We start from the raw sequence: 72,089 nt of genomic DNA, 5'->3' as shown, positions 1-72,089 counted from the left end.
ATGTGTTAGAAATACCAGGGCCAATTTCCGGTCCCAGTCTGCCCCCGTCTATAGGTCATAACACAATTAACCATGGCTATTGATTCACATGAGCACCACTTCCATTGAGCCTTGCAATGGAGCCTCAAAAAATGCAATGAAATAAGAATTTCCAGGTAGCTGAGCTGCATGCAGTGAATAAAAACACAGTAACTACACGAGCCAAGGATTGGCAGCGCAAACTGTACGAGCTCTCATCCTCATCAACCTGCAGGTCTGAACTGAGCAATGAGCAGAGCGACCTGCAAGGTGTTGGAGCCCAGGCCCTAATAAACCTGGAGCGCAGCTTGCCATAAGGATACATCTTTTCCTGTCATGGAAAAACCAATCCACCCGCCCCGACAGTGATACCATCAGCCGTGCTCTGGGCGGCGTGACACAGGGATGACCCGCTGTTTCCCGCATGAAGCCGGCTCTACAGACTGATGAGCCACAAACATCAAACAGGCCGTCACAGACCTCCCAGCGACGTCTCTCCACTGCCCTGTCCCATGCGCTCCCCTTTCATTTGGGGTTGATGTAGGAGGACGGATCGTCAAATATCGATCATGGTGTGCTCCGTAAAATTCTCTCTCCAGGTTTGAGAGGTGATTATAGACCCAGGCCCAGCTGATGCAGACAGTGGTGTGTGTGTGTGTGTCTCTCTCAGATGCTGCTACCCAATATGTTCCAATCATCCAGACACAGACACCCCAAAGAGATTGACTAGAGGGAAAGATATCTAAAATAGGCCATGGAAATACTGAGAATAATGCATATGAAATCCAATCATAAAAATTCTAATGATTTGGAGCCATCCCTCCAACCATCCTCCTTTCCCTTGCCTGCCTTCTGTTGAAGAGGCTCCAGAATTCCCCATAAGATGCAGCTAGATTCCAACTGTTTGCAATAGGAATGGGCTGTTATTAATTAAGGTTGTGGGTAGAGTTTTTGACAGGGGCTCCAGAGTGCAAAGCGGTGTGATTCTTGGCGCTGACCTAGCCCAGCGGGGGTACTCGCTGCGTCTTTGAGGAGGGGGGAAGATAGAGGGTGGCAGAAAGGAGAGAGGCAAAGTCGTGGGGGCTGGCTCCATGCCGGCAACCAGGCCTGCCACGTCTGTGTTCCTGCTTTGAAGTGTCACCTTGAGAGAAGAGCCGATGGCCGGGAAGCAGGGAGGGCGGGAGCCGTGGAAAGGAATGGCACTGTTGGCATTGCTAGACACGGCGTTTTAATATTACATGGGCTCCCGTCCATCTCTCTACACACATAGAATATTCCTTCTGCTTGATTTAGTTTGAAAGTAGATCTTTGGGGGTTTTCTCCTCGCCGTGTTGTGGCTCAACACCTGTGCTGGTTCTGTGACCACCCTGGCCTGAACAAATGTCAAGCTCTCAAAACGGAATATATTTAGTAAGGCATAATATCATTCAGCATAACACCAAATGGTCAATAATGTATGACTAGGTGCTTATATTCTGATCAATTTGATGCACAGTATTTCTACAAGAAAGTAGGCTTGAACCAAACATGTAAGTTGGCAGCAGAGGCAATATAACGGACTATAAAACTATACTGAACAAAAATGTAAACGCAACATCAATTCAAATCAAATCAAATGTTGTCACGTGCGCCGAATACAACAGGTATAGGTAGACCTTACCGTGAAATGCTTACTTACAAGCTCTTAACCAAAATTGCAGTTCAATAAATAGAGTTAAGAAAATATTTACTAAATAAACTAAAGTATATATATTTTTAAGTAACACAAGAATGACTGGGAATAGAGATATGCGTCTGTTTATTGAACCTTTATTTAACCAGGAAGGGCTCATTGAGATTTAAAATCTCTTTTTCAAGAGCGTCCTGGCCAAGATAGGCAGCACCAAGTCATTACAAAAATGACAGACAAACAACATGAAAAACTACAAGTAATCTAGTAAAAACCATAGAATTCACAAGAGTATAACAAAATCAAAAACAGCAAACTAAAAACATTGACAGGTCAGGGAATCAGTCTCAAGATCATTCATCAGTGATTTAAAAATACCAATCGGGACAAGTTCTTCCAGTTTACAAGTATTTTGTAAGGCTTTCCAAGACGATGGCGCAGAGGACATAAAAGCCCTTTTACCAAATTCAGTTCGGACATTTGGAACAGTTAGCAGGATAAAGTCCAGCGAACGAAGAGAGTACCCACCACATTTCTGAACAATAAAAATGCCCAAATAAAAAGGTAGTAAACCCAAAATGGCTTTGTAAATAAAAGTATACCAGTGCCTGAGCCTACGAGTGACTAGAGAAGGCCAGCCAACCCTGGCATACAAAGTGCAGTGGTGCGTAAGGGTTTTGCAGTTTAAATAAATCTCAAAGTGCCATGGTAAAGGGTGTCAATTGATCTCAAACATTGAGGGGAAGCATTCATATATAAAATATCCCCATAGTCTAGTAAAGGCATAAATGTAGCTGATACTAGCCTCCTTCTGGCTTCAAAAGAAAAACAGGCCTTATTCCTAAAATAAAATCTCAATTTCAGCTTCAATTGTTTTGTAAGTTGTTGAATATGCAATTTAAAAGAGGCCGTCATCAATTAAAATTCCAAGATATTTATATGAAGTTACAACCTCAATCTCCTTTCCCTGACAGGTAGTAATAGGTGAAATGTTCAGAGGTCTATTTTTTTGCTTTAGAAAACACCATTAGTTTAGTTTTGTCAGTATTGAGGATAATCTTCAATTGACACAAGGTATGTTGAACAGTATAAAAAGCAGTTTGCAAGTTCTGGAAAGCTTTTGTAAGAGATGAGGCACAACAGTAAATAACAGTATCATCAGCATAAAAATGAAGTTGCGCATTTTGGACATTTTGTTTATAAATAGTGAATAAGAGAGGACCAAGTACAGAGCCTTGGGGCACACCATTAAAGACATACAATTTAACAGACATAAGTCCATCAAATTGAGTGCACTGAGTTCTATCAGACAGATAGTTAGCAAACCATGCAACTGCATGCTCTGAAAGACCTACCCTCGACAACCTCTGCCTTAGCACAGCATGATCAACTGTATCAAAAGCCTTAGAGAGATCAATAAAAAGTGAGACACAATGCTGTTTTTTTGTCAAGGGCTTCAGTGATATCATTTAAAACCTTCATGGCTGCTGTAATTGTGCTATGCTTCTTCCTGAAGCCCGATTGGTACATTGATCAATTAGAGTTAGTAAATAAAAACTCTTTTAGCTGTTCACTCACAAGGGTTTCAAGTATTTTCACCAGGGGTGACAGCTTTGAGATTGGCCTATAATTATTGAAAAGAGTTGGATCTCCCCCTTTTAAAAGTGGTAGGACAAATGCTGATTTCCAGATTTTCGGGATTTCATTCCATTCCAGGGTTAGATTGAACAGAGATGTAAGTGGTTCAGCTATGAAATCAGCTGCCAGATTTAAAAAGCAGGGATCCAGAAGATCAGGACCTGCAGGCTTTCTCTGATCTAAGGACTTCAGGGCTTTATGTACCACCTGCACTGAGAATGGCAAAAAGCTCAAAGTTTGACCAGCTCTCACTGGTTCATCCACACAGAGTTGTAGAGACAGAGGACACTGAATCAAACAGCCTACCAGATGATACAAAGTGCTCGTTGAAGCAATTCAGCATTTCAGTTTTGTCATATGCAGCAACAGAGTCCTTCAAAACACATGGCGGTAATTCATTAACATTACTGTTACAGACAGACTTAATAGCCTTCCAAAACTTTCTAGGGTCATTCAGGTTGTCAGTGGTAACAGACATAAAATATTCAGACTTGGTCTTCCTGTGAAGAAAAGAACACTTGTTTCGTAACTGCCTAAAAATAAGCCAATCAGCATCAGAACATGATTTCCTTGCTTTAGCCCAGGCTAGATTACGGTCATGAATAATACAAGACAGCTCAGAAGAAAACCATGGATTATCCCGCCCTTTAACCCTGAACCTGCGGAATGGGCCATGTGTGTTTACTATTTGGAAAAAATCATCATGAAAGAATTTCCAGGCAGTTTCCACATCAGGGATAAACTCAATCTTGAAACAAAGCCTGCTCATTAAAACACTTCAAATTTCTCTGACGAAGTAAACGTGGGTTTGTCTTAGGAACCTTAGTATTTCTAACAGCAACAACACAATGGTCACTTAAATCATTATAAAAAAACACCAACCGCAGAATATTTATGTGGAACATTTGTCAATATCAAATCAATCAGGGTAGATTTATCTGGGCATTTCAGATTTGGGCGAGTGGGTGAGTTAATCAACTGGGTAAGATTCATAGAATTACAAAACATTTTAAAATCATCAGACACCGGCTTTAACCAACACCAGTTGAGATCACCAATCAAGATCATTTCACTGTAAAGAAGTTAAGACATAAGGTGCGTCAAAGAAGAAAATGCATCACAGAGAGCAGAGGGGGTCTATAACAGCCAATCACAGTTATAGAGAGCAGGGGGAGGTCTATAACAGCCAATCAGAGTTATAGAGAGCAGAGGAGGGTCTATAACAGCCAATCACAGTTATAGAGAGCAGAGGAGGGTCTATAACAGCCAATCACAGTTATAGAGAGCAGAGGGGGGTCTATAACAGCCAATCAGAGTTATAGAGAGAAGAGGAGGGTCTATAACAGCCAATCACAGTTATAGAGAGCAGAGGGGGGTCTATAACAGCCAATCAGAGTTATAGAGAGCAGAGGAGGGTCTATAACAGCCAATCAGAGTTATAGAGAGAAGAGGAGGGTCTATAACAGCCAATCACAGTTATAGTGAGCAGAGGGGGGTCTGTAACAGCCAATCAGAGTTATAGAGAGCAGAGGAGGGTCTATAACAGCCAATCACAGTTATAGAGAGCAGAGGAGGGTCTATAACAGCCAATCACAGTTATAGAGAGCAGAGGGGGGTCTATAACAGCCAATCAGAGTTATAGAGAGAAGAGGAGGGTCTATAACAGCCAATCACAGTTATAGAGAGCAGAGGGGGGTCTATAACAGCCAATCAGAGTTATAGAGAGCAGAGGAGGGTCTATAACAGCCAATCAGAGTTATAGAGAGAAGAGGAGGGTCTATAACAGCCAATCACAGTTATAGAGAGCAGAGGGGGGTCTATAACAGCCAATCAGAGTTATAGTGAGGCCCCTTGAAACCTCAATATTCAAAGCAAGAAATTCCAACTGTTTACAAATAGTTTCAGACTTTGCCACACTTACAGGGAATTTAGTTTTTACATATATAGCCACACCACCACCTTTCTTAACTCGATCAGTGCGATAAATATTGTAACGACTTATACAAATATCCTTATCAAAAACAGACTTGCTGAGCCAGGTTTCAGAAGACACAATTACATCAGCATCAGTTGATTTAGGCCAAATCCTAACCCCATCAATTTTTTTGACAACAGGCTGCGTACATTTAATTGAAAAATACCAAAACCAGATCTTGATTTAAAATCAGAGGGGGTTTGGAGACATTGCATATCAGGGCCAGGGTTAGGTTGCATGTTACCTGATATCAACAAAAGAAGAATAACTAGGCACCTCTGTTTAAAAACCTTGCACGGCTTCTCTTTTTTAAGAGACCTACTGCAAGCGAATTCTACAAGTGAGTTTCCAGACAACACAAAACATTCATTTAAAACCATTAGACTTTGGTAGTGACACATATTCGTACTGTTCACATCATGCCACAAATACATCGGCACTTGGACGAGTGGACCGAGTGAAAAAGAGCTATCTGTTGGTCACAGCTACCTTTAAAAAAAAGGTAGGGGCGTGGATTTAACAAACAGTCCGTATCTGGTGTGACCAAGCAGCGAGGCATCTCCTTCTCATAGAGTTGATCAGGCTGTTGATTGTGGCATGTGGAATGTGGTCCCAATCCTCTTCAATGGCTGTACGAAGTTACTGAATATTGGCAGGAACTTGAACACGCTGTCATACACGTTGATCCAGAGCATCCCAAACATGCTCAATGGGTAACATGTCTGAGTATGCAGGCCATGGAAGAACTGGGACATTTTCAGCTTCCAGGAATTGTGTACAGATCCTTGCGACGTGGGGTCATGCCTTATCATGCTGAAACATGAGGTGATGGCGGCAAATTAATAGCACGACAATGGGCCTCAGGATTTCGTCACGGTATCTCTGTGACATTGAAATTGCCATCGATAAAATGCAATTGTGTTCGTTGTCCGTAGCTTATGCCTGCCCATACCATAACCCCACCGCCTCCATGGGGCACCCGGTTCACAACGTTGACAACAGCAAACTGCTCAACCACACAACGCCGCACACATAGTCTGCGGTTGTGAGGCCGGTCGGACCTAATACCAAATACTCTAAAACGACGTTGGAGTCGGCTTATGGTAGATAAATTAACATTCAATTATCTGGCAAAAGCTTTAGTGGACAGTCAGTATGCAATCAGCATACCAATTGCACATTCCCTCAAAACTTGAGACATTTATGGCATTGTGTTGTGTAACAAAACTGCACATTTTAGAGTGGCCTTTAATTGTACCCAGCACAAGGTGCACCTGTGTAGTATCATGCTGTTTAATCAGCTTCTTCATATGCTACACCTGGGTGAATGGATTATCTTGGCAAAGTAAAAATGCTCACTAACAGGGATGTAAACCAATTTCTGCACAAAATTTGAGAGAAATAAGCTTTTTGTGCGTTTCTAAAATGTATTTTATTTCAGCTCATGAAACATGGGACCAACACTTTACATGTTGCATTTATATTTTTGTTCAGTGTACTTATTAGTTGGAGATAACTTGAATTAAGGGGTGTACACTCCATTTGATAGTACTACTATCATAAACTAAATCTATTTCAATGATGCTAATTGCTAAGCTAATGTTACTCACTTGCCCATATAATTGCTTTTTTTAATGAAAAGTCAGTATCATTAAGGGGGAAAACACATCCTATCAAAATCTTTTAGCAATCTTCCCATGTCCCTCCCTCCTGCCAAGACTCAGTGTTGTAGAGCACACCAGAATATCAAGCACTGTGTCAGTCATTTCACTGGCAGTGTGCTGCGAGAGAATGAAGAGAGCTTCTCGGGTATGAGGGAAGTGTAACAGAGAATGAGGAAGGAGGTGTTTTGAAGTGAGGAAATAAAATGTAAAAAATCTTTCTACCCACTTTAAAAACCGTCCCAGTTCACAAATAGCAGTTTTAACTCCCCTGATTAGCTCTGACATCTGCAGCCTATCATCTTTCCCTCCATCTTGTTTTTTAAAATCACATGAACCCAAACGGGCATCCTTTAATGGCCTCTTTTTTAGGAAAGCTGAAAGAGGAAAGATAATTAAAATAATTAAACCATAGGGATTGGCCTGTGCATGCTCCTCTTCTCTCTCTCTTTCTCTTTTCTTTTCTACTCTCCTTTTTAAAGTTTTGAATCTGCTTTGCTTACTGATTCAAAAGAGAGAGAGAGAGAGAGAGAGAGAGAGAGAGAGAGAGAGAGAGAGAGAGAGAGAGAGAAAGAGAGAGTGAGACTCACCACCCTCATTTAATTGCATTAACTCTCCTCTCAGAGGTCCAATTTTTTCATCCAAAAACAGCAACCAATATAGTCTGATGTGGAGGTGCATGTCAGCTGTCTAAATGTGATAGTGGGGGAAGGCCACATGTTCTAAACAGACTTTATAGTGCATATTTATTTAGTCTATTTTAGGGTGTTTTGCATAAGACCTCGTATTAAAAAAAGGAACAAGTATATTCTTTAATGATTATTTATTCATGGACTTTTAAGCTTTTAATGAGGACAAATGAAGCCGTTTTCCACAGTGTCAGTATGTAGTATGCTTACCAAAAATGTTCTTGTTTTGCATTTTTCATCCAGTGTGTGACCATGTGGAATAAACACAAACATTTAAATAGAACTAGGCTTTTGAAAGGGAGACTTAGATAATCATGATTTTAACTTGATCCTGCATAAATTCCTTATCTTAAATATTTCTCCTATAAATTCTTATCAAATTCCAATCATGATACTTAACAGCTGCACAGTATTTTCTGCCTCTAAATTAGATTTCAATGCATTTAGATTATTGCAATAATTTAAGAGAACATCTTGAATTAATAAAAACTTTTGAGTTTGATGTCCAGTGCAATGGACAGAAAGAACTATTTCAAACTCATTATAATAGGATAGAACGTTGTCAAGTGCCTATAGACTTTCAAACAAAGTCTTACTTGAGGAAAACCTTCTTCTGGGCAACTTCAAAGAGCATTTCCTGGTCATTAAATATGTCATTATGATATTATTAGGAAAAGGAGGACATTAAGTATTGAAAAGTTTAAAACTTTACTGGCCACATGAATGTAACCGATGCTCCAGTTCATTGGAAAGTGTGGATATTAATTCAGGAGATAGTTGCTGTAAAAGAGAGAGATGTGTTCGCCTTTATTCAAATATTTTTCTTCTTCTCACTAATTGGTCTTTTGACCAATCAGATCAGCTCTGAAAAAGATCTGATGTGAAAAAATACCAACTAGTGGAAAAAAATATCAGAATTGGGCTTCCCGTGTAAATGCAACTACGTCTGCTTGCAATTTTATACATACATATCTTCTGTTGCTTAAACTAGCACCCCTGTATTAACCTATTTAGAAAAACCTGTAATGTAGTGTATTAATTGAGGTTTGGAAATTAAGGGTGGCAGGTAGCCTAGCGGTTAAGTGCGTTGGGCCAGAAACCGAAAGGTCGCTGGTTACAATCCCCGAGCTGACTAGGGGGAAAAACTGATGATGTACCCATGAGCAAGGCACTTAACCCTAATTGCTTTTGAAAGTCATTCTGGATAAGAGTGTCTGCTAAATGACTAAAATGTAACTGTGTAAGAATCAATGTAGCAAAGTAATACTCTGCATTACAGGTGTATTTCTGAAAATTGTTATGAAATAATTCAAACTTTACTATTTTTGTCTCTAAAAAAAATTATTATCCACAGGGCTTTACTGTTGGTAAGAGATAGACATTCTCCTTAGAGCCCAATTCTAACTTGAACTTTTCCTCATTCAGATCATTTTCACAGGGCTTCATTTCAAGTTGGCAAAAAGAGAAGAAACCCTTTGCTGGAAATACTTTAGATTTTATATTAAAATGTTCATGGAATCTATGAGAACATTGAGGAGCAATTTCACATTTGCACTGACATCGAATTTCTCAAGAAATGTTAAATCACAAATTGCCAAGGATTCCCTCTGTGCCCAATTATCCTGCATCAATTTCCCTGACCCCGTGGAGGACTGGTGAATTAATCATACCATCTTCTTCTTTTTTTAACTCACTCATGAAATACATAGGCACATGTTTGATAAACTAATCATACTTGCTCAGTTATACCCACAATGATTCCTTTCCTTTCACAGACTGATATAGAACCAAGTAGTATTAACCCAGGGAACTAAAGCTTTGTCGACGACACACACACACACACACAAAATATCGGCATAAATCAGTCACTATTCATTTTATGGCTTTGCCAAATATATTCATATATGGATTAGAAATGTACTAAATAAAAACAGTTTCAGGTAATAGGAAGGAGAGGAATGTAGAATTATCTGATGCTTAGGAAATAGTCAGAATGGGCAGACTACACTGAACCAAGATAGAAACACAACAACATGTTGTTCCCATGTTTCATGAGCTGAAATAAAAGATCCCAGAAATGTTCCACATGCACAAAAGCTTATAACATCCCTGTTATTGAACATTTATACTTTGCCAAGATAATCCATCCACCTGACAGGTGTGGCATATGAAGAAGCTGATTAAAAAGCATGGTCACTACACAGGTGCACCTTGTGCTGGGCACAATTAAAGGCCACTCTAAATGTGCATTTTTGTTACACATCACCACGGATGTCTCAAGTTGAGGGAGTGGGCAATTGGCATGCTGACTGCAAGAGTGTCCACAAGAGCTGTTGCCAGATAATTGAATGTTAATTCATCTACCATAAGCTGCCTCCAACGTCATTTTAGAGACGGCCTCACAACCGCAGACCATGTGTACAGCTTCGTGTGTTCGAGCGGTTTGCTTATGTCAAAGTTGTGAACAGAGTGCCGCATGGTGGCGGTAGGGTTATGGTATGGGCAGGCATAAGCTACGCACAACAAACACAATTGTGTTTTATCAATGGCAAATACCGTGATGAGACCCTGACACTCATTTATTTAAAGAGATCTGTGCCCAACAAATGCATATCTGTATTCCCAGTCATTTGAAGTCAATAGATTAGGGAGGGCCTAATAAATGCATATCTGTATTCCCAGTCATTTGAAGTCAATAGATTAGGGAGGGCCTAATAAATGCATATCTGTATTCCCAGTCATTTGAAGTCAATAGATTAGGGAGGGCCTAATAAATGCATATCTGTATTCCCAGTCATTTGAAGTCAATAGATTAGGGAGGGCCTAATAAATGCATATCTGTATTCCCAGTCATTTGAAGTCAATAGATTAGGGAGGGCCTAATAAATGCATATCTGTATTCCCAGTCATTTGAAGTCAATAGATTAGGGAGGGCCTAATAAATGCATTTCAATTGACTGATTTTCTCAAATAAACTGTAACCCAGTAAAAAAATATTTGAAAAGTTGCATTTCTATTTTTGATCGGTATATTTCAGCAAGGTTGAAGTGTTATGATTGAGCTAGTTTGATACATGACTATTACATTCTATGCCGTCTTTTTGTACCACTAACCATTTCATATAGTTGACGAGTAATAATGCAACAGATGAGACAATTGCACATATATATATATATATATATATATATATATATATATATATATATATAAATATATATGTACACACATAGTGAGGGAAAAAAGTATTTGATCCACTGCTGATTTTGTACATTTGCCTACTGACCAAGAAATGATCAGTCTATAATTTTAATGGTAGGTTTATTTGAACAGACAGAATAACAAAAGAAATCCAGAAAAAAAAATGTTATAAACTGATTTGCATTTTAATGAGGGAAATAAGTATTTGACCCCTCTGCAACACATTACTTAGTACTTGGTGGCAAAACCCTTGTTGGCAATCACAGAGGTCAGACGTTTCTCGTAGTTGGCCACCAGGTTTGCACACATCTCAGGAGGGATTTTGTCCCACTCCTCTTTGCAGATCTTCTCCAAGTCATTAAGGTTTCGAGGATGACGTTTGGCAACTTGAACCTTCAGCTCCTTCCACATTTTCTACGGGTTTACGGTCTGGAGACTGGCTAGGCCCCTCCAGGTCCTTAATGTGCTTATTCTTGAGCCACTCCTTTGTTGCCTTGGCAGTGTGTTTGGGGTCATTGTCATGCTGGAATACCCATCCACGACCCATTTTCAATGCCCTGGCTGAGGGAAGGAGGTTCTCACCCAAGCTTTGACGATACATGGCCCCGTCCATTGTCCCTTTGATGCAGTGAAGTTGTCCTGTCTCCTTAGCAGAAAAACACCCCCAAAGCATAATAATGTTTCCACCTCCATGTTTAACGTTGGCGATGGTGTTCTTGGGGTCATAGGCAGCATTCCTCCTCCTCCAAACACGGCGAGTTGAGTTGATGCCAAAGAGCTCCATTTGTCTCATCTGACCACAACACTTTCACCCAGTTGTCCTCTGAATCATTCAGATGTTAATTGGAAAACTTCAGACAGACATGTATATGTGCTTTCTTGAGCAGGGGGACCTTGCGGGTGCTGCAGGATTTCAGTCCTTCACGGCGCAATGTGTTACCAATTGTTTTCTTGGTGACTATGGTCCCAGCTGCCTTGAGATCATTGACAAGATCCTCCCGTGTAGTTCTGGGCTGATTCCTCACCGTTCTCATGATCATTGCAACTCCACGAGGTGAGATCTTGCATGGAGACCCAGGCCGAAGGAGATTGACAATTCTTTTGCGTTTTTCATTTGCGAATGGATTTGCAAATCACTGTTGTCACCTTCTCACCAAGCTGCTTGGCGATGGTCTTGTAGACCATTCCAGCCTTGTGTAGGTCTACAATCTTGTCCCTGACATCCTTGGAGAGCTCTTTGGTCATGGCCATGGTGGAGAGTTTGGAATCTGATTGATTGCTTCTGTGGACAGGTTTCTTTTATACTGGTAACAAACTGAGATGAGGCGCAGTCCCTTTAAGAGTGTGCTCTTCTCAGCTCGTTACCAGTATAAAAGACACCTGGGGGCCAGAAATCTTTGATTGAGAGGGGGTCAAATACTTATTTCCCTCATTAAAATGCAAATCAATAATGTTGACATGCGTTTTTCTGGATTTTTGTTGTTGTTGTTGTTATTCTGTCTCTCACTGTTCCAATAAACCTACCATTAAAATTATAGCCTGATCATTTCTTTGTCAGTGGGAAAACATACAAAAATTAGCAGGGGATCCAATACTTTTTTCACCTCACATATATATATATATATTAGTATTTACACAAATACATCCTGTAGCTCCCACTGACAGTATTTGACAATAATTGTCTATGGACTTGTTCGCTCCAATCTACCAGACTGGTTTACCTGTTGATTGAACCACTGTGGAAAAAGGCTGAGTATTTAGAACAACAGCGCTCTCTAGTGGGGAATGAGAAAATTGTTTAGGGGTCAGTTTGAGCCTTGAAGTAGAGTTGTGTGACTATAGATAATCAAATGAAAAACACTCAGAGGATCTGTAGTGCAAAACATTGAAGACAATTTTTATTGTTCACAGTTAAACGCAAGCAACTGCTTTTAAAGAACTTTGTTTTTTCAAAATCTCCAGCTCCAAAAGGAATCCCAGGTCAAGCTTTCCATTCAGTCCACGCTTGATTGGACCTTCTATCTTGGGTTTGTTGTAGCCCCTACTACTATACTGTTGGCATTAAAGTGGATTGTTGAACATGCTTTAGATAGCAAGGCAGAGGGAATAACAGCTGAAGTTCAGTGGACAACAGGATTTCTGACCATTTAAAACACATGGAAGAACCCAAAGGAAAGAGGCAATTCTGACTGTCATTGGTCAGTAGGACCAATAAGAATCAATTGGCAGAGACTTGTTTTTTCTTTTCAGACTCTAGCTATGACAAGAGGATGACACATGCAAACCTTTTATACAGCAATCAGCCCTTTTGAGAGACACCCAGATACCGAACTAGAATAGGAGCACTTGGTGAGGTCAATGAGTCATTTTGAAATGGTTGTATTCTATATCTGGTAAATGTTTGGCACCGTCTTTCTGTACACTTCCGGTTAGTGAACTTAAACAGAAAGTACTGCTGCACACAGGTTGATGTACTGCAAATTTGTCAGAATTAACATAACAAGTCCGATTTAAAGTCAGGATAAGTGATTATCAGCCACATTAGTTGCAGAAAGTTACAAGTACTTTAAGTATCATATTTTTCACTACTCATAAAGAAAACAAACATTTCTAAATGATTGCAACATGACTTAAACATACACTTGCATGCATGCATACACTCTCCCTCAACACATACTAAAGGTCCTTTCTGTCAGGAACATAATGAAACCAGCATGGGGGGGAAAAAAAACAACAATCCTCCTCCTATATTTTATCTACAATGAAACAGTCAAACTCCCACATTCCTCCCCAAGCATAGCAGAGGAGTTGGACTCATTGATAACAATCTCATACTTGGCACAGCTACTCCCCGAGCCTTGAGGATCACACCACCCCGACCCAACTCCTTCACACATCACCAGTACAGGTGCTCAAGACAATAGCCAACCAAAACCAGGCTTTCATAACCACCCCTTTCTCACACTCTACAAGACTAATACATACGAATGAAAAGGCCCTCAAACTTTTCTTAGTGTTTTATACTTGTTTTGAACCCAATATGGCGTATTCTTATAACTTCAAACAACAAATTTGGAACTAGGGTCTCTATTTATATGAAATTGTCTCCGGAAAAAAATAACTCCCTGCTGTCTAAGTATATAAAATGCCTAAGTACAACTGCAGTCAGACCAGATAGATAATGTGGTCGATGCTGGTAGATTGTAAAATGACCTTATTTAAACCTTCCTTCATTCCCATCTTTACATCTGGGATTAAATCAAATCAGTGGTTCAAATCCTGTTGTCCACTTGAGGGAATGGGATAACACTGAATTTAACAGAGCTTTGTCTTCAACTCTTACGGTTCTACTGCTTGTAGCTCTTGCTCCAGACAACCTCTTCTCTCGCAGTTTGGTGCCTCTTTAACTGTGCTCTTGTTGTGTTTCGTTGTAGTCCATGATCCTAAATTGCTGTTGCTGTCTGGGTTGTGCTTCGCTGGCCATTGCCACTGCCCCTCCCCTTGCTCCTCCCATTTCCCTCGTAGGACTCTCCTGCTTGATAGCCCTTTGCCTGGTTTCAGGTGGGTGCTCCTTGGCAGGCACAGTGAGAGGGGCCCCTACTATAGAGGCAGGGACAAGGGGAGGGGTAGGGGCAGGGACAGGGACAGGGACAGAGACAGGATATGTCAGAGCATTCCCCAGTGGGGGAAATAAGGGCTCCACACACAGCTCAGTCTTCAGGCCCTGTGAAAGGCCGGCCAGGTGGGGGGGCTCCTCTTCACACTGGCTTTCGCTCTTGTTCCGGAACAGCTCCCGCGCCCTCATGCCCAGGAAGCTGTTGGCGCTGGGGTAGGAGCCAACGGTGAGGGGGACGGCGTCAGGGGGCAGCGGGGTGGCGGCCAGGGTTGCATGGGGACGGGAAGAGGGCTCCACAAGGAGAGGCGGGGGGATGTCCTGGGTGCTGCTGGCAGAGTTGACAGGGGGAGCTTTAGGTGAGTTGTTCGCCTCTGGTTGCCCTGGCAATAAAGTGCTGCCGTTGCCCCGTGGAGACTGATATGGTCTGCTGTCATCAGAACACTCATTGGTTCCCAATGTGACAGGTCCATCTGGTTCCATGATACTGCCATTACCATAGTGACAGAGGAAAACATGGAGGGTGATTACTTTAATATACATTTGGCTTCCAATGGCACAAATACACATTTCTGCATGTGAATACACAGCAATAAAATAAGAAAATGTAACTAACAGTTTGACAGCCATCTTACCAAGAGTCTATAGGAGGACCAGGATCGGTACTGCTGCCCCCTGCTGCTGAGGGTGTGGCAAGGCAGGCCTGACCCTCCATCTCTAGTCTGCTATAGAGGTGCAGCAGCTCCGTCTGCAGGAGCTGCGTCGCTCTCCTCTGGGCCTGGTACCTGCTCTCTGACGCCTGCAGCTCGCCCCTGCACAGACCGATGGATATGTTCCTGTCACACACTCAGAGACACGCTGCTATGCTAACACACATTTGTACAGAAAAACACAATCCAAACGGCTTTGACGCAAATAAGTCCGAGGCCTTTTTTCCACCTCTAAACCCAGAGCGCACATACTTGGCCCGGCCCTTGACATCCTCCAGGAACTTCTTCTGCTCCACGACGAGGTGTTCCTTCTTGGTGAGCTGAGTCTCCAGCTCGCCCACCCTCTGCTGCGCTGCCTCCAGCTTCTGGCCCTGCTGCAGCAGGCTCTGCCTCAGCCGCTCAACCTCCTTCCCCCAGGACGCCTGCACCATCTGGGCCTCCTGCAGGGATAGCGAGATGGTGGTGGCGACAGGGGACTGTAAAACTAGTTTGGTATCTATAAGTTGTTGGTCTTTTCCAAATACATACGTATGGGAACAGACCTCAGACAACTTTTACTACAATGGAACACAATATGGAAGACTGTTATTCTCTTATGGTGGTTACAGAAAGAGAAATCCATAGCAACATTTCACTGATTCAGATTCGACACATGCTCTACTATCGAGTCGGTTATTCCCCCCCCCCCCCCCCCGTCGGTGGCCCTTGGCCCCCCCTACCTTGGTGTTGTCTGATCCCGTGTGCTGCTGCTGCAGTACATCCAGCTTGTGGGCCTCCCCCCAGGAGCAGCAGCTGCTTGTTCAGGAAACTCATCTGCTGCTGGGTGCTCTCACTGGTGCTCAGCTGAAGAACACACATAACCAATCAGAAGGAAGACAAACTCCACAAAGCACTCTGTTTGGTTGATTTATGGAAACCAAAACACCAAGCTTCTTAGTCCTTTAATCTATGCACATAAAGACTGATACTTTACAGAGCAAGTAGAGCTAGGTGAAGTGCCTCACCTTGATGGTCATCTGGTTGAGAAGGTGCCCTGTGTGACACACCTTGTTGTTGGCTCTCTGTAGATCTGCCTCCAGGTCATTCATCTTCTTCTGATACTCATTCAACAGACTCTGGAGAGGACATTCCAGAGCAGAGATAATTCAACACAGTGCATGGAAGGACTTGATATACGGTATTCCGTGTGTGTAAATGTGGTCATGAGTCTACCTGCAGTTCCTGGTTCTTGGTGTAGTAGTCGTCCCGGCCCTGTTGTAGCTGGCGGACCTGGCTGTGTAGTCTGGTGACCACGGTCTCTCGGTCGTCCCACAGCTGTCTGCAGCGCTGCTGCTCCACCTGCAGACTCTCCTTCAGAGTCACCACGTCCACACTCTGCAGGTTCAGCTGGTCCTTCTGCAGGCAGACACACAAAACAGGGAGCCAGGATGACACACCACTCACTGTTTCTGAAGTAATCTACAATGGTCATATGATTTAATAAAACAGTTTTTTTTTCTCTCCACCACATGCAACACAGGAAAACCTACAATACTCTACTGAACCCTCACATGCATGTGTGAGTGAACACAACCAAGTCGGCGAGTGAAATGGGTCAAGAGCAGGCGCCTGCTTCTGTCGGATTCTTTGAATGATAACCGCTTTGGCAGTCAGGGAGGTTGGAATCTCCAAACAGATTTGCGCTGGTTCTGAGAAGCTACGGGACAAATCCAGGGAAGGGAGGAACGTTCATTACCATAGCGTTGTTCTGCTCTTCCAGTGCGGTGGCGTTGATGACGCGGCGCAGTAGACGGCGGTTGCGGACGGCGTGCTGTTCCCTCTTGTAGCGCTCGTACAGCAGCTGGCTGTGCAGCAGGAGCAGCTGGCTACGCAACGTGTGCAGCTCGTCCAGCGGAGCAGAGCCTGGGGCAGGGAGGACAGGCACACAGAGGGTTAATGACCAGGAAAATGGTGTGGTCATAGACCGATAAATCAGGATAATAGACTATTTACACGGAGTGTACCAAACATGACGAACACTTAATATTGAGTTGCTCGATTGTATTTCTGAACTTATTTCTGATTATTATTACTACAGTTCCATCTCTCCCTCTACTGCTATTATGGGCTAAAATATATTGGACATGGATTATTCATCATCTTTTATTAAAGCTGTATGACTAGTGCACTCTATGTAGTCAAACTAACAGAGGAAAGAGGGAACTGAGTAGGTGTACAGAAAATAAACTGCCAGATAACATTATGAGAATTTTACACCGAGGCCTCAGTCATTCCGGGAGCTCATGGGGGAGTTGACTTCACAATCACTTATATATTACTTCTATAAGTTGTATAAGCAGGGGATCTTATTCAATTCCAATATTTGGCAAGCGGAGAGGGAGTTTTGGCCCAGACAAGGCTGTTATACAGTGATCAGCAGCTGGAGATGGTTAAGACAGAGCCCCTTGTACCCATCCAGAGAGGATCGGATTCTCACATAGCATCTAGGATCATGTGAACTCTGCTTGTCTTTATTATTGCTATTCTACCTCCAAGGTACTTAATGAGTCCAGGTTTTTTTCCAGGATCCAGGAAAAGGGGCTTAGCTGGATGCCGTGTTTTTGGAATATTTTATACAAAAATTATCCATGACTGTCCAGCTTTTACTTTGGTGATTGAGAACTAACAAAGATGATATTAGAGAAGAAACTAAATGTCCACATCCTTTCTACATACTTTATATCAGGTTTTAGTTGTTTAAGTTTACTGAAAGCGTTTCCATCCCGAAAATGTATAATAATAAAACAAACGTTTCAGAAGCCCACCAAAGGATTTCAATGGCAGAAAAGTGTGAGCATATTGTCAAATGCCCTCTGTTTCTGCATGATGTAGGAAAACTACATTGTAGTCATTGTATGGTAAACACATCATGAGGCCTACATAGCCTGAAAGCTTTCAGAGATCCCCTATTGCACTAGCTAGTCCAGTGTTCCTGCAGTGCTCTGGTGCTGGTTCTATACCTCCAAAATGTGTCCAGTCAGCTGACTTGCTTGGCAAGGGTAATCTGTAAGAGAAAAGAAAAAAGGGGCAGCTCAACAGGGGCAGCATTGGGACAGTACATCAGACCCCATATAAAAAAAAGACCCGAATGGTAGAGCCCAGCCTTCTCGACCCATCTGGGCTTGGACACACTTGTGTGTAGGGTCTCTGTCCCAGTGAATTACATCCCTCAAACAGGGCATGGTCAGCCATTCATCTTTGGGGAAGATACTAAAGAGGTGTGGGGGGGGGGGGGGGGACGTGCAAAGCCAGATAGTTCTGTACAGCACGCCAACTCTGCTGAGTTGGTGTGTGTGTGTGTGTGTGTGTGTGGTGTGGAATGTGTCAGACAAAGCATGTAGTTCTCCACTGAGCATTTCCTGTGGGCTATGGCAGTGGACTGGAAAGAACCCAGCGAGGTTCACATCACATACACTCAGTCTTCCCCTTGCGTCCAACACATACAGCACACAGAAACCCATGTTCTTGGACTAGGTACTAAGACAACCCATTAATGGTTTTGATAGAGACCGATTGGCATAAAGTTGATCAGACAGTTGTGACCGGATAGATATTAAAAGCTGGGCCCCTCACCTCTTGAGCACCTTGTCGTGGGTGTCGCTGCCCTGCTGAACAAGGTGATCTAGTACCTCCAGGGGGGAAGCAGTCACCATCCCCTCGCCCTCCTCCTCCTCCCTGTCCTCCAGTCCTTCCTGCTGCTGGCACATCCTCTCCAGGGCAGCTCTGCCCCAGGCTTCCGACGTCCTCCTCCCAACGAAGAGGGATGCAGCCCGGGGCAGAGCCAGGTCAAACAGGGCCTCGTAGGGCAGGGAGGGGTTCTTCATTGGGCGGCTTGGCGAGAAAAGGCCACTGAACTTGGCCACCTCATCCTCCAGGGCAGAGAGGCTCTGGTGGAGAGGGTGTTGGATGGGGCTAAAAGGACACACTGGTTCAATAGACCAGGACTGGTCCAGGACCGAGCCCCTACTACTGTCCCCACCTCCACCAGTAGCCCCCTGAGCATTCTCCAGTGCATTGTCCGAGGTCGACACAGCATTGTGGGGGTCCTGGGGCGGCACGGGGCCGCCCAGTGGGGGGTTGGGCAGGGGCTTCTCCTGGGTACCCGTCAGGGTCTCGGTGGTGCGATAGAACGGGGAGTCAAAGACCCTCAGGCCGGCCAAGTCCTGCATGTCCTCCGTGATTTTCAGGAGCTCCTCTGAGATGGCAGCTGGTGAGTTTTTGGAGAAGTAAAAACGGGAGACATGAGGCTTGTAGTGGAACAGGCTTTTGAGTCATTGGTGACTATTTCTATGAAATGTACACACACACACAAAAGTATATGGACACAGCTTCAAATTAGTGGATTCGGCTAGTTCAGCCACACCCGTTACTGACAGGTGTATAAAATCGAGCACACAGGCACGCAATCTCCATAGACCAACATTGGCAATAGAATGGCCTCACTGAAGAGCTTAGTGACTTTCAACATGACACCGTCATAGGATGCCACCTTTCCAACAGGTCAGTTCGTCAAATGTCTGCCCTGCTAGAGCTGCCCCGGTCAACTGTAAGTGCCGTTATTGTGAAGTGGAAACATCTAGAGGCAACAACGGCTCAGCCGCAAATTTGTTGGCCACACAAGCTCACAGAACGGGACCGCCGAGTGCTGAAGCGTGTAAAAATTGTCTGTCCTTGGTTGCAACACACACACACACAGAGTTCTAAACGGCATCTGGAAGCAACGTCAGCACAAGAACTGTTCGTTGGGAGCTTCATGAAATGGGTTTCCATGGCCGAGCAGCCACACACAAGCCTAAGATCACCATGTGCAATGCCAAGCGTCAGCTGGAGTGGTGTAAAGCTTGGACTCTGGAGCTGTGAAAACACGTTCTCTGGAGTGTTGAATAACTGTTCACCATCTGGCAGTCCAACAGACCAATCTGGGTTTGGCAGATGCCAGGAGAACGCTACCTTCCCCAATGCATAGTGCCAACTGTCAAGTTTGGTGGAGGAGGAATAATGGTCTGGGGCTGTTTTTCCAGGCCCCTTAGTTCCGGTAAAGAAAAATCTTAGCGCTACAGCACACAACGACATTCTAGAAGATTGGACTCTGGAGCAACTTGGTGACAAAAGTTTGGGGAAGGTTCTTTCCAGTTTCAGTATGACAATTCCCCTGTGCACGAAGCGAGTTCCAAACAGAAATGGTTTGTCGAGTTTGGTGTGGAAGAACTTGACTAGCCTGCACAGAGTCCTGACCGTGGGGTCACCCATGAATTGGAATGCTGCCTGCAAGCCAGGCCTAATATCAGTGCCCGACCTCATGACTGAATGGAAACAAGTCCCCGCAGCATCTAGTGGAAAGCCTTCCCATAAGAGTAGAGGCTGTTATAGCAGCAAGGGGGGGGGGGCGTCTCATTCCATGATTTTGGAATGAGATGGTCGACGAGCAGTGTCCACATACTTTTGGTCATGTAGTGTATATGGTTCACTCTCATTCAACTGAAATGTTATGTCAACCTCATTTAGACCAGCACACTCCCATTCTCAATCCTTGTACTCACCCTCTTCCCCCTCCTTCTCTGTCCTCTGCTGAAGCTCCTGCTCCTTCATAAAGACTGACAGCGTCTTGGAAACGGTCTCACCACCACAATCTAGTATGCAAAAGACAGCATAAACATTGTTTTATGTAAAACCGAGAACATGGACTGACAATGTTTAAAAACCAAGGACTTTGCAAAAAGCATACAAATTGTAATATCCCTTTCCACATTTTTTCATGACGACTGACCTCTGTTGATGACTTCTCCCCCCTTTTCAGGATCTCCGATTGGTTCCTGCCTCACCAGGCTGGGTTTGGCTGCTTCTACAGGGTGAGCATCCTGAAAATGAACAGTTGTGTTATTCAGAAGTTATTTATTTAACAAGACCTCCCAAGTTAATCTACTTACTACACTACAAAAGGCCAGAATTCCCATTGTGGGAATGGATGTCATACTGTACCTTCTGTGGTGGACTGGTGGTGTTGGAGAGCAGGGGAGCAGGGATAGGGAAATCAGAGGGGGTGTGGGGCGGGGAGGAGGTGGCAGGAGTGCTGGAGGCAGGCATGCCTATGCCACCTGCTGACAGAACCCAGCAATTAGAAGAAAATACCAAGTAAAATGTCAGGTAGGATTAACACTAGAACTGTTAAAGCAGTCATTTTCACTGCGCATTAATATATATTTTTTTAACACTGTCATTTTTTAAGTTCCCCTCCATCCCGGACTTTTCCTGAATAAGTCTACATACGGTCAGTGTTAGAATATGAATAAAGGTAGAACCAGTTTTAGGAGGGCATGCAATTTTTATTAAATGGTTTTTCCACGTTGACCCTCCCCCCAAAAAAGTTACAAATAAAATAGGGCCTGCTCAGCTCCTTGTTCCAACAGTCGAAAGTGCCCAGCTGATAATCGGCCCGTTAACGGCCTCGAAACTGAACAGAAACTATAACGAAAATAATTTCACATAACAGATGAAAAATATTAAGTAAACTATGATGGGGGAGAATGGGTGAGTTGATGAGAGAGAGAGAAAGCGAACAATGCCTAATTATGTAATCACCAATTGTGAATGAAGAACAGGGCGGGCCATTCTATTGTAAAAAACACTGAAAAAAAAAAAAAACGCAACATGTTACAATAAAGACTTTAACGGAGTTACAGTTCATATGAAAGGAAATCAGTCAATTGACAAATTCATCGGGCCCTAATCTACGGATTTCACATGAATAAGAAACAGATATGCATGTTTTTTTTATAAAGTAGGGGCGTAAATGAGAAAACCAGTCAGTATTTGGTGTGACCACCATTTGCCTCATGCAGCATGACACATCTCATTCACATAGAGTTGATCAGGCGGTTGATTGTGGCCTGTGGAATGTTGTCCCACTCCCCTTCAAATGGCTGTGCGAAGTTGCTGGATATTGGCGGGAACAGGAACACGCTGTCGTACACGTCGATCCAGAGCATCCCAAACATGGTCAATGGGTGACATGTCTGGTGAGTATGCCAGGCCATGCAATAACATTTTCAGCTTCCAGGAATTCTATACAGATCCTTGAAATGGGGTTATGCATTATCATGCTGAAACATGTGATGGCGGCAGATGAATGGCACAACAATGGGCCTCGGGATCTTGTCATGTGCATTGATTTTTATGCATTTGTTGTCCATAGCTTATCCCTGCCCAGATCACAACCTCACCATGGGGCACTCGGTTCACAACGTTGACATCAGCAAACCGCTGGCCCACATGATGCCATTCACGCTGCCACAGTTGATAAACCAGGATTCATCTGTGAAGCGCATACTTCACCCACGTGCCACCGGCGGTGAGCCTTAGCCCACTGAAGTTGGTTGTGATGCCGAACTGCAGTCAGGTAAAGACCCTGGTTAGGATGACGAGCACGCAGATGAGCTTCCCGGAGACGGTTTCTGACAGTTTGTACAGAAATTCTTTGATTGGGCAACCAGTTTCCTCAGCTGTCCGGGTGGCTGGTCTCAGACAATCCGCAGGTGAAGAAAGCCAGATGTGAAGGTCCTGGGCTGGCATGGTTATATGTGGTCTGCGCCCGTGAGGCTGGTTGGATATACTGACAAATTCTCTAAAAAACAACATTGGGAGGCAGCTTATGGTAAAGAAATTAATATTCAATCCTTTGGACCGTGCATTTTGGTGTATTTTATTTCTAAAAAAAAAACAAGTGTTACCGTGTTCCAACACATATGCTTTCAAGTTGTAACAAAACGCAGTCCACAGAAATGTTTTATTGAACACCTGATTAAAAAACTGTTTACTTTTTACATAATCCTACTGTATTACTTGGAAAAAATAAATAAATAAGAGGCCCAGCGGTTCTAGTGTTAATAACAAAAAAATCCCCCCCTATCAAATCTATTTAAAGCACACATGTGGTAATATGCCCTTTTAAACTATTCCAGCTTTAAATCGGTTTAATAGAGAAACTGGTTCCACAACACATTTTTGAAGTGTAAAGAGACATTTCTGGTATCAAATCTGACATTCCCAAGCCACTTCGAGGTAGTGTGGGACACTTCTTCACCACATTACCCCCGCTGACTGGTACAGTGTAAAGGCAATTGCTTTCCAATGCCAGTCTATTGCTATGGTGCAGACACACATAAAGTGTGAAGGTGGCTAATTTAAGAGTACTGTCTAACAAAACAGAGGGTGTTATTTAATGGAAGCCTCTCCAACATAATCCAGGTAGAGTCTGGAATTCCCCAGGGCAGCCGTCTAGGCCCCTTACTTTTTTCAAACTTAACTATACATACCACTGGCATTGAGTAAATCCAGTGTGTCTACGTATGTAGATTACTACACAGCGAGTGAAATCACTGGAACACTTAGAGCTGCAGTTCATTTTAGAATGAGTGGCAAGGAATAAGTTAAACCTAAATATTAAAAAATAAATAAAAGCATTGTATTTGGGACAAATCATTCACTAAACCACAATCTTGTAATATATCATTTGGAAATTGAGCAAAATGAGGTGACTGAACCACTTGGAGTAACCCTGGATTGTGTACGGTCATGGTCAAAACCTGTTGATACAACAGTACCTGAGATGGGGAGAAGTCTGTCCATATAAAGCCCTGCTCTGCCTTTTTAACGAGGCAGGACCAACAGGCTCTAGTCGTGTGGTCAGGTGCCACAAAGAGGGACCTCAGAAAATTACAATTGGCTCAGAACAGGGCCGCATGGCTGGCCCTTAAATGTACATGGAAAGCTAACAATAATATACATTTAAAATCTCTCATGGCACAAAGTGGCAGAGACTTCATCACTACTTGTTTTTGTAAGAAGTGTTGACATGCTAAATGCACTGAGGTGTCTGTATAAACTACTAGCACACAGCCATGCATACCCCACAAGACATGCCACCAGAGGTCTCTTCATAAGTCCAGAACAGACTATGGGAGACACACAGTACTACATAGAGCCATGACTACATGGAACTCTATTCCACATCAGGTAACTGATGCAAGCAGTAGAATCAGATTTTTTTTTTTTTTACATAAAAATATACCTTATGGAAAAGCGGGGACTGAGGACACACACAGATGTTGTATTGTAAATATATGATCGTGGAGTATTTTATTTGACCTTTAACTAGATAAGAACAAATAATTATTTTCAATGACGGCCTAGGAACAGTGGGTTAACTGCGTTGTTCAGGGGCAGAACGACAAGATTTTTACCTCGTCAGCTCGGGGATTCGATCTTGCAACCTTTCGGTTACTAGTCCAATGCTCTAACCACTAGGCTACCTGCCACCCTATAGTAGTGGCCTGAGGGAACACAATACATGTATTGGGTAAAGTGTTATGAAATGTCGTAATATTTTAAACTTTATAACTGCCTTAACGTTGCAGGATCCCAGGAAGAGTAGGTGCTGCCATGGCAGGAACTAATGGGGATCCATAATAAACTCCAGGAAGAGTAGGTGCTGCCTTGGCAGGAACTAATGGGGATCCATAATAAACCCCAGGAAGAGTAGCTGCTGCCTTGGCAGGAACTAATGGGGATCCATAATAAACCCCAGGAAGAGTAGGTGCTGCCATGGCAGGAACTAATGGGGATCCTTAATAAACCCCAGGAAGAGTAGCTGCTGCCTTGGCAGGAACTAATGGGGATCCATAATAAACCCCAGGAAGAGTAGGTGCTGCCATGGCAGGAACTAATGGGGATCCATAATAAACCCCAGGAAGAGTAGGTGCTGCCTTGGCAGGAACTAATGGGGATCCTTAATAAACCCCAGGAAGAGTAGGTGCTGCCTTGGCAGGAACTAATGGGGATCCTTAATCAATACAAAATAGTGTAAACAGAAAAGACAGATCGTACGTCATAGTATAAAGCTGTAAAGATGCATGTTGGGATCATTTTCTACAGCATATCATACAAATCAATGTTGTTTATTCAATCTATATCAATCCCACAACACTTAATTCAGTCAAGGGAACCATTAGTTATCGATCTGATAAAGATGAGCAAAAAAATAAATACTGAGCCATTTTGTATGCAAAAAGGGGGGGGAAATTATATTTTATGCTAACAACTGCTCAGAGAAATATTTTGTAGTCAAACTTATTGGCACCCCTGTTTTCAACACACCCTGCGAGGGTAAAGACAGACCGTTTCTCAAATCTTTTATGAGATTGGGGAACACATTGGGAGGGATATTAGACTATTGGTCCTGCAGGGGCCCTTGTTAAGCTCAACAGCATCATGAACTTTACCAAGTAGCCAAAAAGCTGGTTGCCTCTGCCAGGAGGATGACACATGGCCGCAAGTGAATCTTTCAACAAGACAATCATCCCAAGTACTAATCAAAACCCAAGTTTAGTCTCCAGACTTGAACCCCATTGTAAACCTGTGGTTTGAATTGAAGAGGGCAGTCCATAAGAACAGATGAAGGATATCAATGATCTGGAAAGATTATGTATGGAGGAATGGTCTAAGATCCCTCCCAATGTGTACTCATATCTAATAAAACATTTATCGCAAGGGGAGGGTGTTAGTTTACTGAAAGCAGGAGAGGCAATCATTTCAAACCCTATATTTATGTATTACGGTACTTGTTAAACAAAACAAAAAGTGCATACAAAATATCTCAGTATTTGTATTATTTATTTTAGTATTTGTTGCTCCTCTTCATCAAGGGTACAAATAATAATGGACCCGACTATGTTGTAATAGTTGAATGATCCCTTGTCACCTGATGTGCTGTGGACACGGGGGCCTGGGAGGTGAGAGGCACTATGGGAGAGCTCTTGGTTGGGTGACATGCCCCTAGAGGAAGGGGGAGTGGCCATGCCACACTGGGAGGAAGGGCTCCAAAGTTCCTTCACCCCACAGGTGGAGTCAGGTTCACAGCTAGAGTTCTATAGGAAGACATTCACAATGTTACAGGTTAAGTGATAATTACACATAATTATACTGAAATGTTTGATAATGACAGATGTAGTATACAATTGTATCTGTAAATTAGGTTAGTGTTTTCCGGGATCTCAGTTTCCTACCGACGAATCCTCAGACAACACCAGAACCCCCTGCGTGGGTGGTTCACAAAGAGAGGGACAGACAGCGTCGCCAGGGCAACCAGCTCCTGTGACAGACCATAGTAGAGTGGCAGGGCGGGGGCATGTTTTCTGCTTTCTAAGGCCTGACACCACCGCCCGCGCCGATGATTCAAAGCCCCACCTACCCACCCACTCTGAAGCGCTCCCTCCCACCACTCCTCTCTGAAATAAAGGGGGTGATTCATAGGCCCGGAGAGGGGGGAGGGGTGCAGCGAGATTAGGGACAATTGACTAACCAGCATCTGACACAGCCAATATATCAAGTGTAAACAAACTCTGCAAACCAAGAAGTGAAATAGAGAAGAAGCAGCAGATAGCAGTGGCTACCCACTCAGGCTGACAGTCTCCAACAAATCCTGTTTCCATCTAGGGACTAATCTGGACACAATTACTATAGGTCAGTGCAGTGAAATGTTGTGCAACAGAAATGCTGTGTGACTGTGTTACCTGACTTCTGGAGGTCTGGGGGCTGCGATACAAGGACTGTGTCCCTGAGAGAGGAGCCAGGGACAGGGGAGGTGGCAGTGGCTGGCGGGGGGTAGAGAAAGGGGTTGAAGAGGAGCTTCCTGTGGGGTGGAGAGGAACATAATCAAATCAGTCTGACTCACTGACTACCATATCCATGTGTTAAATCTTCCATTCATTCACCATTATTATCAACACCACAGTCACCTCATGACAACTCATAATTACAATCCAACTAATGAGTCTGGCAGCCAAACAACATTAGACACATTTCAGATGATTAATAGTCTGAGCATTCACATGACTCAGAAAAACAGAACACATTTTAGACATGAACAATGAACAGTGAGAACACCAATCAAACTTATGACATTCCTATCCACCAATGGGAGGCGGGGGAGGGAGGTGTGTTCTCACCATAGCTGTTGTGGAAGTCTGTGTAGGGGCTGGAGACAGACTCTTGTGGCCGAAGCTCCGGGTGGGGGTAGAAGTTCCCGGGCATGGTCGCATAGCCCTCCTCACACGACGCCTCCTTGGGGTCCAGAGACACTTTGGCACACTCTATAACGATGTCATGAATCTCAAACTTTTTCCACCTGCAGAGGTCCAGCATGGTCAATCACATTGAGGAAAACTATGTAATAATATTCATCTGTCTGTAATTTGTCAGCAGATAAGCTCTTTTTTTTGGTTGACAGAATATGGTGCAAAAACAAGTGAGTAAAGCTGGAGAGCTGTGATTGACTGACCTGGTGGGATCAAGCTCATGGTCTTTAGTTCCAGTCACTAGTTCTGGATGTATACGGACATGTTCCAGCATTGGCTGCAAAAAAAATACATAAAAAAAATATATTGGGGAAAGCACAAAGGATTAGATCAATTTCTATGGGTAGAACATCTTCCTGAAGCCAAAATCAATAGAATAAAAATCTAAATTAAAGATTGCTCAAAATCTCAACTCTTTCACCTTCACCACTTCCTCAAAGGTGTCCACGTTCTCCTTCATGTTGTAGTGGGAGCGCAGGTAGGACACAAAGTTGCAGGGGTACATGCCGTAGAGACGGTGGAAGAGCGAGTAGATACTGGCGTGTAGGTGGATGAGGTACACCTCAGAGATGTGCCCTGGGGGAAGCAAGAGTAACATGATGTCAGGTCAGAGGCAGTGTGAACAAAAACAGTCCAGCTAAAACCATGCCTGGCTCTCAACCATTTCCAATATTTTTATTGTCTTCTATCTTAATAAAATAGCTCCTCTGAGCCTTTTCTCAGGGATTACCTGGGTTCTTCAGGTTCCAGGAAGCTAGGCGACCAAAGATGTCAAAGAACTCATACAGGTGTTGTTTGCCAGCGTGGGGGATCATGGGGAGCAGAGTGATCAACACCAGGACTCCAGTTATGAGGACCACCACGTCTAAATCCGTCTGTACACAACGGGAAGAAAAACATTCAACATTAGCATACATATGAAAGATGTCCAGGACACTCGATTTAATAAGCTTGTGCTACCAAGTATTATTTTTTTTTTTTTTTTTACTTTTTAAACAAAAGCCGTCTATATAGGAGACCTCTGTGGCTAATGGCCCATCTTTCCCTCTTACCTTGAGGCATTTAAGCAGTGAGAGAAGCAGCGGGTAGCGGGCGATCTTGTGGATCCAGGACGGCTGCTTGCGGACCACATGGCCTAGCAGGGTGAGGGTAGGCAGCCGGCAGGCCTGTTTGGTCATACACTCGTTCATCTTGTCCAGTAGGTGCTGTGGTGGGTAAATTAAAAACATTGAGCTATAAGACAATCATATGTATTCATTGTTTCACAATGCATGAGTTTAAGTTGTCGAATTAACATCTGATGAAAAATGGGGTTACAGTCTCTTGCAATATAAGGTGATGGTGGGGTTCGGCAGATCTCACCTTATCATGTGGCTCTCTGACTGAGGAGAGAATATGAATGGCCTGGGCCGAATTAGTCTCCAGGAAGTAGTCCACCAGTCCATTCAGCAGCATGGCCCCTCGCTCTGCACAGAGAGGATGGAATAATTAACATAGTCCCAACATCCACATTGTGGTCCACAATATGGCTGCATAATTGAAATGACCAGAGCCCTCTAATGCAATCAGAGTACAGGATAAAAGGTTGACTGACCAAGTCCAAAAACAACTTATTAAAAAGCCAAGTTCTCACCAGTGCTGAGATGCTCATTGATCAGGCCTTTAATCTCCTCCAGTTGGTGGATGTCGGAGGACTCCAGGAGAGGGAGGAGGTCCCCTACGTTGGGCTGCTCTCTCGCCATGGTGACAGTGGTGGAGGGGGAGGTGGTGGTAGGAGGGGGTGTCTCTCACAGTGTCCTGCCTGGAGGGCTCCCTGAGCCTCCGGCCAATACAGTCTCCAGGCACCACTACAGGACAGGGCAAGCAACAGGACAGGGTCAAACCTGACTCAACACAAGTCAGAGAACTTCAGTGATATGGAGGTTATTAGATACAACTTCACACTGCCGGGATTCTAGAAAAGCATCAATTGTATTAACATATGATTATGACCCTTGTAAAGCCTAATCTTTAAAAAAGGCACAGCGCACAGACAAAATTAAGGAAAATAGCAATGTTATTAATGACACTTCTCCTACTGTAGCTAGATACATAATGGTATTATTAGGCTTGTTACAATGCATCTCCTAATTGCTAAGGGTATATACATAAAAGATAAGGCCACCGATAGGTACACAGTGTGCCTAGCACAATAGTTTCAAAGCAGTGAAACACTGACAAATTCTAATACATTTCTCGGACCCCACTTGGCCCAATGGAACAGACAAACACACAATCTTAGTCATCTCTGTGCCCACAACTTAAACAACCATGCTTCATACAAGTCAGAGAAAATAATCTCCTCTCCAGCTAAAAGCGGTTTGTCATAATATTCTGAGCGTTCACGGAATCTCTCTCAGTCTCAGTGACTCAACCGTTCAAAGGAAAAGAGGCATCCAAATCTCCAGCTGACAAGTGGGCATAAATAATTATGACAGGCAGGTCAATATCACCCGGATGTCAATCACCCATGGTCCCTGGTGGGTAGGACCGTTGGGCCAGTAACCTAAAAAGGTTGCTGGATCGAATCCCCGAGCTGACAAGGTACAAATCTGTCATTCTGCCCCTGATCAAGGCAGTTAACCCACTGTTCCCTGGGCACTGAAGATGTGGATGTCGATTAAGGCAGCCACCGCACCTCTGATTCAGAGGGGTTGGGTTAAATGCGGAAGACACAATTCAGTTGTACCTTGAACCTAGTCCCATTCCAATGCCTAGCCTATTTCTGACACTCCGTCTTGAAACTAGGCTACTCCGTTTTAATCTTTATGGTGTCAGTGTGTGGCCCTGCAGAGAAGAAAGGTTGACAGGCAGGCACAACTGTTAGCCTATAGACTACTGTTACTGAGGCTCTCTCCCACTAGTCTCCCAATGTATCAATTAGCTCCTTGGTCTTAGCATTGGTCTAGGGTTTTAATATTTGTTTTACTAGGCAAGTCAATTAAGAACAAATTATTATTTATGTTGGCCTACACCGGCCAACGCAGGGCCAATTGTGCACCGCCCTATGGGACTCCCAATCACAGCCGGTTGTGATAAAGCATGGATTTGAACCAGGGTGTCTGTAGTGACGCCTCTAGCACGGAGATGCAGTGCCTTAGACCGCTGCACCACTCGGGAGCCTAACGGGTGTGTTGAATTAGGGTGTTTTCAGTCAGTGGCACAACCAGGAACAACCCTCGGAGTGACCTCAAGCAGCAGCAGCAGCTCTGGAGAACACAAAGAGCCTTTATGCAGCCCCATGCACTTCCATGTAAACACTGGAAATTACATTTGGCTGTGTGCAAGCCGTTAAGCGCCACCCTCATTCTCTCACAAATCATTTCACAAACAAAATCCATTTGAAGCCTTAGGATCTATGGACTCAACTGGACTAGGATTTTATAATAATTCTGTCATTGATCCCTAGTCCTAACCACAATCTGCAACAATGGACCTGATTTTTTAAAAATGTCACCTTTATTTAACCAGGTAGGAGAGTTGAGAACAAGTTCTCATTTACAACTGCGACCTGGCCAAGACAAAGCAAAGCAGTGTGACAAAAACAACACAGAGTTACACATGGAATAAACAAACGTACAGTCAATAACACAATAGAAAAATCTCTATACAGTGTTTGCAAATGAAGTAAGGAGGTAAAGCAATAAATAGGCCATAGTGGCGAAGTAATTACAATTTACACTGGAGTAATATGTGCAGATGAGGATGTGCAAGTAGATATACTGGAGTGCAAAAGAGTAGAAAAACTAAAACAAATATGGGGATGAGGTAGGTAGTTGGTTGGATGGGCTATTTACAGATTGGCTGTGTACAGCTGCAGCGATTGGTAAGCTGCTCAGGTCACAGTGTTGGGTGGAATATGGGGCTTTGGTGACAAAATGGATGGCACTGTGATAGCCTACATCCAATTTGCTGAGTAGAGTTCTGGAGGCCATTTTGTAAATGACGTCACCGAAGTCAAGGATCGGTAGGATAGTCAGTTTTACGAGGGTGTGTTTGGCAGCATGAGTGAAGGAGGCTTTGTTGTGGAATAGGAAGACGATTCTGTTTAATTTTGGATAGGACATGCTTAATGAGAGTCTGGAAGGAGAGTTTACAGTCTAGCCAGACACCTAGGTATTTGTAGTTGTCCACATATTCTAAGTCAGAACCATCCAGAGCAGTGATGCTAGTCGGGCGGGTGCAGGCAGTGATCGGTTGAAAAGGATGCATTTCATTTTAATAGCATTTAAGAGCAGTTGGAGGCCCTCGGAAGGAATGTTGAATGGCATTGTAGCTCGTTTGGAGGTTTGTTAACAGTGTCCAAAGAAGGGCCAGATATATATATAGACTAGAGGTCGACCGATTATGATTTTTCAACGCCGACGCCGATTATTGGAGGACCAAAAAAGGCCGATAAAAGGCCGATCGGCCAATGTTTTTTATTTGTAATAATGACAATTACAACCATACTGAATGAACACTTATTTTAACTTAATATAATACATCAATAACATCAATTTAGCCTCAAATAAATAATGAAACATGTTCAATTTGGTTTAAATAATGCAAAAACAAAGTGTTGAAGAAGAAAGTAAAAGTGCAATATGTGCTAGCCATTTCACATTGGCTTGAAGTAATAAGCAGCGCAATGCTTGACTCACAATGAAGAGCTGCTGGCAAAACGCACAAAAGTGCTGTTTGAATGAATGCTTACGAGCCTGTGGCTGCCTACGACCGCTCAGTCAGATACTTGTATGCTCAGTCAGATTATATGCAATGCAGGACACGCTAGATAAACTAGTAATATCAACAACCATGTGTAGTTAACTAGTGATTATGATTGACTTTTATAAGAAAAGTTTAATGCTAGCTAGCAACTTACCTTGGCTTACTGCATTCGCGTAACAGGCAGTCTCCTTGTGGAGTGCAACGAGAGGCAGGTGGTTATAGCGTTGGACTAGTTAACTGTAAGGTTGCAAGAACGGTTCCCCCAAGCTGACAAGGTGAAAATCTGTTGTTCTGCCCCTGAACGAGGCAGTTAGCCCACCGTTCCGAGGCAGTCATTGAAAATAAGTATTTGTTCTTAACTGACTTGCCTAGTTAAATAAAGATTAAATAAGTGTAAAAACAGCAAATCGGCCAAATCGGTGTCCAAAAATACTGATTTCCGATTGTTATGAAAACTTAGGCCCTAATTAATAGGCCATTCCGATTAATCGGTCAACCTCTAATACAGAATGGTGTCGTCTGTGTAGAGGTGGATTAAGGAATCACCCGCAGCAAGAGCGACATCATTGATGTATACAGAGAAGAGTCGGCCTGAGAATTGAACCCTGTGGCAACCCCATAGAGACTGCCAGAGGTTCGGACAACAGGCCCACCGATTTGACACACTGAACTCTATTTGAGAAGTAGTTAGTGAACCAGACGAGGCAGTCATTAGAGAAACCACGGTTGAAGAGTCTGCCAATAAGAATACGGGGATTGGCCGAGTCAAAAGCCTTGGCCAGGTCGATGAAGACTGCTGCACAGTACCATCTTTCATCGATGGCAGTCATGATATCGGTTAGGACCTTGAGAGTGGCTGAGGTGCACCCTTGACCAGCTCGGAAACTGGATTTGCATAGCGGAGAAGGTACAGTGAGATTTGAAATGATCAGTGATCTGTTTGTTCACTTGGCTTTTGAAGAATTTAGAAAAGGCAGGGCAGGATCGATATAAGTCTGTAACAGTTTGGGTCTAAAGTGTCTCCCCCTTTGAAGAGGGGGATGACTGCGGCCGCTTTCCAATCTTGAGGAATCTCAGACGATACGAAAGAAAGGATGAACAGACTAGTAATAGGAGTTGCAACAATGGCAGCGGATAATTTTAGGAAGAGAGGGTCCTGGTTGTCTAGCCCAGCTGATTTGTACGGGTCCAGGCTTTACAGCTTTCTTAGAACATCAGCTGTCTGGATTTAGGTGAAGGAGAAGCAGGGGGGCTTGGGCCAGTTTATGCAGGGGGTGGACTTTACAGTGTCCTAAAACTTCTTGTAATTAGTGCTGCAGGATGCAAATTTCTGTTTGAAAAAGCTAGCCTTTGTTTTCCTAACTGACTGTGTATATTGGTTCCTGACTTCCCTGAAAAGTTGCATTGCTCAGGAACTATTTGATGCTAGTGCTCAGGAAGGAGGATAATGAGTTAATCTATTGCACTAAATAGCCAACTGCAAATGGACACCCTAGCCTAGTAATGCAACTTGTATCATAATTTAGAGGTGTATTGTAGCTAGATACCAAATACACTATGATATTCCTTTCTATTTACGGTTGCATATGATGAATTACCTATGGCCATCTAGTTATACAACAGAATATGCCTACAAAGTAGGAATGTGCTGTAATATAAAATGCAATGAGATATAACGTTAGCTAGCTAAATTAGTACCTATGACGCCTACGCCCCAAGCTTTTCTCAAAATGTGATACTGAAAGCAGCTGCAATATTGCAAGAAGTTGCAGCTGAATACAACAAACATATCTAGCTAGGGAACGTTACATCATTCACCTGTAACGGGCCATGTAAAAATCTATCTGCAGTCAAAAGCAAGTAGCCAAGAATTCTCAACTACAGTATCGAGGAGTTAAGTATTATTGGCTAAACGCTAGCTAGTTGCGTCGCCAGCAAGCAGACTACTGTAGCTAGCTAACGTTATCTGGAATGACCACTTACTGTCGTAAACAACTCAGGGGGAACAATGGGAAGGGCTCGGTTTGTTGTATCCGAGTATCTTACATTAGTTCAACTTGGCAAGCTGAAAACTATTTCAACAGATGCATGGTCATGAAAGTAGCTAACTAGCTATGACTCAAACCATTATTGTCATCGTCTACAGAAATAGAATTAACGTTAGCTGACAATAAATAAATAAAAGTCATTATAAACAGCTACGGCGAAGAGAAACAAAACATGCATTTGACAGTCATGAAAGAACATCAGAAACACATAATACCCACGCCTTATATTAATGACATTTTAACATCTGAAATTCACCATTATATATTTAAGTACCTCAATACATGGACCTGTTTACCTGTCAGAGTCGCTGCACTCCACAGGGCGCCGCCATCTTGAACACCTCACAGCCCCTTCCTCTGCAAGCAGCCTCCGCTGACTCGCACGCAAAGTAATCCCTGAGACATTCAGTCTCTGCAGTTGCACACTGCCTAGTCTATTTATCTAAATAACGCTACAGCTACGCTTATTCAAATTGTTCCATTCTGCTGAAATCATATTTTAGTGCACCAAACGACTAATTTCCTCACTCTACGAGAAATGAAGCATTGTTTTTCTCAGGTGGAGGGATGAGTTTGTATGTAATGCGTTTTCGCGTGACTCAGGTAGTGAGCGCATGCGCTCACCAGAATGGACACATTAGGCGTTATCTGTAGCACTGTATTGAATAACTCCAATATCATATCCCATACTCACCTCACAAATTGAAATATGCAACACAGAAATATTTTCTAAATGTTAGCTGATGGTGTTATTAGCCTACATAGGCATATTTATACAGATCAAACATTACCCAACATAAACCAAGCATTCCACTCAAAGCAGTTTTAACTACTTTTTGGGGCCCATTATTAGGATTTCATTGACTACAGTTACTACAGATATGATTAAGAAAGACTTGTGAACATCAATCTAATTCAGGAGTTCCCAACCTATTTCACACAGGGTCCCTATTTCACAACCCAAAAAATAGCTGGAAAGAGAGAAGACATGGTTTTATGTTTAACTAGGCAAGTCAGTTAAGAACAAATTATTATTTACAATGACATCCTACCAGGGAACAGTAGGTTAACTGCCTTGTTCAGGGGGATAAGGGCAGATTTTTATCTGGTCAGCTCTGGGATTCAATCCAGGAACCTTTTGGTTACTGGCACAACGCTCTATAACCACTAGGCTACCTGCTGCCCGTAAACCATGCTTCCACTCTTTCTATTAGCTTTTTATAGACACTTCATTTTATTAACTAAATTGTCTCCTGAAAAGTGCAAAGTAGGCAAGGGATAAAATACACAGTCCTGTTTACCTATTAGAGTTTCTGCAGTCCACACGTGTTATGGAACGAACAATGGCAGTATGAGATGACAGGTAGCCTAGCAGTTAGAGCGTTGGGCCAGTGATCGAAAGGGCGCTAGTTTACAATATCCTAGCCGACAAGGTGAAAACTCTTTTGAGCTGCTCTTGGCCCTTTGAGCAACGCACTTAATCCAAATTGCTTCAGGTAGACTCTGGCTTTGACCCCACTGGGATATGTATAATCCCATGTGTGATGTAGGAAAAACATAAGCAACCACAAACATTTTGGCTTGTAACCGTTGGGCAAGTAACCAAAAGGTTGCTGGTTCAAAACCTGGTGCTGACAAGATATGAAAAAAATATGTCACTGTGCCCTTGAGCAAGGCATTAAACCCCAATTGCTCCAGGGGTGGTGGACAATGGGGACCCTGGCTGTGACCCCACTCTCTTTTGGTATCTCTGGGGGAGTTGGGATATGCAAGAAAGACATTATCCACTACACAATTATGTGTAACAAGACAAATGTAAGCACCCCCCAAATTATTATCATCATCTTAGGTACATTTCTATTGTGGGGCCGTAATTGGATGACTTTTATTTTGATGACTTTTATTTTGATAGCGGATGCTGTTGAACCGGGACTGACCACAGGCACAACAGTCTCTTGCACTGACTCCCTGCATTTTACACACATGCACTCCCTCACTCCCTTACTTTTCTACTGTTGTTGCATTGTCAAGAGGTAAAGTTGCAAGTAAGCATTTTGTTGCACTGTGTATTCTACATACATCAAATATGATTAATAATCTATCTTGAACTTGAACTGTTGCTTTGGCTATATATCGCAGGGGTTGCTGGGATAGCCCTTTAGTCTAGAGTTTGGTGCCATAGCTCTGCTGATTTTATTTCTCCTTATATTTAATTTGTCCCCTGAAGTTGAGTAGTTGCTCTAATCAAACCATGATCTATATCGGAGTGCATGCATTCGGAGTGCATTTACCCTGCCTGGGCTTATATCGGGTGGCAGCTGGCTGTTCTTTCAAGAATGAAAGCTAACAAACTATCACCACTGGTGATCTAGACGCTAGACTAGAGTCTTGTGAAGGCCCTATAGAGTTAGATAGAGGACTTTAGATGAATAAAACCTATTCTGGCATGAACGGTCGCCATTGAGGGCTTCAAGAATTTTAAAGTAGTCAAGTGGGTGGGACTTCCTTTGGGTTAAGGCAGGATCACATGATTCCATCCGGGTCATTAGGAGGGATCAGCCAATTAATTATACTAGTCAGCAAACACTAGGCACTCTTTTAGTTTATTTGCCAAATCAGAAGTAGTAGAAAATGGACTAATTCGACAAGGAGATTCCCTCAATGGCGCTCCCCGTACGCTCACAGACGCCATAGTGGGACAAAAACAAACATGATATCTGTGTAATTCTCTTGTGAGGCTCCTGCATGAGGAAAATGTATTGACCAGAAACTGCCACGTGATGTCGCAAGTGTGCCTCTGCACTTCATTGCGGTTTGAGTTCATGCACTTAAATACTCGTCTTGGCAAGATTCAGTATATTAGTGTCGTTTACAAAGATTACATCCATTGTTTTACTGTTATTGTAACACAATATAACTTCATTGTATTTGTTTTATTCAAAATAATATTTTCATTATTTTCAACGCACTGATCCATTAAGATCAGTGCGTTGGTTCTGTAGCTCAGTTGGTAGAGCATGGTGCTTGTAACGCCAGGGCAGTGGGTTCGATTCCCGGGACCACCCATACTTAGAATGTATGCACACATGACTGTAAGTCGCTTTGGATAAAAGCGTCTGCTAAATGGCATATTATTATTATTATTATTATTGATACATATTTATGACAGTTTGGATAGAGTAGACCTACTGTCTGACAAAAGTTATGAGAAACAAATCTAAGCTATGTCAGTAACTGATGGACAGGTACACAAAATACAGTCCAGTGCAAACAAGTATGTGTAAACATGAATAATCGGAGACTGGTTTGGTGTGTGTATCTATGGAGGAGCGGGTGTCTAGCTTTGCTTATTTAAATCTTAAATCACCCAAGACAATATATTGGCAATTTTATTCACACAACACAGAGAATGTAACGACTACTGTAAATCTTGTAAAACAAATATTGCAAGTTGTAAGCTAATGTGTTAAACTTTTGGATTGGATTTATTTTTATTTCTCTAATCGATTTTAATAGCTGTAAAGTATTCTGTAATTGGTGAAATTACCTTTGTTCCTTCCAATTTGAAAACCATTATATGCCAAAAAATATATAATCACGTGGGAGACATGATGTTCAATAATTATTTCAATTTATTTGTGAACTGTTTGAAACTTAAAATCGTTTGTAACAGTTTGAGGAGCTGTGTCTACGTTCATATATGTTTTTCTACGCAAATTTCCACCTGTGAGTTGGCGCTCTCATTGGTTGAAACCACAGTCAGATTCCACCACAACACTATCTGAATGAAAATCAGGGAGGGGAGCAAAAGAAAAGAGCGATCGATGTCTTACAGTGGTTTGGATTCTGAGTTTTGCGAAAGGATTTTAGGAAATATTTACAGTGTATATACAGTAATACGACCACTATCCTACCTAGCCTACTTGTTATGAACTAACGGTAAGTGCAGCAAGTGCATATTATTATAACGATTTTTTTCCTGTCGCATAATTTATGTACATTTGTATTGATAATTCGAAAAAATAAAATTACGATAGATTAATTTAGGTTATAAATAAATGAATGCATTTTTACAATTAGCCTATCCAAGTCAGTAATATATTATTATTATTTTAAACATCACAAGCCTATCTATCATATTCTTTTATTTCAGTCTTTTACAGCGTTATTTCATGATAAGCATACATACTTAAATAGGTAACTCAAATACTGATTGATCATGCTGTTGTATTGGATTTGACAGAATATTTATTTGTGGCATATTCTGGGAATTAGTTGGAATGGCTTGGTTATTTTAAATGTACAATTCATGTAGGACTACAGTTTATTTAGCCTACATTTAAAACATTCGTGTCAGCGTAAAGTCAAACAACCTACCTAAACATATAATCATTTATTTAGCCCATTGTTTCCCTCGCACAAACTCGCTCCTTCAAAATGTTTATATCAGCCCACCTAAAAATGTTTAAAGTTCAGACTCGTAAACTGCATTATAACATGTTAGGACTAGGCCTTCATAATACCTCAAATATTTGGAGTTGCCTATAAGCATTTGCCATAATGATTTTTTTCAACAGCGTTGTCATGCCACGATCCTTTTTGGTGAAAAACAAGAGGTGCACATTTTACAATGTGCACCAATCTCACGAAGATGAAGCCGAACCGAGGGACCCGGCATTTACAGGTTAGTTAGAATGCCAAGATTATCATGGAGACACATCAATAACTTTACATGTGTATTATGAGAAGTGTATAATGATTTGCTAGTTATTTCATGCATTGCCACAGTTTATAATTCATCAATTGACAATGACAAGTTTACATTTCCTTTACTCACATGTGCATCAGACATCAGTATTTTTTTTAAAGTATCTGCACCACTATAGGCTATTGCAAAAAAAAAGAAAAACAAATTACATTTATTTGACTTGAGGAAAGTGAATCCATAATTATGAGTTGCAGCATGCAGTGGGACTTAGAAAATACATAGAAAATACATAAAATCGAGGACAGAGGCAACACCTGTTGAACTATTATACGAAGTATCGTCCAAAGCAAGGGAAATATGCTCCGACTTTTATTGATGGTCGGATTTGTCAATGCGTTCACAATTCGCTGAATTCTTTGAATTCGCCTTTTGAAACTGAGCGAGCGGTTAGGGTTGTTTTCACGGATATGCAAAAGATACATTTTTCTGAAGAATAGCCGTCAGAGTTTGCACTGTACATGTAACTGCCAAAATAAAGGAAACACAACATAAAGCGTTTTAATAGTGCGTTGGGCCACCACGAACCGCCAGAACAGCTTCAATGCGCCTTGGCATAGATTGTACACGTGTCTGGATCTCTATTGGAGGGATGCGACACCATTCTTTCACGAGAAATACCATCATTTTGTGTTTTGTTTGTTGGTCTGTCTCAGGCGCCACTTCAGAATCTCCCATAGTGTTCCATTCGCTTGAGATCTGGCAAAACACACACACACTTTAAACCCTTTGAGACCCTGTTACAAAGTCACTTGCCGTGTCCGAATACCCATACTAGTGTACTATACTGAAGAAAAATAGAAACGCAACATTTTCAAATGCTTTACTGAGTTACAGTTCATATAAGGAAATCAGTTCATTGAAATACATTTATTAGGCCCTAGTCTATGGATTTCACATGACTGGGCAGGGGTGTGGGCCTGGGAGGGCATAGGCCCATCCACTTGACAGCCGGGCCCACCCACTGGGGAGCCAGGCCCCACCAATCAGAATGGGACCAACACTTTACATGCTGCGTTTATATTTTAGTTCAGTGTGCATACTTAAACTGCATACTCATTTCGGAGTTTGATCTAATTGAATTCACTTGTCTTTTCCAACTCAACAGTTTCACAACAGCTGATAATCAGATCAATTGATGCACTGTACCAAAATGAACGAATGGCGGGAGTCAACGCAATCGTGCATTAGATGATGCATTGGGAATACTATTTTCTAAATTTCGCACACTATAAAATTATTTTATTTTGCATACTATTTAGTATGCTAGTATTTAGTATGGGAAACTGGGAATTTTTATACATGAACTAAGTAATGGGAAACTGTGTATTTGTACATGAACCAAGCATAAGAAACTGTGTATTTGTATACATGAACCTAAGCATAATGGGAAACTGTGTATTTGATTGAACCAAGCATAATGGGAAACTGTGGTATACATGAACCTAAGCATAATGGGAAACTGTGTATTTGTATACATGAACCTAAGCATAATGGGAAACTGTGTATTTGTATACATGAACCTAAGCATAATGGGAAACTGTGTATTTGTATACATGAACCTAAGCATAATGGGAAACTGTGTATTTGTATACATGAACCTAAGCATAATGGGATGTTTTAATTGCTCAATTAACTCCGGAACCACAGCCACATCTGTGTGGAAGAACCTTCTTTTAATATACCTTCTATCCATCATTTACTCAAGTGTTTCCTTTATTTTCGCAGTTACCTGTACATTTATGTAAATGTTCATAGATAAATGTTTTTCATATAAAACATTTTATTTTATTACTTTTTAACTCTCCATTGTTGGAAAAGGGCTCCATACCTGTTGTATTCGGTCCATGTGACAAAAAAAAAAACATTCTATTTGATTTGATCTTGTCAGAACCAAAGAGTCCAGAGTCTCCAGTCAGGCCTCAGTCGCTGGGTCAGCCCACTCATCCCGACCCCTATTCTTACATGAAAAATGAACAGGAGCCTGATCGGCCAGTCCCCTTTCACCCTGACCCAACAGGACAACCTGTTACCCGTGCTCCTCCACCATACTACTTATCAGGTGAGAGACCCTCCAACTGGGCTGGGATGTTGTGAAGAGACAAAAAATTGTTGGGAATATAATATAATAGAACCTTATTGGTCCTAAATGGGACAACATATGATTCAGAATGTTTTTCAGAGGAAGTGTTCATTGAGTCAATTTTCTTATTACTTCTACCCTCAGAGGCTCACATGGCAGTGCTCCCTGCATACTACAAGCCCTCCTACACCTGGGACTCTGTACCTGCGCCCTATGACCTTTGTCCGATGGGCTTCCCCCACTCCCTCCTGCAGCACTCCAGCAGCCTGTTTGGGGTTAAAGTCAGCCAAAGCCCTGAACCCCAGCAACCTCTGGACTGCAGCACACACTACTACCCCACCTCGGGAACTTATCACTGCATCACCTGTGACAAGGTACATATGCAGGAGTGGTGTTATAGCTTTCTCTTTACACTGTGTAACTGATAATAACTAATGGGCCTATACAGAAGACTGCCAGAACACTTGTTTAAAAGACTACACATTGACATTGTGACTTCATGGTAAGCTCCTCCTAGCCCTGTCCTCCTCTGCCACGGCAGGTGTTCTCAACTCCTCATGGTTTGGAGGTGCATGTCAGACGCTCCCACAGCGGGACCAGACCATTCGGCTGCAGCATCTGCAGGAAAACCTTTGGTCATGCTGTCAGTCTGGAGCAACACATGAACGTTCACTCACAGGTACCCACAATGCACAGTGTCCTGTTGGAGATGGTTAAGGAGACAAGACAGACAACCAGAGATGTGTACTCTGGCACATTGTCCAAATTGCCCTAAGTTATGTGTATACTTCCATAGGAAAGTACTTTCATGACAATGATATTTGAGATGAGATGATAAATTAAGTACATGTTTCCTTAAACAAAGGAAAGACATTTTGAATGCAAGATGTGTGGAAAGACATTCAAGCGCTCCTCCACCCTCTCCACCCATCTACTCATCCACTCCGACACCAGGCCCTACCCCTGTCAGTACTGTGGAAAGAGATTCCACCAGAAGTCGGACATGAAGAAACACACCTACATCCACACAGGTGAGGAGAGAAGAGCATCCACAGAGCATCAAAGTTAGGGATCCAACCACTGATGTTAGTGTTTGCCTCACACTGTATTTCTCTGCTTTCTAGGTGCTGTTAACATGAATGGTTTCCTAGAGTAATATAACTGCTGACGAATCAGACTAATAAACTTAAACAAATGTCCATCTGATTTGCATATCTGGTTTTCCTACTTTGCCAAGGCCTCTGTGAAAGGAGCTCTGTGCAGGTGGAATATGTCTCTAATGAATGTTTGACAAATCTTAACAATGGCACGATTCTTTCCTCCCAGTCACTGATACTGACTTTACAGCACAGATATATGCATAACACATTATCGTTTTTCATAGCTTTTAAACTACATGTACAGCAAGAGCATCAATACAAAATTCATCTGTGATATTGGATTCTGATAGATTTGATAATGCCACTGTTTAAACATGTCTTTGTATGTGTCTATTTAGGTGAGAAGCCCCACAAATGCCAGGTGTGTGGCAAGGCATTTAGCCAGAGCTCCAACCTCATCACACACAGTCGTAAACACACAGGCCTTAAGTCCTTTGGCTGTGAGATCTGTGCCAAGGGCTTCCAACGCAAGGAGGACCTCCGCAGACACCATGAGAGCCAGCATGGCATGAAGTGACGAGGTTGAGAACAATGGATAGACAAGAAGAGGAAAGAGTGCCTTAGCAAAACAACATAGCAAAGAAAGGGAAAGACAGACCAAACATGTGCCTTAGTGGTGCATCATGACACAAAATGGCCACTACGGACACACTCATTTTGTTTTACACATATCGTATTGAATCTTATCCTTCTTGTGAAAAGGCATTTTTAAGGTCAATCAGAGCCAGCAGCTAACCAGCATAAATTAGACAAGGCAAATTGTGAAGATATTTTTTTCATAAAGTATTTGCTATCACTTAAGGAGGAACAGCCCTTTGGAATAAAATATAATTCAACTGATATCCTTTGGGTGCATTATGATGTTGTACACTTATGACAGAGGCCTTTAAAGTCAAATGTGAAGAGAAATAGGTCTCGTGATTTTGTTGCATAATGTATTTAAGAAAAAGCTTTATATGTTCACAAAGAGTGCGTTTGCCATTCATACTATAGTTATAAATGAATCTTGTGTCAAATAAAAGGAAGCAATGGTATGAATGAACAAATGCTCTCCAAATAACGTTGAGATTTTATTATAATCCTCGTAATCACGGTGGTTTGCGGAAAAAAGACAACTCGCACTCCGCCCATATTTAACATAATCATGCATTCACTGTCGTGTGACAAGTTGACGAACATTGTGAAGGAAAGGGAAAAAAAACAGTCAAAAGGTCAAATGCAAGCAGCATGTTAGCTTAGTAAGATGAGATGGCTCACGGTAAAGCCTTTATGTGTGACCGTTTACTCACGGCGCAGATTGCATGCAGACTGTCTTCCAACTGGCTCTGTAGCAGTCCTCTGCAAGGCTGAGCTCATGTTGTCTGGGGCTGAAATCTCTAGCATGACCAGTCAGAGATCATTCCAATCTATACCTGGAAAACCATGCAAATCTCAAGTTCACCGAGTTTTCAAATGTCACACAGAGGAATGGACTGTCCATGCATGCCATCATGCTCACCAAAGAGCAGGGAGGGAGGATCAATCCCCCTAATCCTTCCAAAATCTCAATCACTAATATACAAACTGCTTAGGCCTTCCCCATGTACGATGCAGTTCTTCACACCCGTAAGCAAAGGTCTGCACATTCAACTTCATCTCTAGTTAGTCACACTGTTGGTCTTCAAGTGGGAAGAAGTGTATTCCCTCTGTTATGATATTGGATATACTGTATGACAACAGACAGACAGAGGATGGAGTACTCAAACAGCCTGTCTCCATACTGTACCACACCCATCCATTCTGACAGGTTTGCTTTGACATACACATTGCACTTCTCATGAAGACACAACACCTTCCTCAAACACCAAATCCAGTTAGGCCATTTAAGCTGTTACAGTCTAATCAGACCATTTCTTAGTAAAAATCTATCATCAAATACTGTATACGTAGCTGGCCAAGTACAACTGTGGGTTAAATCAGGTTTTGAGGTTTTAGACCTACCACTGTCAACAACTGTTTGTTCATTTCTAACAAAAATATATTAAATTCCCACTTTATGCTGCAGGGTAGTAGAATTCCATGAACTTTCAATGAATTCCCTGGTGTTCCGGAAATCCTGTTTGGAGGGTTCCAGATTTGCCTAAAAAACTGATTTCAACCACCAAATTAACACTCACAGAGAAATTGTCAGGAAAGTAATTTCAGTGGGTGAAAAACACAACACCCATACATGGTCACAGCAGCAGTATGAGTCTGTTACAGAAATCAGTGTCTGGGTGCGTAGTGAAACATACAGCCTGTCCACTGTCTAGTACAGTTGGTAAACAAATCTGTGGTGCCATGGAAATAAGTGTTTATATAAACCAGGCAACAGGGTCCGTTGCGCTCAGGAGAAACAGTTATAGTTGCATCCTGGTGTGAGGGTACAGAGCAAATCAAAATACTGTACAGGCAGCCAATGGCAGAGAGAGGAGCGGGCCTAAACAAACAGGACATGGGTCCTGCATTGGAGGGGTGGAGCCCAGACTGTAGCCTGGGGGGGAAACTGAAAATTAGGGGACCAGGTCCACCCCCACACACCTGAGCTGAACTTCCCTTTTCAACATTCGCATACAGGTGTGTGTGAGTGGTTTTTATCATTTAGTACAACACAACGCAGGGTTTTAATTAAAACAACACAATAGAGTAACGTCTCAATAGCATATATTAATTATCGTATGCTTTTATGCTCTCTCTCTGTCTCTCTCCTCCCCCTCTTCATTTGCATCTCCTGTGCCGGCCTGGGGCACAGTGGCATCCTAATCCTTCAAAGCACTAAACTGTACGTTTCTCTGGAACTGCAATGTAAAACTGTCCACTCTAAGTAAAGCTAAAATTAACATCTTTAAAACACTTCCAGCTCAACAACAAACTTAAGCTAAATCAAGACAAATTATTTTGCCCTCGTTTGATTTTAAAAAAAAATTAAACTAAAAGATAATGAAACAAAAGGTGAAATCAACAAAGCAAACTGCTTTCTTTTCAATTGTGCAGCACTAATTCGTCTAACGGCCCATGCCTACTGCCTTGCCAGCAAGCTTATGGAGGAATCAGATACCAGAAACCGACTTAACACTGACAAACACATTAACAGAAAACAAGAAAAAAACTCCAAATCTGTTCCACCCAGCCAAGACCCCGTAAAACACAAGAAAATCATGGCACACATCTGCACACACTCTTAACCACACACACACACACACACACACACACACACACACACACACACACACACACACACACACACACACACACACACACACACACACACACACACACACACACACACACACACACACACACACACACACACACACACACAGGTAGAGAGCCAGAAGATTAATTCAATTTGTCTTGCAAATGAGTATGCAAAATATCCCTGGTCTGTGCCCTGGTAAAGGGTTGGAAGGTGGAAAGGTGTGCCAGCCCGAGGCTAAAAGCTAGGGCAGACATGTTGAAGAACGGATATCTCCCATGGGCTGCTCTATCTTAAAAAATATGTACTATTTTATGTACTACTTTAATTGGCATACACTGAGTATTTACTCTGTTTCAAGCAATGGAAGCCATAACATCGTTGTACAGTGATATAGTATTATATTTACAGTTAGCAATGCTTGACATAGAAAGTCCATGGAAAGTATGAATTGACAATATATATATATTTTTAAAGTTACACATCCCTAGCTACATGAACTGCCCCACTCCAAATCAACTGAAGGACAAAGAACCCTATCATCCATGTTTATGACCTCAGAGCCAGGTCCTGGATGATATGAGATAGAGAAGAGACAGAGAAGGAGAGGAGTGACCAGGCCAAGTTTAACACATGCAGATTACCAAAGAAGATAAAAGGCAATCATTATTTTAATCCAGGGAGTGGATTATTTGTTTGTGTAAAGCATCAAATTAAGGTCAAGTAATGCTCTTCTCCAGAACCCAGCTGGGAAAGCTGAAGAGGTAAAACATTGAAGAGGCATGAAGCTTGATTTGATCTACAGCTCTGAGGCAGTTCATCATCCAAAAATGGCTTTGCCTTTCCAACCACCACACAATCAGCTGCAAGGCATGCCCATTCTGACTGCACATGATGCATTGAGAGAGAGAAGAGGAGAGAGGGAAGGGAGAGAAGATGAAAAAGGAGTGAGGACTGAGCAGGGTCAACAAGGAAAGAGTGAAAATTTAAAAGAGATTGAGAAAGAGGTGGAAATAGAGAGGGTGAAATCTGGGGCTATGCAGCAGGCCTTGCTGGGCAATGGTGGGTGTGTGATAGTCTTATCATGGCTGCCCCACACTGTAACGGTCGGAAACATGCCAGCGGCTCGACAGGGAGGAGTGCAGTCCCTCCACAGAGATAGCACCCAACACAGCCGTAATCTGGGAGACACAGGAGCACGGACCAATAAGACAGAGGTGCTAGATCCCACTCCGTGTGACACCCCGGCTCCACCACACCACATGACAAATTGTTTCTCCCAGCATGACCTCTTCTACCATCTCATCTCCCGCAAAGCACAGAACTTCATAATACGTCCTGACGCAGGAAGCACAAATGCCTTATCTGGCTTTACTCTAGAAAAGCATGGTACTAGGGTTCTTATTCAAACAGCTGTTACACACCAAAATCTCCATTTCAGGGGATGGAGTGAAATATAGTTATTTGTAATATACACTGTGACTGTGTTGGAATGAATCTGAAGTGGTAAAACCGAAACAGGATGTCAAAACAAAAGTTTCACGACTTGACTATCTATCAGAAGGACACCAGCCATCATCAAGCCTACAAAAAAAAGAAGCCAATGGAAAACATATACTGTTTATCTTGAGTCACATCATTTTAGATTATATTGCCCTTAAGGCACAGAAGTCGGATTTTAAAAAAGTAAACAGAAATGTCTATCACTTAAATAGAACATTGCTAAATTGTAGGCCTTTCCAACATATTTTAACACAACTTGCTTTGCTGATCTAATATTACTTCTCCTCCGTAGAATCAGATTCTCGCTTTCTGATGGAGGATGTTATGAGATTATACAGATTACACCACACTTGAGGGAGGAGGACATGAAACAAATGCACAAACCACTGTTTCAAAGTTTCTAACAGCAAGACCAGATCACTCCTTTTCTAAATAACAAGGAAACTCTGGGGGCAGGAACCCAAATTGGAGTTTAGCGTAAAGTAAACTTTTAAAATGGTGATACAACTGATATAGCATTTCAAGTTGGCAAGAGAAAATGTATCAATGGGGTGAGGAAAATTACAAGTCGCTTTATCAATCGGAGACAATATCCAAACATTTCCATTTTATGTGTAAAACCGAAGTATACATTAAAGGGACATTTCAGGATTTTGACAGTGAGGCCCTTTATCTACTTCCTCAAGAGACAAATGAACTTGTGGATACCATTTTTACATCAGTGTTGCAAACGGAACCTTATTTGTCTTCTTACCAAAGTACAGTACTTGACTTGCGTGGGAGCACACCGGAAGTGAGTACCAGATGGCCCACCTAAACACGAAAAAAGTCACTTAATGGCACAGTTGGGTTGGAGCTCGTAAGATATCGCCATCTTGTGTCCGAGGAATCGTGCAGTATGACTAACAAAAGCGATAAAACATCAAAATGTCTATGAAGTCTTTAGCGCATATATATTAAAAGCATAATAACTGTTTATAAAAGTGGTGGAAATGTCCGTTCGACTTGTAGCTAGTGTAACACCATTAAGAACGTTCGCTTGAAATGTCCTGGATGGAGCCATCCAGTTGATAGCTTTCAGGTGGTTCAACCTGTTGGAATGTCAAGTAGAGGATCACTGGTTTAAGCCCAGTATGGGGAAGTTGGTAGGTGAAGGAAAGTTAGCAGCACGAGAGAGACCACAAGGACACACCTGATGCTTAAACCAAAACCTGACCTTAACTTAATTGTATATTCTTTTTTTCTTACAGTACAGACTGACAATCGTTACACTAGTCTGTCTCTCTCCTGCCCCCTTCTGGCTTGAAATTGCTTAGACTTCAGATCTAGTTTGAGGGTCTGTGCTAATCAGGGTACTTGGGCTGTTCCAAGAATCACGCATAATACTGACCGTAGTGAGAATTATTAGACCTGGATGAATATAGCCTAAGAGGTTTATAGGGATAAACTAAATATTGGAGCTGACATCAAACATGCTTCTTCCATAGCCGAAATAAGTCTAATCATTCTCTCTGGTCGGAACTATAAACACGTCCAATTGTTTCCACCCGTAGGGATTTATTGGTCGAAATGTTTGAGCTTTTTACGAATCAGAAAACCACACTTCAATCTGTAAAAGGTTTAACTAATTAGTCAACTTAAAGGCATTCAAATAACGCAATCAACTCAAACTGTGACAGTTATTTATTCAAAGGTGAGATGGCAGCATCGGGGTTGGACGATTTGAATTTTACAATGAAAGAGATAACTGGCTCCGGCAGCACAAGTGATGAGACGTTCACTGCCAGTGTTGTGCCTGAGAGTTCGTCGACTCTTTCCCTATCAGAGGACAATAAACTCGTCTGTGTGGAATATCCAGGTATTATCTCCAATGTGGACAAGATGCTGGAAAGTATTGGGGGTATACAAGGGATGTCCAAGGTGAGCAAGCAATTCTAGCTAGCTACACACGCCGATCAGCGCATGCGCGACCTGTCACTAGCTTGCTACGTTACTCTGCTTGCAATGTTTATGTATGTATGTATGTATGTATGTATGTATGTATGTATGTATGTATGTATGTATGTATGTGTGTGTGTGTGTGTGTGTGTGTGTGTATATATATATATATATAGCTAGCGACATATTTTAATGAGAAATTTAATAATTCACGCCATATTAGTTTACTGGTAACCGGTGTTAGCTATTTCAGACACACATACCTGCTCACATGTTGTTCCCATAATCACCACCACTATTTGTGTTGTTCATAATGATGATGATGAACTAAAAAGGAAGTGTTTCTCCACAGACCTATGCTGACCCCAGCAGACGGTTGGAACTTCGCTTTCGTCCCCAGGACCCATTCTGTCACCCTGTCTGTGGAAACCGTTACCCCTCCACCAACCTGCTGCTGCGCATGAAAAGGAGGGTGCGTAAAGGCAACCCCAAGGAAGCCCAAATCAGCATGGACATCTTGGGTGTCATTGGGACAACATACAAATTCCAAGGTTCAACTTCTTAAACTTCAAACACTTGAGTGTCTGTGACCCCTTTATATCGCTTTATGATTCCTTCCCATTGCCTCCCTACTCTGCTCTGTGCTGTTATTACTCTTTATTGTGTATTTGTTGATGTAAGTTGTACACTAAGTGTACAAAACATTAAGGACACCTGCTCTTTCCATGGCAGACTGACCAGGTGAATCCAGGCTAAAGCTATGATCCCTTACTGATGTCACTTGTTAAATCCACTTCAGTGAGTGTAGATGAAGAGGAGATGGATTAAATAAGGGTTTTTAAGCCTTGATACGGATTGTACGTCTCAATTCAGGTTGAAGGTGCAAGACAAAATATTTTAGTGCCCTTGAACTATGGTCGTAGATGCCAGGTGCACTGGTTTGTGTCAAGAACTGCAACACTGCTGGGTTTTTCACTCTCAACAGCTTCCTGTGTGTATCGAGAATGGTCCACCACCCAAAGGATTTCGAGCCAACTTGACACAACTGTGGGAAGCATTGGACTTGCGCTGCTCAATATTAGGAATGTTTTTCTTAATGTTTTGTACACTCCGTGTATATTGTGAATTGTTGCAGGGATGGCAGACTTCCAGTATCTTGCGGTGCATTCAGCAAAGGACGGCTCACACACATCCCTCTACGATAAGATCATCTTGCGTAAACCAGAGAATAATGAGTTCTTTGAGCAGCCTGTGCCCCTCTTCCTTCCTCCACCCATCTTCTCTCGCCTGGACAGTGCTGTGGACTATAACTACCGACCTGAAATCCAACACAAGTAAGCAGGGGCATTGGAGCAGTGTTTCACTACACAGTTTCACCCTCATCAGAGGTAGTGTGTTCAGCTCAGAAACAAATATGCCAATGGAAGTCAACATGTGTGTCAGCAATTATGCATAAGAATTCCCAACAACAAGAACTTTACAAAATGGTGTGTTCCACAACAGGAGCAAGACAGGAAGCCCCTTATTTAGTTATTTACATTTACATTACATTTACGTCATTTAGCAGACGCTCTTATCCAGAGCGACTTACAAATTATAAAGATGCAGGTGCTAATAGATTTGACCATTGGCCAACCCGTAGGGGTTATTAGCTAAACCACTGTGGTCTTGTGTCTCCCGTGCAGAGAAGGCCATTGTCCCCCAACAGTCTCCAGGGATAATCTGATTGGTTTGAGTCGAGCCCGTCGGCCTCATAATGCCATCTTCCTCACTTTTAACGACCAGAACATCCCCACGGAGCCCCTGGAGGCTGCCAAGGTCAACTGGAAGAGAGTGTGTGTTCACCCCAGTGACATAAAGGCAGAGGAACAACTGAAGGAGGTTAGTATACTTTACATTGGGCTACTGAGGTTTATTCACAAGCCATTGTGAAGACTGCATGAAGTCAAAAGCCAAGGGGGCATGTTTTCATGTTTGAAACCATTTTTTATTATGTTAATCACATATGCATAGGAACATAGCTTTTTTCAGTTTGAGCCTTTGTTTTTTTTTTATTCTACTGCTATTTCAAGACTGAAGTGTTTACTTAAGTGTTATTAGTCTGTAGGGTAGTTTGTATTTGGTCTCTCTGATTTAGATGCAATTACAATGGACACTCTCAGATCTTGATGACGATACCCAGTGTGCTAGTGGAGGGTGAACACAGTTAACCCAGTTTTTTTGTTGTTGTTGCCCAACAGTTTACCCACCTTTTTGTTGAGAAATACAGTACCAGTCAAAAGTTTGGACACACCTACTGATTCAAGGGTTTTTCTTTATTTTTTACTCTTTTCTAAATTGTAGAATAATAGTGAAGACAAACAATGTAATTTTTTATTTTACCTTTATTTAACTAGGCAAGTCAGTTAAGAACAAATTCATATTTTCAATGACTGCCTAGGAACAGTGAGTTAACTGCCTGTTCATGGGCAGAACAACAGATTTGTACCTTGTCAGCTCGGGGGTTTGAACTTGCAACCTTCCGGTTACTAGTCCAACGCTCTTAACAACTAGGCTACCCTGCCGCCCCTAATAACACACATGGAATCATGTAGTAACCAAAAAAGTGTTAAACAAATGTATTTTATGTGTGAGATTCTTCAAAGTAGCCACCCGTTGCCTTGATGACAGCTTTGCATCTCTCAACCAGCTTCATGAGGTATTCACCTGGAATGCATTTTAATTAACAGGTGTGCCTTATGTTCATTTGTGCATTTTCTTTCCTTAATGAGCTTGAGCCAATTAGTTGTGTTGTGACAAGGAAGGGTTGGTATACAGAAGATAGCCCTATTTGGTAAAAGACCATGTCCATATTATGGCAAGAACAGCTCAAATAAGCAAAGAGAAATAACAGTCCATCAAGAACATTGAGTCACTTCAAGTGCAGTCGCAAACACCATCAAGCACTATGATGAAACTGGCTCTCATGAGGACCGCCACAGGAAAGGAAGACCCAGAGTTACCTCTGCTGCAGAGGATAAGTTCGTTAAAGTTACCAGCCTCTGAAATTTCAGCCCAAGTAAATGCTTCATAGAGTTCAAGTAACAGACACAATATTAACTGTTCAGAGGAGACTGCGTGAATCAGGCCTTTGTGGTCTAATTGCTGCAAAGAAACCACCTATAAGATGAGACTTGCTTGGGCCAGGTAATAAGAGCAATGGTCATTAGACCAGTGGAAATCTGTCCTTTGGTCTGATGTCTTTGTGAGACGCAGAGTAGGTGAACGGATGATCTCCGCATGTGTAGTTTTGATGCTTCACTATTCTACAATGTAGAAAATACAAAAAATAAAGAAACCCTTGAATGAGTAGGTGTGTCAACTTTTGACTGGTACTGTACATTGAAAGTATAGGGAGTGTTACTTTTTTCAGTGTTTACCCGCTTATTTTTACAACTACATCACTGGCATTACCTGTCCACCTATTTAAAAAAAAAAAGTTTTTAAATGTTTACATCACCATGTATAAAGGATATTCCTATGGTATTTTTCTATGGAAATTGTACATATCAGAAATGTTTAGTCTATTGCTTTGATATCCCATCTGTGTTAACTTTTCCCAAACCACACTGTGTGTAGATGTTTGAGAGCCGGCCCATCTGGTCCGGGTACGCGGTCAAGGCCAACCTGGACCTCCACCCTGATAAACTGAAGCTGCTGCTCCCTATCATGGCCTACTATATGGTGAGGAGACCTAGACCAGCCAATGGAAAAAGCAACAGGAAACACACCTCCACAAATAGTGTATGTCTGCTATCGAACTGTCACCATGGATACTACAGCCCAAGCTCAAGGTCACATACTTGTATACCATTCATCAGGATGCCAATTGTTTGGCTGTCTGCATATTCTCTGACACCTAACTAATCTATGTGGTGAGCAGACCCAGACCAGCAGGGGGTCAATAAAGGGAAATGGGGCATCTCTCTATTTACATGACATGTCCTATTCAATTCACTTGACTTGAAATGAACCTCTTGAGAGAAGTAGAAGTGGATGGTGGCAAGAGAGAAAGAAGACGCAAACATGAATCTATTTGGTCAATAGAATATTAAATAAAAGTGTAGTGGGAAAAACAGAACGAGTCCTCGCAATAAATCATTGAGTGAGTCAACAGAACAGCCCATTGTTCTTATTTGCCATACAAATTCTATTGAAATCTGATATGTGTATCCTCTAGGTGACAGGCCCCTGGAGGAGCCTCTGGGTGAGATTTGGCTACGACCCTTGCAAGACACCAGAGGCCAAGAAATACCAGGTGCTGGACTTCAGGATCCGCTGCAGTACCAAGCACGGTGAGGAGTGGGGGCAGGGTGGAGGTTTGGTTCAATCTAATCTGGAGGGACAATTTAATTCCACAGCCTTTGTTAATCATGCATTGTTTTATGAGACTGTGTTTCACCCCCCCTGTGACTGTCTTTAGGATATACTATAAATGACATGCCAGTGAAGGCCAAGAGGAGCACTTTCAACTATACCCTGCCAATCACACTTAACAAAGCAGGTGGGTATGTCTGGTGTGTGTGTCTGTGCTTGTGTGTGTGTGTCCGTGTGTATTAGTGAGGATTGTCTCACTAATGTCCCTCTTTGTTGTTCAGTGCCCCAGGCTGCTAATGTGACAGATTTACCTCCTGAGGGCCCTGCTGGTGGACGTAGTGCAAATATAACCAGATACCAGCTCAAGGTAAGAGACTATAGACTTCCCCACAACTTACTCACTCTATAAATATTATACTGTACTAACAAGAATGTCACAGTAATAAGACCTCAGATACCAACCTCCTTTTTCCCTGTCTCCCGTTTGTCCAGGATTCCTCATACATATTCCGAGATGGGACCCTGCCCCCCCACAGGCAGATGTTCTACCAGCTCTGTGATCTGGATGTGGAGAGGTAAAATCTAACCTGGTATACGGGCGATTCCATTAGAGATTGGCCCAAATATATTTGTTTTCGATCTTCCTGAAATAAAATCCATAGAAAGGTCCTTTGGGGGAAGGATGTTTGGCATACCTTTAAAAAAAATCTGTCTCCAGAATAATTCTGTTTAACATTTTAGCCTTACCAAGTCTTCTTTAAGACACTACAACAATGAGTCAGTAGATGCTACAAAGCCAGACTTAGTGTCATTTGAAACAGTACGGTGTGCTCTGAAATATTACTAGTATTGCGATTAAGAATACAATTTCTGTACATTCGTTTATGGTTCTTTAAAAATATAAACCTAAGTACCCTTTTTAATGTTCATTATTTGGCATATTGTTTTAAACAGTATACTCTACAAGTACATAACATTTCCAGAGTTGGTTCTCTGCTACTTTTGAAGTTATGATACATTTTATGAGCAACACCAATATATTGAATGGGAAAATGGATTCAAAGGAACTCCTTCTGCTGGTGACTTACTAAATATGCAATCCTAAAGGAGGGCTGTGAATGGCCTATAATTTCAATAATTAAATGGGTTTGAGCACACGGTAAGGTTTCAAATGACACCAAGAATGGCTTTTTAGCATATATAGAGTCATTGTTGTAGTGTCTAAAATAAGGTGCATGTAAGGCCAAAATGTGAAAAATTTCCTAAGTTTATTAATTATTCTAAGGTATGCCAAACATCCTTCCCCCAAGGGACCTTTCATTGGATTTATTTAATAATACAGTCTAAACATAACTACAGTGCCTTCAGAAAGTAATCAGACCCCTTGAATTATTCCACATTTAGTTGTTTTACAGCCTGAATTCAAAATGAATTAAATGTATTATTTTTCTCACCCATGTACACACAATACCCCATAATGACAGTCATACATTTAATTTATTTTTTTAAATACAGAAATATCTCATTTACATAAGTATTCACAATCCTGGGTCTGTACTCTGTAGAAGCTTCTTTGGCATTGATTACAGCTGTGTGTCTTTCTGGGTAAGTCTCTAAGTGCTTTCCACACCTGGATTGTGCAACATTTCCCCATTGTATTGTTTTCAAAATTCTTCAAGCTCTGTCAAATTGGTTGTTGATCATTGCTAGATAAACATTTTCAGGTGTTGTCATGGATTTTCAAGTAGATTTAAGTAAAAACTGTAACTCGGCCGCACCATTCACATTGTTCTTGGGAAGCAACTCCAGTGTAGATTTGGCGTTGTGTTTTAGGTTATTGTCCTGTTGAAATGTGATTTCATCTCCCAGTGACTGTTGGTTAAGCAGACTGAAGCAGGGTTTCCTCTAGGTATTTGCCTGTGCTTAGCTCTATACTTTTTCCAGGAATAACTCTCCAGTCCTTAACAATTACAAGCATACCCACAACATGATGCAACAGCCACTATGCTTGAAAATGTGGAGAGTGGTACTCTGTAATGTATTGGATTTGTCCCAAACATAACACTTTGTATTCAGAACAAAAAGTGAATTATTTTGCAGTATTACTTTAGTGCCACGTTGCAAACAAGTTGCAGGGTTTGATATTTATTTGATTTTGTTCTGTACATGCCTCCTCCTTTTCACTCTGTCAATTGGGTTAGAATTGTAGAGTAACAACAATGTTGATCCATCTTCAGTTTTCCCGGAACACAGCCACTAAACCCTGTAACTGTTTTAAAGTCACCATTGGCCACATGGTCAAATCCCTAAGCGGTTTCCTTCCCCTCTGGCAACTGAGTTAGGAACCATGCCTGTATCCTTGTAGTGACTGAGTGTTTTGATACACCATCAAAAGTGTAATTCATAACTTCACAATTCTCAAAAGGATATTCATTGTCTGCTTTTTTTATTTTTACCCATCTACCAATAGGTGCCCTTCCTTGAGAGGCGTTGGAAAACCTCCCTGATCTTTGTGGTTGAATCTGTTTGAAATTCAGTGCCTGACTGAGGGACCTTACAATTATCTGTATGTTAAAAAAAAATTGAACCTTTATTTAACTAGGCAAGTCAGTTAAGAACACATTATTATTTACAATGACGGCCTACCCCGGCCAAACCCTAACCCGGATGACGCTGGGCCAATTTTGTGTCCCCCTATGGGACTCCCAATCACGGCCAGTTGTGATACAGCCTGGAATCGAACCAGGGTCTGTAGTGAAACCTCTGCACTAAGATGCAGTGCCTTAGACTGCTGTGCCACTCGGGAGTGTGTGGGGTACAGAGATGAGGTAGTCATTAAAAAATCATGTTGACCACTATTACTGCACACAGTGAGTCCATGCAACTTATGTGACTTGTTAAACAAATGTTTACTCCTGAACTTATTTAGGCTTGCCATAACAAAAGGGGTTGAATACTTATTGACTCAAGACATTTCAACTTTTTGTTTGTAAACATTTTGAAAAACAATAGTTCCACTTTGACATTATGGGTTTTGGTGTGTAGGCCAGTGACAAAACATCTTAATTTTAATCAATTTTAAATTCCAGCTGTAACAACAAAATGTGGGAAAAGTCAAGGGGTGAGAATACATTCTGAAGGCACTGTATATTTGGACCAATCTCCTTTGGAATTGCAGTGGCAAAGGTCTCTGCATGTTGTCTGTTTGTGTCTGTTTTGACCCTGCTCCTGGCTCAGCATAAGGAACGTGATCAGTCGGAACGATGGCCAGGAGGAGGAGTGTGACGAGAGGGATGGCTGGTGTCTGTCCCACACCTCTGATGACCTCCGAGATATCATGTCCTCCATGATCAAGCAGGTTATCCGTGCCAAGAGGTCAGGTGAGACCTCTCTCTCTCTAATATTGATGCTGCATTCACCTATGATCGACCTGGCAGAGTTTGACTTCATGGTGTTTAGGGGGTTTTGAGTGTGTGTGTGTTGAATTGCAGTTCTTTCATAAGAGTTGAAGGAGAACCCCCTGGTCAGGGATAGAACTGTTACTTAACACAACAAGTGATGACTACAGTCCTTCCCACAGGTCAAGCTGCTTTTTATTAATGTTCAGATGTTGTGCATGAAAAAATAGTTGCTATGGTTATACTTTTTACATATCATTTCCAACATTTGGTAGGCAATTTTGTTATTCGAAATGTCCAAAGAACCTCAGTTTGACTGGTTTTAAGGAGATGAAAGGCTGGGGAAATGATCCAACTTGTTTCTGGTAATATTGCAGTACTTCTTGGATGCATATTTTATGTGGTTGGTTGGAATACTGTCAGCTTTTATATTGCTGAAAAAGATAGCATTTCTACACTCCTGTTCCTGAGACAAAATTGACATTTGGTTTATGAATTTACTGCAAGAAATGCATAATTCAGCAGGAGTTAATATTATATTATGCTTCATGTGAGAGGTTATAGGCCTTCAGCAACCCTACTTCCGATATCGCCGATGTAAAGTGAACTAGTGTGGTCCAAGATTAACCATGCTGTAGGCGCAGTCACCATGAGAATACTTTCCACTAGCTATGGACACAACAGTCTGTCTGTCTGAGGTTTTGGTTACTTCCCCACTGCCGGTGTGCAAGTGTGGTAACAATGGGTGCATCTATACTGAAGAAAAATATAAACCCATCGGGCAACTTCAAACTGTTTCAAATCAGTCAATTGAAATACATTCATTAGACCCTAATCGGTGGATTTCACCTAACTGGGAATACATAAACTCATCAAAAAAAGAACCATCCCGTTTTCAGGACCCTGTCTTTCAAAGATAATTCGTAAAAATCCAAATAACTTCACAGATCTTCATTGTAAAGGGTTTAAACACTGTTTCCCATGCTTGTTCGATGAAACAATTAATGAACCTGCATCTGTGGAACGGTCATTAAGATACTAACAGTTTACAGACGGTAGGCAATTAAGGTCACAGTTATGAAAACTTAGGACACTAAAGAGGCCTTTCTACTGACTCTGAAAAACACCAAAAGAAAGATGCCCAGGATCCCTGCTCATCTGCGTGAACGTGCCTTAGGCATGCTGCAAGGAGGCATGAGGACTGCAGATGTGGCCAGAGCAATAAATTGCAATGTCCGTCCTGTGACTTGCCTAAGACAGCGCTACATAATGGACAGCTGATCGTCCTCGCAGTGGCAGACCACATGTAACAACACCTGCACAGGATTGGTACATCTGAACTTCACACCTGCGGGACAGGTACAGGATGGCAACAACAACTGCCCGAGTTACACCAGGAACGCACAATCCCTCTCAATCAGTGCTCAGACTGTCCGCACTAGACTGAGAGAGGCTGTACGGAGGGCTTGTTGTCTGGTGAGGCAGGTCCTCACCAGACATCACCGGCAACAACGTCACCTATGGTCACAACCACACCGTTGCTGGACCAGACAGGACTGCAAAAAGTGCTCTTCACTGATGAGTCACAGTTTTGTTTCACCAGGGGTGATGATCAAATTCGCGTTTATCGTCGAAAGAATGATATGAGGCCTGTACTCTGGAGCGGGATCAATTTGGAGGTGGAGGGTCCGTCATGGTCTGAGGCGGTGTGTCACAGCATCATCGGACTGAGCTTGTTGTCTTTGCAGGCAATCTCAACGCTGTACGTTACAGGGATGACATCCTCTGCCCTCATGTGGTACCCTTCCTGCAGGCTCATCCTGAAATGACCCTCCACCATGACAATGCCACCAGCCATACTGCTCGTTCTGTGCGTGATTTCCTGCAAGACATGAATGTCAGTGTTCTGCCATGGCCAGCAAAGAGCTCGGATCTCAATCCCATTGAGCACGGCCGTGACCTGTTGGATTGGAGGGTGAGGGCTAGGACCATTCCCCCCAGAAATGTCTGGGAACTTGCAGGTGCCTTGGTGGAAGAGTGGGGTAACATCTCACAGCAAGAACTGGCAAATCTGGTGCAGTCCATGAGGAGGAGATGCACTGCAGTACTTAATGCAGCTGGTGGCCACACCAGATACTGACTTACTTTTGACCCCCCCCCTTTGTTCAGGGACACATTATTCCATTTGTATTAGTCACATGTCTGTGGAACTTGTTCCGTATGGCTCAGTTCCAGAAAGCTGATGTTCTGAAAGAGCTGCAAAATCTGGACCCCTACAAATTAGCCGGGCTAGACAATCTGGACCCTTTCTTTCTAAAAATTATCAGCCGAAATTGTTGCAACCCCTATTACTAGCCTGTTCAACCTCTTTCTTATCATCTGAGATCCCCAAAGGTTGGAAAGCTGCCGCGGTCATCCCCCTCTTCAAAGGGGGAGACACTTTAGACCCAAACTGCTACAGACTTATATCTATCCTACCCTGCCTTTCTAATAGAGGTCGACCAATTAATCGGAATGGCCGATTTAATTAGGGCCTATTTCAAGTTTTCGTAACAATCGGAAATCTGTATTTTTGGGTGCCAATTTAAATTTATATATATATACCTTTATTTAGCTAGGCAAGTCAGTTAAGAACACATTCTTGTTCAGGAGCAGAACGACAGATTTTCACCTTGTCAGCTCGGGGACCAATCTTGCAACCTTAGTTAACTAGTCCAACGCAATAACGACCTGCCTCTCTCGTTGCACTCCACAAGGAGACTGCCTCTTACACGAATGCAGTAAGCCAAGGTAAGTTGCTAGCTAGCATTAAACTTATCTTATAAAAAACAATCGATCATAATCACTAGTTAACTACACATGGTTGATGATATTTCTAGATATTATCTAGCGTGTCCTGCGTTGCATATAATCTGACTGAGCATACAAGCATGCAAGTATCTAAGTATCTGACTGAGCGGTGGTAGGCAGAAGCAGGTGCGAAACATTCATTCAAACAGCACTTTCGTGCGTTTTGCCGGCAGCTCTTCGTTGTTCGTCAAGCATTGCGCTGTTTATGACTTCAAGCCTATCAACTCCCGAGATGAGGATGGTGTAATCGAAGTGAAATGGCTAGCTATTTAGCGCGCGCGTGCTAATAGCGTTTCAAACGTCACTCGCTCTGAGCCTTCTAGTAGTTGTTCCCCTTGCTCTGCATGGGTAACGCTGCTTCGATGGTGGCTGTTGTGTTGCTGCTTCGAGCCCAGGGAGGATCGAGGAGAGGGACGGAAGCTATACTGTTACACTGGCAATTATAAAGTGCCTATAAGAACATCCAATAGTCAAAGGTTAATGAAATACAAATGGTATAGAAGGAAATAGTCCTATAACAACTACAACCTAAAACTTCTTACCTGGGAATATTGAAGACTCATGTTTAAAGGAACCAACAGCTTTCATATGTTCTCATGTTCTGAGCAAGGAACTGAAACGTTAGCTTTCTTACATAGCACATATTGCACTTTTACTTTCTTCTCCAACACTTTGTTTTTGCATTATTTAAACCAAATTGAACATGTCATTATTTATTTGATGCTAAATTGATTTTATTGATATATTATATTAAGTTAAAATAAGTGTTCATTCAGTATTGATGTAATTGTCATTATTACAAATACATTTTTAAAAAATCGGCTGATTTGAATCGGTATCTGCTTTTTTGGGCCTCCAATAATCGGTATCGGCATTTTAAAATCATTATCAGTCGACCTCTACTTTCTAAGGTCTTTGAAAGCCAAGTTAACAAACCGATCACCGACCATTTAGAATTCCACCATAACTTCTCTGCTATGCAATCTGGTTTCCGAGCTGGTCACGGGTGCACAGCCATGCTCAAGGTACAAAACGATATCATAATCGTCATCAATGAGGGACAATACTGTGTAGCCGTATTCATCGACCTGGCCAAGGCTTTCGACTCGGTCAATCATCACATTCTTATCGGCAGACTAAACAGCCTTGGTTTCTCAAATGACTGCCTCGCCTGGTTCGCCAACTACTTCTCGGAGTTCAGTGTGTCAAATCGGAGGGCCTGTTGTCCGGACCTCTGGCAGACTCTTCTCTGAATACAATCAATGATGTTGCTCTTGCTGCTGGTGATTCTCTGATCCACCTCTACGCAGACGACACCATTCTGTATGCTTCTGGCCCTTCTTTGGACACTGTTAACTAACCTCCAGACGAGCTTCAATGCCATACAACTCTCCTTCCGTGGCCTCCAACTGCTCTTAGATGCAAGTAAAACTAAATGTATTCTCTTCACCTGCCCGCCTGCCCCACATCACTACTCTGGATGGTTCTGACTTAGAATATGTGGACAACTACAAATACCTAGGTGACTGGTTAGACTGTAAACTCTCCTTCCAGACTCACATTAAGCATGTCCAATCCAAAATGAAATCGAGAATCAGTTTCCTATTTCGCAACAAAGCATCCTTTACTCATGCTGCCAAACATACCCTCGTAAAACTGACTATCCTACCGATCCTTGACTTCGGCGATATCATTTAAAAAATAGCCTCCAACACTCTACTCAGCAAACTGGATGCAGTTTATCACAGTGCCATCCGTTTTGTCAACAAAGCCCCATATACCACCCATCACTGTGACCTGTACACTCGTTGGCTGGCTCTCACTTCATATTTGTCGCCAAACCCACTGGCTCCAGGTCATCTATAATTCTTTGCTCACTGGTCACCATAGCAGCACCCATCCGTAGCAAACGCTCCCGCAGGTATATTTCACTGGTCACCCCCAAAGCCAATTCCTCCTTCTGCCGCATTTCCTTACAGTTCTCTGCTGCCAATGACTGGGAAGAACTGCAAAAATCACTGATGCTGGAGACTCATATCTCCCTCACTAACTTTAAGCACCAGCTGTCAGAGCAGCTCACTGCACCTGTACATAGCCTATCTGTAAATAGCCCATCCAACTATCCCATCCCCATACTGTTATCTATTTGATTTATTTTTGCTCCTTTGCACCCCAGTATCTCTACTTGTACACACATCTTCTGCACATATTATAATTATTTCGCCACTACGGCCTATTTATTGCCTTACCTCTGTTATCCTACCTAGACTTTTTCTACTGTATTATTGACTTTGCTTGTTTGTTTCCTGTGTAACTCTGTTGTTTGTGTTGCTTTGCTTTATCTTGGCCAGGTCACAGTTGTAAATGAGAACTTGTTCTCAACTAGCCTACCTGGTTAAATAAAGTTTAAATAAAAAAAGTTGTTGAGTCTTATGTTCATACAAATATTTACACATGTTAAGTTTGCTGAAAATAAACGCAGTTGACAGTGGGATGACGTTTCTATTTTTGCTAAATTTGTGTGCATCTGTAGATACTTTAGGGGCATGGATCAGACAACCAGTCTGTATCTGATGTGACCACCATTTGCCTCATGCAGCACGACACATCTCCTTTGCATAGAGTTGATCAGGCTGTTGATTGTTGCCTATACCATGTTGTCCCACTCCTCTTCAATGGCTGTACGAAGTTGCTGGATATTGACGGGAACTGAAACACGCTGTCTGACACGTCTCAAACATGCTCAATGGGTAACATGTCTGAGTATGCAGGTCATGGAAGAACTGGGACATTTTCAGCTTCCAGGAATTGTGTACAGTTCCTTGCGACATGGGTCTGTGCATTATGCTGAAACACGCAGTGATGGCGGCGGATAAGTGGCACGATAATGGGCTTCAGGATATCGTTATGGTTGCTGTGTATTCAAATTGCCATTGCTAAAATGCAGTTGTGGTCATTGTCCGTAGCTTAGGCCAAGCCCATACCATTACTTCACTGCCACCATGTGTGGACATCAGCAAAATACTCGCCCACTTGATGCCATACATGTGGTCTGCTGTTGTGAGGCCAGTTGGACGTACTGCAAATTCTCTAAAATGACATTGTAGAGAAATTAATATTACAATTTCTGGCAACAGCTCTGGTGGACATTCCTGCAGTCAGCATGCCGATTTCATACTCCCTCAACTTGAGACATCTGTGGCGTTTTGTGACAAACAGCACATTTCCGAGTGGCCTTTTGTCCCCAGCACAAGGTGCACCTGTGTAATGATCGTGCTGTTTAATCAGCTTCTTGACATGCGACACCTGTCAGGTAGATGGATTAACTTGGCAATAGAGAAATGTTAACAGAGATTTAAACAAATTTGTGCACAGCATTTGAGAGTAATAACCTTTTGTACGTATGGAACATTTCTGGGATCTTTTATTTCAGCTCATGAAACATGGGTCCAACACTTTACATGTTGCTTTTTATATTTTTGTTCAGTATATCATGTTAGATAATGTGTGCATAAATTAATTGTCCATTAAATAAGTGAGTTTATGTGTGTATCTTGTTGCTGTAAGATTTGAATCAATTATGGGGACATTGAATGTTTTAGTGCATCATACAGTATATTTGTGCTTTCTGCAGCTCCATACTCTTCTGGGCCTGAGAGTTCTAATACCAGGCGAAAGACCCCAGAAAGTGGAGAGGATGATGAAGAGGAGAATGAGGAAGATGAGTTTCATCCCTCAGAGGGGAGTGACAATGAGATGCAGACAGAGATGCTGGATTATATGTGAGGATGGACACGGACTGGAATTGTACAAACTTGCTTCGTTCTCTATACAAACATACATTTTTGTGTATTTGCAAATTAGTGTGAATAAATGTGTTTAAGTTGAGGCATGATCTTTTCTTATTGTCCACAATGGAAAAATGTATTCAGGAGAAGTGTATCAGTTATCAATAAGCTATCAGTTGGTATGTTTCTGGCTGTACACAACAATAACCAATGGAAAAAGTGACAAACACTTTCAACACACCTCCAAAAATAGCATGTGTCTGTGTCTAACTCTGTCACCATGCATACTGCTTCCCATACCCACGGTCACATACCTGTACACCATCCACCCAGGATGCCATTTGTTTTGCTGCCTGTCTGCATATTCTCTTGACACCTAACTAATCTCTAAACTGTATAGATTAAGTTACATGAGCTGCAAAATATTTAGTAACGAGATGAGCTCTGATTTGTATTTATTATGGATTCCTGGGGTCCAGCAAAATTGTCAGTTATACAATTTTTAAACATTACAATACATTGACAACACATTGTGTGCCCTTAGGCCACTCCTACCACAGATCTACGACTCAAAATCGACGTGTGTGCAAGTGCCTGTGTTTGTGTCTCTTCACAGTCCCCGCTGTTCCATAATGTGTATTTTTATTTTAAAATCATTCTACTGCTTGCATGAGTTATTTGATGTGGGAGAGTTTCATGTAGTCATGACTCTATGTAGCACTGTGCGCCTCCCATAGTCTGTTCTTGCCTTGGGGACAATGAAAAGACCTATGGAGGCATTCATTGTGGGGTATGCGTGGGTGTCTGAACAGTGTGCCAATAGTTCAAACAGGCAGCTTAGTGCATTCAACATGTCAATACCGCTCACAAATACAAGTAGTGATGAAGTCAATCTCCTCCACTTTGAGCCAGGAGAGATTGGCATGCATATTATTATTGTTAGCTCTCTGTGTACATCCAAGGACCAGTCATGCTACCTTGTTCTGAGCCAAGTCCCTCTTTGTGGCACCATGACCAAACGACTGAACAGTAGTCAAGGTGCAACAAAACTAGGGCCTGTAGTGCCTTGTTGATAGTGTTGTAAAAAAACAGACAAGTGCTATATTATGGACAGGCTTCTCCATATCTTAACTACTATTGTATCAATATGTTTTGATAATAACAGTTTACAATCCAGGGTTACTCCAAGCAGTTTAGTTACCTCAACTTGCTCAATTTCCACATTATTCATTACAAGATTTAGTTGATATTAGGGTTTAGTGAATCATTTGTCCTATATACAATGCTTTTAGTTTTTTTGAAATATTTAGGACGAACATATTCCTTGCAACCCATTCTGAAACTAACTGCAGCTCTTTGTTAAACGTTGCAGTCATTTCAGTTGCTGTAGTAGCTGACGTGTACAGTGTTGAGTCATCCGGTAGACCCACTATATTGTGGATAAGGAGTTACCTTTCTAAGAGAACACAGAGGGTGTTCTTTAATGGAAGCCTCTCCTAACATAATCCAGGTAGAATTAGGAATTCCCCAGGGCAGCTGTCTAGGCCCCTTTACTTTTTTCAATCTTTACTAACGACATGCCACTGAGTAAAGCCAATATTGCTATGTATGTAGATGACTCAACACTATACACGTCAGCTACTGCAGCAACTGAAATGACTGTAACATTTCACAAAGAGCTGCAGTTTGTTAAAGAATGGCTGGCAAGGAATAAGTTAATCCTAAATACATTTTTCCAATAGTAGACTATGATCGATAATGTCAAAAGCCGCACTGAAGTCTAATAAAACAGCCCCCACAATATCTTTTTGCATCGATTTCTCTCAGCCAATCATCAGTCATTTGTTTGGGTGCTGTGCTTTTTGAATGTACTTCCCTACAAGCGTGCTGAAAGTCTATTGTCAATTTGTTTACAGTAAAATAGCATTGTATCTGGTCAAACACAATTATTTCCAAAAGTTTGCTCAAGGTTGATAACAGGCTGATTGGTTGGGAATTTGAGCAAGTAAAAGGGGGCTTTACTATTCTTAGGTAGAGTAATAACCTTTGCTTCTTCCAGGCCTGAGGGCACACTTTCTAGTAGGCTTAAATTGAAGATATTGTCCACTATTATCCTCAGTAATTTTCCATTTAAATTGTCAGACCCAGGTAGCTTGTCATTGTTGATAGACAACAATAATATTTTCACCTCTTCCTTTTTATGGAATTGAAAATTGCAATGCTTGTCTTTCATAATTTGGTCAAATATACTTGGATGTATAGTGTCATCGTTTTGTTGCTGGCATGTTATGCCTAACTTTGCTAATCTTGACAATGAAAAAAACATTTAAGTAGTTGGCAATATCAGTGTATTTTGTCATAAATGAGCCACCTGATTCAATGAATGATGACACGGAGTTTGCCTTTAGTCTGGCTCAAATTAAGATCCTACACCTGTTCCTGTGTCTTTACCTGTCACTAGAGTAGGACACCAGATAATAAGGCGTCAGCCCTTGTCTTTCATCCACATATACATTTTATTTATTTATTTTATTTCTCCTTTATTTAACCAGGTAGTCCTGTTGAGAACAAGTTCTAATTTACAACTGTGACCTGGCCAAGATAAAGCAGAGCATTGTGACAAAAACAACACAGAGTTACACATAAACAAACGTACAGTCAATAACACAATAGAAAAATCTATGTACAGTGTGTGCAAATGTAGAAGATTACGTAGGTAAGAAAATAAATAGGCCATAGAGGCAAATTAATTACAATTTAGCATTAACACTGGAGTGATAGATGTGCATATTATTTTTTAAACATTTTTTAAAAACTTTATTTAACCAGGAAGGGCTCATTGAGATTTAAAATCTCTTTTTCAAGAGCGTCCTGGCCAAGATAGGCAGCACCAAGTCATTACAAAAATGACAGACAAACAACATGAAAAACTACAAGTAATCTAGTAAAAACCATAGAATTCACAAGAGTATAACAAAATCAAAAACAGCAAACTAAAAACATTGACAGGTCAGGGAATCAGTCTCAAGATCATTTATCAGTGATTTAAAAATACCAATCGGGACAAGTTCTTCCAGTTTAAAAGTATTTTGTAAGGCGTTCCAAGACGATGGCGCAGAGTACATAAAAACCCTTTTACCAAGTTCAGTTCGGACATTTGGAACTGTTAGCAGAATAAAGTCCAGCAAACGAAGAGAGTACCCACCACATTTCTGAACAATAAAAATGCCCAAATAAAAAGGTATGATGATATGCAAGTAGAGATACTGTGCAAAAGAGGAAGAGATAAATAACAATATGGGGATGAGGTAGTTGGGTGTGCTATTTACAGATTGGTTGTGTACAGTAATTGGTAAGCTGCTCTGGCAGCTGGTGCTTAAAGTTAGAGAGGGAGTTGTAAGTCTCCAGCTTCAGTGATTTTTGCAATTCATTCCAGTCAGTGTTGCTTTGTGGGATGATCAGTGAAATATACCTGATGAAGCGCGTGCTACGGGTGGGTGTTGCTATGGTGACCAGTGAGCTGAGATAAGGCGGGGCTTTACCTAGCAAAGACTTATAGATGACCTGGAACCAGTGGATTTGGAGACCGCTTATGCCTGGAGCCTGCCCTGACACGCAGAATCTGCCCACGGGAAAATAGTAGGTAGAGTACTGCTGCTTGCTCACAGCGCTGTCTTCCATGTCAGGTAACTATGGTTTGTGGGACCAGCACGCTGCCGTTTCTTGGGTAAACAGGAACATCCGTGCCTTCGGAGGGGACCCCAACAACCTCACCATCTTCGGGGAGTCTGCCGGCGCTGTTAGCTCCAGCTTCCAGGTGTGGGACTAAAAAAGGAGAGTAACAGTTCTAATACAGAGCTCTCAGGGCAAAGATAGTCATGTCAAAATACAAAGAAAGTCTAGTGGAATGATGTTTCTTCAGTCTCAATGTTATAAACTCTTCATTAAAATGTCATGATTATTCAGTGTCTTCCTGCCATAAAGCATACGTTAGTTGTCAGTGTCTAGTTTCTGTTAACTGTTGTGTCTGTGAAGTTAGTTGGTAGGGTGGTGATACATTTAACAATGAGAACAGTAAGATTTCTGCTTCTTTATTTTGGACCATGATGTCCTGTACGCTACATAGTCAGCTGTTTGTCACAAGTTCCTGAGACCTCGGAGAACTCTGTGTCCTGTGTCTAAAAAGGTTGATGGAAAACACTTGTATTTCAGACCTTTTTAACGTTGAACTTTTTAGATAGTTGGATATGTGTAAGCATTAAGCAGGGTTCTCCTGTTATGATTGTAAGCAAAGATAGGTACAGATATGCCATTCGGCTTGGGTCCTCTGTCCACAGTAGGTTAGCAAATGATAATGTAGCAAATGCAATGTACTAATTTGAGTTTAAATGTACTTTACCACCACACAGACACTCTCTCCCCATAACAAAAGGCAATCTCCCAGAGTGGTGTTGCGTTTCAGATTATTTTGTGTCCAATAGAAATTAATGGTAAATAATGTATTGTGTCATTTTGGAGTCACTTTTATTCAAGTTAAAAAATGGAATATGTTTCTTAACACTGTTAAAGGGATGTCTCATCCCCCTTTCTGTCTCTTCAGGTTGCTGAGAAGGTGGGCTGCCCCAAGGATGATCAGATGATGGCCTGCCTGAGACTTGTTGACGCTAATGTTCTCACTCTGGCCGGTACCACGGCCCTGGGTGGTTCTCCCTCCAGTGAGTATCCACTGAGATGAATGTACGGGGCTGTGGCACGCTGTGAGAAAGACACTGAGGAGGATGTGATTTGCATGCGTTGATGCCTGTAATGATACCTGTATAGATGAGCATTAGCCTGATGCTCACGTCTCCTCAGCCCACCATTTTACACAGTAATTTGGTGGTGACCATGTCCTGCTGATAGCATCAAGAGGTATGTCTGTCTCTCTAGCCCCCATGGCAGACAACCTGGTCCTCTCCCCTGTGATCGATGGGGACTTCCTGCCTGATCACCCAGGCAACCTTTTCCACAATGCCGCTGACAGCGACCACCTCGCTGGGGTCAACAGCATGGATGCCCACCCCTTCACTGGCCCGGACATTATTTACCTGGGAGGAAGAGGGCTGATTGGTTACCTGGGAGGAAGAGGGCACTCTGTTCGGTGTTGGCCATGGGCATGGTGTAGCTTAAATGGGACTGCAGATTTTACAGAACCAACTGAGTCCAACAAGTAGTAGTAGAATCAAATAATAAAGGACAGGGTTATCAGTTCAGCCAGGTCCCTAACACAGTGAGATTCAGAAGGGGTTGATATATCTGTTGGGCCTTATCTCTAGGGTATCCAATCAAAAATGCATATTTTGACCAATGGGTAAAATAATGTGTCAATTCTGTAGAAACTCCTCTAAGAAAACCAATGGTCCGAACCTCATGTTTCTAGTCTCACCCGTTCAAAAGTCATTGACGTTTTTACCCTTGTAGGATGGCCAAGATCAGGATGACTAAATCAAATCAAATCAAATTTATTTATATAGCCCTTCGTACATCAGCTGATATCTCAAAGTGCTGTACAGAAACCCAGCCTAAAACCCCAAACAGCAAACAATGCAGGTGTAAAAGCACGGTGGCTAGGAAAAACTCCCTAGAAAGGCCAAAACCTAGGAAGAAACCTAGAGAGGAACCGGGCTATGTGGGGTGGCCAGTCCTCTTCTGGCTGTGCCGGGTAGAGATTATAACAGAACATGACCAAGATGTTCAAATGTTCATAAATGACCAGCATGGTCAAATAACAATAAGGCAGAACAGTTGAAACTGGAGCAGCAGCACAGTCAGGTGGACTGGGGACAGCAAGGAGCCATCATGTCAGGTAGTCCTGGGGCACGGTCCTAGGGCTCAGGTCCTCCGAGAGAGAGAAAGAAAGAGAGAATTAGAGAGAGCATATGTGGGGTGGCCAGTCCTCTTCTGGCTGTGCCGGGTGGAGATTATAACAGAACGTGGCCAAGATGTTCAAATGTTCATAAATGACCAGCATGGTTGAATAATAGTAAGGCAGAACAGTTGAAACTGGAGCAGGAGCATGGCCAGGTGGACTGGGGACAGCAAGGAGTCCTCATGTCAGGTAGTCCTGGGACATGGTCCTAGGGCCCAGGCCAGTTGAAACTGGAGCAGCAGCATGGCCAGGTGGACTGGGGACAGCAAGGAGTCATCATGTCAGGTAGTCCTGGGGCATGGTCCTAGGGCTCAGGTCCTCCGAGAGAGAGAAAGAAAGAGAGAAGGAGAGAATTAGAGAACGCACACTTAGATTCACACAGGACACCTGAATAGGACAGGAGAAGTACTCCAGATAAACAAACTGACCCTAGCCCCCCGACACAAACTACTGCAGCATAAATACTGGAGGCTGAGACAGGAGGGGTCAGGAGACACTGTGGCCCCATCCGAGGACACCCCCGGACAGGGCCAAACAGGAAGGATATAACCCCACCCACTTTGCCAAAGCACAGCCCCCACACCACTAGAGGGAAATCTTCAACCACCAACTGAGGAGGAAATCACCAAATCAATGGAGGAAAGAGAAAAATAGTGTTAAAAAATAAGGAATATTGCACAGCATCGCATTAGCTAGGCTGGATGCTATTGTATGAATGAAGGCTACCTGGCAGGGTCACTTTCCCGGTTAACTCGTCATATTTCTTCACGAACCAGTAGGACATAAAACAATATAGAGATACACTACACGACCAAAAGTATGTGGACACCAGCTCGTCGAACATCTCATTCCAAAATCATAGGCATTAATATGGAGTTGGTCTCCCCTTTGCTGCTATAACAGCCTCCAGTAAATGCCAGTCAAGTACTTCCACACCAATCTCTACAAACCAGTTCTGTATGGACTTCGCTTTGTGCATGGGGGCATTGTCATGCTGAAACAGGAAAGAGCCTTCCCCAAACTGTTGCCACCAAGTTGGAAGCACAGAATCTTCTAGTATGTCATTTTTTAAATGTAGTATTACAATTTCCCTTCACTGGAAATTAGGGGCCTAGCCCAAACCATGAAAAACAGCCCAGACCGTTATTCCTCTTTCACCAAACTTTACAGTTGACACTATGCATTCGGGCAGGTAGCGTTCTACTGGCATCTGCCAAACCCAGATTCATCCGTTGGACTGCCAGATGGTGAAGCGTAATTCATCACACGTTTCTGCTGCTCCAACCGCTCTAGCCAAGCTGCAATCCAATCATGTTTTTGTCTCCCCCACTGGATGGGATTACTGTATAAGTGATGTTATCCTCACGAAAACTATAATATATCTAATGTTCTCACCATTATGTTTTTCTTACCATCAACCCCTTCCCACCACAGAGACCCCAACAATGGGGAGTCGAAGGTGCCTGTGACCTGGCCTGCATACACCACCTCTGGGCAAAAGTACCTGGAGATCAATGCCCACATGAACGAGAACTACGTCCATGAGAAGATGAGGGTGCGCTTTGTGAACTGGTGGTCTAACATTTTTCCCAGCCTGCCCTCCGTCTGAGAAAGCTCTCACTGAGCACAGGCTCCCTGATGCATCATTCACAGCTATACAAATTGGTCTTGTCATGTCACAAATGCAAGGTTACCAGTATCACCAGATGCATTTCTGATTGTAACAATTTTTTTCATTGGCAAATTAAATTAATACAATTAAGAAGTCTACCCTGTTTTCTGTTTTTAATACTATCCAGAGGGGTATACGATCAAATCAGGATCAATGAGTTATCCAGCTAACTTTGAGAAACAACCAAATTTTCTGGTTCATTAATACATCTAAACGTATATATGTGTTTTTGGTTGTTGAGTCAATTAGACTATGCCCCATTTCAAGCTTATCTTTCAAAAGAATAAAACATATATTTAGGCAAGTTTGCTGACTAACTTATTGATCCTGCTTGCTAGTATACCACTCTGTTCACCAGTGAAAAGTATTTTGTTTGTATTTGTCAAGACATTATCTTATATAGACATTATAAACTCCTGCCAAGTAATATACACATTTGTATCAAATCCCGATGGTGAAAGAAACAGTATGTTGGGGGAAACTTATACATCGAAGTTCTGTCATCAGAATTTATATTGGTGTTGTTTTTCTCTGATTAGTTGCATTAAATAGTTTTGCCACTAGAGATCACTGACGCGACAGGTAACTCCCAAAATAAAGGATACAGTTGAGTAAATTAGGGATACAAAGTTTGTTGAAAGCAGGTTCCTGAGTAAATTAAGCAATTAACATCCCATCATGCTGAGGGTCGGTGGTATAAAGTACTTATGTAAAATTACTGGAAAGTAGTAAATATGTTGTTTTTTGGGGTATCTGTACTTTACATTTACATTACATTTAAGTCATTTAGCAGACGCTCTTATCCAGAGCGACTTACAAATTGGTGCATTCACCTTATGACATCCAGTGGAACAGTCACTTTACAATAGTGCATCTAAATCTTAAAGGGGGGGGGTGAGAGGGATTACTTATCCTATCCTAGGTATTCCTTAAAGAGGTGGGGTTTCAGGTGTCTCCGGAAGGTGGTGATTGACTCCGCTGTCCTGGCGTCGTGAGGGAGTTTGTTCCACCATTGGGGGGCCAGCGCAGCGAACAGTTTTGACTGGGCTGAGCGGGAGCTGTACTTCCTCAGTGGTAGGGAGGCGAGCAGGCCAGAGGTGGATGAACGGTTCCGGTTCCGGTTGGAGCGAGTGGTCGCATCTGCACTTCGCTCCCGCGGGTAGTATAACTTTTTCATTATATTTCATTATAGCACAACGGTTTGATTTGTCTAATCTTAGCAATTTCTTCTCAGCTAGCTACATAGCCGTCTTTGTATCAAAGATAATTGCGTAATTATCGTATTTCGCCGTCCTAACGTAGTCTTCACTAGCCAG

General features: G+C 42.3%; 4 protein-coding genes across 5 annotated transcripts; 3 read left to right on the top strand and 1 right to left on the bottom strand.

The window, feature by feature from the left end:
• Positions 1-12,719: 12,719 nt before the first annotated feature.
• On the bottom strand, positions 12,720-34,730 carry LOC124006965 (hamartin-like). Its single transcript, XM_046317170.1, is given in 23 exon segments — positions 12,720-14,948; positions 15,097-15,273; positions 15,424-15,611; positions 15,891-15,950; positions 15,952-16,014; positions 16,176-16,286; positions 16,384-16,566; positions 16,907-17,073; positions 18,171-18,214; positions 18,784-19,417; positions 20,751-20,840; positions 20,978-21,068; positions 21,190-21,308; positions 25,967-26,132; positions 26,778-26,896; positions 27,213-27,391; positions 27,545-27,618; positions 27,763-27,917; positions 28,072-28,216; positions 28,394-28,546; positions 28,704-28,807; positions 28,975-29,188; positions 34,435-34,730. Coding segments are annotated over 22 exon segments (3,828 nt in total). The 5' UTR covers positions 29,084-29,188; positions 34,435-34,730; the 3' UTR covers positions 12,720-14,251.
• A 3,160-nt stretch (positions 34,731-37,890) lies between these two features.
• LOC124007341 (zinc finger protein Gfi-1b-like) lies at positions 37,891-43,197 on the top strand. Its single transcript, XM_046317831.1, has 7 exons — positions 37,891-38,077; positions 38,716-38,822; positions 40,795-40,965; positions 41,131-41,360; positions 41,528-41,665; positions 41,852-42,017; positions 42,485-43,197. Exons 2-7 carry the CDS (start codon positions 38,723-38,725, stop codon positions 42,661-42,663), a joined length of 984 nt encoding a protein of 327 aa, XP_046173787.1. The 5' UTR covers positions 37,891-38,077; positions 38,716-38,722; the 3' UTR covers positions 42,664-43,197.
• Positions 43,198-47,703: 4,506 nt separating this feature from the next.
• On the top strand, positions 47,704-63,293 carry LOC124007415 (general transcription factor 3C polypeptide 5-like). Of its 2 annotated transcripts, none has more exons than XM_046317955.1 (11): positions 47,704-48,783; positions 49,154-49,352; positions 49,937-50,135; positions 50,487-50,682; positions 52,420-52,524; positions 53,021-53,135; positions 53,264-53,344; positions 53,439-53,524; positions 53,650-53,732; positions 56,395-56,532; positions 63,040-63,293. In XM_046317955.1, exons 1-11 carry the CDS (start codon positions 48,562-48,564, stop codon positions 63,059-63,061), a joined length of 1,446 nt encoding a protein of 481 aa, XP_046173911.1. In that variant the 5' UTR covers positions 47,704-48,561; the 3' UTR covers positions 63,062-63,293. The 2 variants fall into 2 exon arrangements, with proteins under 2 accessions (XP_046173911.1, XP_046173910.1); XM_046317954.1 differs by having other exon boundaries at positions 47,705-48,783; positions 56,395-56,537.
• A 3,579-nt stretch (positions 63,294-66,872) lies between these two features.
• On the top strand, positions 66,873-70,710 carry LOC124006645 (bile salt-activated lipase-like). The gene is made up of 4 exons (XM_046316691.1): positions 66,873-67,012; positions 67,763-67,908; positions 68,123-68,402; positions 70,536-70,710. Exons 1-4 carry the CDS (start codon positions 66,873-66,875, stop codon positions 70,708-70,710), a joined length of 741 nt encoding a protein of 246 aa, XP_046172647.1.
• Positions 70,711-72,089: the final 1,379 nt, after the last annotated feature.

Source organism: Oncorhynchus gorbuscha, linkage group LG20 (assembly GCF_021184085.1).
Source record: "Oncorhynchus gorbuscha isolate QuinsamMale2020 ecotype Even-year linkage group LG20, OgorEven_v1.0, whole genome shotgun sequence".
Taxonomy (NCBI): Eukaryota; Metazoa; Chordata; class Actinopteri; order Salmoniformes; family Salmonidae; genus Oncorhynchus; species Oncorhynchus gorbuscha.
Note: the sequence above shows the minus strand (reverse complement) of the source record. Positions and strands in the feature narration are given on the sequence as shown.

Bases quoted from the DNA above. Each gene is read 5' to 3' on its own strand.
- LOC124007341 (XM_046317831.1), top strand. From the start codon at position 38,723: ATGCCACGATCCTTTTTGGTGAAAAACAAGAGGTGCACATTTTACAAT. The intron at 38,823-40,794 runs GTTAGTTAGAAT...TGATCTTGTCAG, and splicing joins GAGGGACCCGGCATTTACAG to AACCAAAGAGTCCAGAGTCT. The intron at 40,966-41,130 runs GTGAGAGACCCT...TTCTACCCTCAG, and splicing joins TCCACCATACTACTTATCAG to AGGCTCACATGGCAGTGCTC.
- LOC124006645 (XM_046316691.1), top strand. From the start codon at position 66,873: ATGTCAGGTAACTATGGTTTGTGGGACCAGCACGCTGCCGTTTCTTGG. The intron at 67,013-67,762 runs GTGGGACTAAAA...ACACTGTTAAAG, and splicing joins GTTAGCTCCAGCTTCCAGGT to GGATGTCTCATCCCCCTTTC. The intron at 67,909-68,122 runs GTGAGTATCCAC...CTGTCTCTCTAG, and splicing joins CCTGGGTGGTTCTCCCTCCA to CCCCCATGGCAGACAACCTG.
- LOC124007415 (XM_046317954.1), top strand. From the start codon at position 48,562: ATGGCAGCATCGGGGTTGGACGATTTGAATTTTACAATGAAAGAGATA. The intron at 53,733-56,394 runs GTAAAATCTAAC...CTCCTGGCTCAG, and splicing joins TGTGATCTGGATGTGGAGAG to CATAAGGAACGTGATCAGTC. The intron at 56,538-63,039 runs GTGAGACCTCTC...TGCTTTCTGCAG, and splicing joins TATCCGTGCCAAGAGGTCAG to CTCCATACTCTTCTGGGCCT.